Source organism: Ochotona princeps, chromosome 5 (genome assembly GCF_030435755.1).
Source record: "Ochotona princeps isolate mOchPri1 chromosome 5, mOchPri1.hap1, whole genome shotgun sequence".
In the NCBI taxonomy this organism is placed as follows: Eukaryota; Metazoa; Chordata; class Mammalia; order Lagomorpha; family Ochotonidae; genus Ochotona; species Ochotona princeps.
The window spans coordinates 39106357-39178445 of record NC_080836.1 but is presented as its reverse complement, the minus strand read 5'-3'; the positions used below and the strand labels follow the sequence as shown (position 1 = coordinate 39178445).

The 72089-nt window shown below is 39.6% G+C and overlaps 1 protein-coding gene across 1 annotated transcript; it reads left to right on the top strand.

Moving 5' to 3' along the window:
- The first annotated feature begins 25312 nt into the window (after positions 1-25312).
- CYTIP (cytohesin 1 interacting protein) lies at positions 25313-51875 on the top strand. The gene is made up of 8 exons (XM_004577150.4): positions 25313-25576; positions 34049-34098; positions 34647-34701; positions 38877-38979; positions 39194-39287; positions 41991-42060; positions 48490-48556; positions 50396-51875. Exons 1-8 carry the CDS (start codon positions 25403-25405, stop codon positions 50860-50862), a joined length of 1080 nt encoding a protein of 359 aa, XP_004577207.1. The 5' UTR covers positions 25313-25402; the 3' UTR covers positions 50863-51875.
- Positions 51876-72089: the final 20214 nt, after the last annotated feature.

Sequence of the window (72089 nt, the reverse complement as noted above, 5' to 3'; positions counted from 1 at the left end):
TGGGCGCTGAATGGTCTTCTTTTCCAGAAAATGCCACCGGAAGCTGTCCTATGAAGAGTCACAGGCAGGTTGGTCATTCTGTGTCCTTAAGACCAATAGCATATCAGTCCTAATGCCAACTTGATGAGCCTAAACCTTTTATTTATTTATTTAGTTTTATTGGAAAGGCAGATATACCGAGAGGAAGAACTTCCGTCCGATGATTCACTCCCCAAGCGGCCTCAACGGCTGGAGCTGAGCCAATCTGAAGCCCGGAGCCGGAGCTTCTTCTGGGTCTCCCACGCGGGTGCAGGGTCCCAAGGCTTTGGGCCGTCCTTGACTGCTTTCCCAGGCCACAAGCAGGGAGCTGGATGGGAATCAGGACTGCCGGGATTAGAACCGGCGCCCATATGGGATCCCAGGCGCATGCAAAGCGAGGACCTTAACCACCATGCTATTGCGCCGGGCCCAAGCCTAAACTTTTTAACTTAAGTCTTTCTAACTTGCATGGGTTTTATTATAGATTCCTTTGCCTTATCAAAGTCTAAAACTGGTGCTTTCTTGATCTTAAAATTATTCTTTCAATTTGTTTTTCTTATGTAAAATAAACTTAGTGGAGGAAGGGGGTAGTTTGATTTTCACCAGTTGTTTCAGATTTAACTCTTTCAGTTAACAAACTTGACCATCTGAAATGAATACTCTGGTGATTGAATTTTAGTAAAAGGAAAAATTATGCTTCCAGTGTGTGTGTGTTTTCATAAGCATGGGATCAAACATTTGAGGACATAGAGTAAATGCTTTCTAAATATTCAATTGTGAATTATAACTCCTATTGGACAAACTGAACTAGAGGTCCCTTCCCAACAACAATAATGTTTGGGAATGGATATATTTTACAATTTATTTTGGATAGCTTTCTATGTGTACTGGGGCAACTGAGTGTCTTGTTTCTACTTAAGTTTCCTTCTTTATAAAATGAAGCAAACAATGCTTTTAATTGTTCATATTTTGATTTGTGAGTCTAAGTGAATCTCTGGAAGTCTAGTGTGGCTAGAGAGACAATGAAAAGGAACAATTGCATAGAAAGACCAAAACTGAAGGCTTAACCAGCTGGGTGAGCCTTTCTCTCTGTGAGCCTTTGCATAATGGTGGATGAACATTCAGTGTTTTCCACTTCTTTCTGCATGCTTTATTTCTCATCTCTACTTTCCTCTCCTTCTATTTTTCTCTTCTTATTCTTCCAGAGAGAAGGCGTATTGTTCCTGATCAACGAACGGAGAAAGTTTTTTTATAATTACTCCTGCTACTGCGGCTTTGCCTCTTTTTAGACCGATGTCGAAAAAAGAAAGTCAGCATTCATGCGTTGTTTTTAAATTTTACTATTTTTGTGTAAAATATTTCCCTGGTTTTCCACCTTACACAGTAAAAGCTCAGGAGGACGAATGTTCACTTAGTGTGAGATTCCTTCCATCTCCATGTAATTCCTGCTTTTCAGAGATAGGCTCATTCACATGTGCCCCCTTACTGCAATGGCTTCTTATGGCTTTGGTATATTATATTTTTCAATGAAAGTTCAAGTACAAAGATGAAATCTATATTCTCTCTCCTTTTCTCTCTCACCCTGAAATAATTAAGCACAGAAGTGTTTTAGATTTATTTAATTTCAAAGAACAGGAAAAAGGAAACCAGTATTTCCTTTTGTACTGTTTTTTTTTCCTGGACTTTGGCCATGTACCTGAAGAATGCCCCACCCACTGCCTTTTTTTGTTCTTTTCCATGGTTTCATATGGAGATATTGAGTTTTTTTTAAAGTGGATTTGCAGCAATTTGGTAAATGTTGCAAAATCAATCAGAGTCTTTAAAAAATTAGCCCTGCCAAGACTGTGAAATGCATTCCTACATATTCATTTCTGAATTGATGGATGGATGACAGGCAGTAGGCAGCAGGATTGAGTACTAAGTGATTCTGTGTCAGCCTTTAGAAATCTTAGCAATCTGATCTGCAGCACATGAAAAGGAGTAGGAAAAGAGCAAAAACAGAAATATGTAAGAGAATTTGGTCTCAGTCAGAAAATAGCAGCAAGAAATTATTTTTTACTATGAGAAATAGAAAAATAGTAAAACTAGGAAGCTGGAACTTTTGGTAGCATTATGATTACATGAACTGCTTATATTACGTTTTATTGAAAATTTATCTGCTATTTTATGCTATGTTGAAACTTTAGAGATTAGTTGGAAAGGAATACAAATGTTTAAAAGTTTGGAAGGCTGGAAAGATTAGAAAAGGGCAAAGTTCTAATAATCTTACAGCAGAAGTGTGTATGTTTTCATAATACTATTGTCCCGGAAGCAGAGGGCCAGTAGCTTACCCTAAGACCACTCCCCACCATCTGCTGTGTTGACAAGCAAGCTGAGTCACTTTCTGATCAAGTTGTCCATATCAGCAAAATGAAAGCATTGTATGGGGTGATATTTCAGCAACCTCTACTCCAGCTCTCACAGCTCAAATTTTATAATGGTTTCACTCTCATATCCCACGGATAGTAAATAGAAAGTATGCAGAATCTGTGCAGTTAGCTTTGCTAAAAGTATATGCAGCATTTTAAATCTCAGGATGAAACATTCATAGAGTTTGGGTAATTTTATTCAATCTATAATGTTGGCATTTGAGTTCAGTGCTTTTCTTCTTTCCCTTCCCTTTCTGAAGCCCGTTGTGTCTTGCTTAGGTTTAGCCACAGTTAGGCATCAAGTATGAAAAGGAAGAAAGGAATGAAATGTGAAAAATTACTTCAAGTGCGATTCCTTCAGGGAAGTCCACTGGTTTCCTTATTTATTTATTTTTATTAGAAAGGCGGATATACAGAGAGGAGAGACAGAGAGGAAGATCTTCTGTCCAATGGCTCACTCCCCAAGTGACCCAACGGTTGGAGCTGAAGCCAGGAGCCAGGAGCCAGGAGCTCTTCCAGGTCTCCCACGCGGGTGCAGGGTCCCAAGGCTTTGGGCTGTCCTCCACTGCTTTCCCAGGCCACAAGCAGGGAGCTGGATGGGAAGAGGGTTCACCGGGATTAGAACCGGCGCCCATATGGGATACTGGCGCATGCAAGGCGAGGACTTTAATCACTACGCTATTGCACCAGGCCCCACTGGTTTCCTCTTAATTTGTCCTCCTTTTCCTCAAGCCCAACTTCATGTCAACTGGATGCATTTCTTTGAAAATTTGGTTGGGGTTTTATAAAATATTTTAAAAGGAGAAGGAAAGAATGACAATCACACAGTAAAGTTACAGACTACTTGGTTAGAAATAACATAACAGATCTATATTCTTTCTTTTCCTTCCTTCCTTCGTCCTTCCTCCCTCCCTCCCTCCCTCTCTCCCTTCCTTCCTTCCTTCCTTCCTTCTTTCCTTCCTCCTTTTCTTTCTTTCTCTCTTTCTTTCTTTCTCTCTCTCTGTCTCCCCCCCTCTCTCTCTTTCTCTGCTTCTTTACCCAAGACCTCCAGGGGCACAAGGTAACTCAGTAATTAATCACTGCTACCTTCAACAATGATGAGATGCACTGCAGGGTTTGCTGAACAAGCTCTAGAATACCTTCCACTTCCCTGGGAGTCCAGAGGGTCCACAATGTGACCTCTGCCTTCTGGAAAATCACATTTTCCAAGTGTGAGAAAAGCAAGTTTACACGAACCCTACCTACGTGTTTCACCTGAAAAAATGATGAAAACTATTTCCCCAACGTGGGAACCCTTATGCACGCCTAACATTCCAAACAAGTACATTTTTGCCTCCAGGGAGTTTTCTGGTTTAGGTGGCTTTTAGTTTCCTGGGATCATGATCTATATTCCCAAGCTAAATCCCTAAGTAAAGATTAGAAGGCAGCAGAGAAGGAATGCAATGGAGAGTGAGCAGGCGATCACGCTAAGCAGACATGTGAATGTTTGTTCCTCAGTGGAATTTGCGCCCTTTGAAAGATCCAAAGGCATAAGCATAATCAAGTCATCCGTTATTAAAGTTTGAAACCAAATCAGAGTTATCTGTAGCAAACGCAAGAGCTTGGTCATATTCTGTCCACATTTTATAAAAGATTTAGAATAATTTAAAATTATCTTTCAAAAAACATTAAAAATCTTTTCTAAAAATTCATTGGTAGGCAGCCATAAAAAGATGAGATTCATTAGGTTGTCAGATAACCCACTTTGATTGGGAGTAAAATCTTGGGCTTCCAGGGTGCAGAGAGAAGCAATCTCTCTGTGGTTATGCTTTTGTGTGTTATACATACAGTGTGTTTTGCCAGGTGTTATAAGTGAGACCAGAATAGGGGACACAAACACACTTTGCTATTGGTTGTGATTGGGAAGATAAACTGCAACAGGAGAAATATCAGGGAATATTAACAATCTGCTTACTAGTGAGGCAAAGTGTTGTCCTACACACTGATTATGGAGTCGAACAACATATCCTGGATAGGAGCGACAGATCGATACAATCTGGCTTTTCCTTCATTCAGTTTCTTAGCTTGTGGCTAGAAGCCAGGGATATATTTTGCCGTCTTTGTTCTTCACTCTACACACGCTTTGGCAAGCAGCTGTTACGTCTTCCTTTCCTTGCTCAGCCATGATCAGTGTATGTCTTTGAGGTCCTAGGAAGAATTTTAATCAGTCCTGGCCAGTAATTACTGTCTCTCTCCAGACGTTCTGACAAATCCTTCATTTTTATTCCTCTCCAGTGCTGCATAGAAGAGTGAGGCTGAAATTCTTCCAGTTACAGAGCTTATCAGCAGAAGGGACCACCAGGAACAAAGACATAAAATACTTCCTTTTCTTGTCTCTATAAAATGGGGAAAGCATTAGTTTCTGACACAACTAGCCTCAAGCTTAGAGATTGAGCTTATTACATATCATCCAGATTTTCTTATCTTTCTAATCCAGAACTATTTGAATTTTGTCATCTTCACTTTGAACTTGTTCTGTTTGGTCAAAAAAAAAAAAATCCAAATTGATCAAGGGCCATGGCTCTTTTACTTCCTAGTGGATGAATAACACACAGAGCATTCCTCCACCAAGCTTTAACCATCCTACCGGGTGAGCATGTGACATAGTTTGAAAGAAATGTCTTAGTTTCAGTACTCCATGTCACCTATAAAATGCCATGTGACATTTAATGAAATGAATTATCTGCCCTAAATGTGTTATGTATTCATTTGTTATTTATCCAATTTTCGCTAAACCAGGATATTGTTTAAGCATGTCAGTTCACAAATACTACGTAAAGTGAGTGGCCGTGCACATAATGACTATGATAGACTCTGATGTGTCAAAGGATGCATTTCATGATCAAATACTAATTCTGAGAGGAGCTGAGCAATGACGATGAGGCATTCTAGCTGCTGTCATCAGAGAATGAAGAGAGGAAGCAACATTTGAGGTCATTCTGATTGAGAAGAGATGAGGCAATTGGGAGAAGTTTTAGAAAATAATAGCGGTTAAACAAAAATGCAGAAGTGTAGTAACCCCAAGTGGCTTGTGAGAAACAAAGTTATTATGTCTTATAGGAAGTGAGCTAATTTGTTTAGGGAAAAGTTAAAGCTACAAAGATTAGATTGTAGATGACTTTGGTGACAAGGTTATTAAGTTTAAATTTAATCCTGTGATTGTGATATCATGGTACAGTTACAGGAGAATAATTTAAGTGGGAATTGTGGAGGAACTGGATCGGGGTTAACCAGTTGCCACCTATTGTGTTTTGTTATAGACTGAATCTCAGTCTGAACTGGGAGATGCTAGTAATCTTGCAAGAACGAGACAAAGATCAGACATTTCGCAAGTGGCAGTGATAGTAAAATCCAGCTAAATAGAAAGACGAGTTTGAGATAAGTAATGGGGGAGAGACCAGTATTATGATATAGTGCTGGCATCCCATATAAGCACTGGTCCAAGTTCTGATCCAGCTCCTCGCTAATGTGCCTGAAGATTGTCCAAAAGTTTGGGCATTTGCACCAATGTGGGATGCCTAGAGGGAGCTCCTGGCTCTGGCCTCTTCCAGCCCTGGCTACCGCAGCCGTTTGAGAGTGGATCATCAAATGGAAGATCTGTCTTTCTCTCTCTCTCCTCCTATTCTGTCTCTGTCTTCCCCCTTCTCTCTTGTTCTGTAATTCTAGCTTTCAGATAAGTAAAATCTTGGGGGAAAAGAGGCTATGTTGTGCCTAAAGGACAGGTCTGGTGAGTGTTGTTCTCTCTATAATTTAATGTATGTGAGTCTTTGAGACTGAAGGGGGCTGCGCTGGGAGACAAGAGCCTAAACTGCATTTCAGTCCTGTTTCATATGTTCTCTTCCTTTATATTCTGAACTTTAAATATACTCTAACCATCTCTGGGTATATTAAGTGAAAAATTCTCTTGAAAAGCAGTTAGTAATCAATAGCACAGATTTTTATTGAGGGTACGTTGTCATTAAAATTAGTGCTTTATATATATACACAAATACACACACACACACATATATATATTTAGATTTTTTTCAAAATAAATTATGTCATACTCCTTGCGATTATGTTAAACAACCCAGAGAACATAACTTGCATTTAAATATTAAAAACAGAGTATTATTTAGCAAACAACTACCTTGCCTAAAATAAAGAATCACTGGGAAGACATATTCACTGCCAGGGTTCTGGGAAGACTGTGAATGTATTCATCAAATTCCTACAAATTTTAGGAAACCACTCTTCTAAGTTCCAGAGGGAGCCAAATGAATCATAAAAAGAGCTCCATCATGGAGAGGGATGGCGTAGCAGAGCTCAACAGAATACATAACAGATATGTATAATTTTAATGGGATAAAATGTGATTAACCATAGGAGAGATCCTAAAGATACACTTTGGATTACCTGAGGAAGAGGTGGTCCTATCTGTTTGGGAATAATAGACAAGGTATCAAGAACGATGGGTTGTGCACACGATTTCTATAGATATAGGCAAAGTAGGGGAATCCAGGTAAGCCTATTGTTGTGAACAAAAGTAAGGTTCTTGAAATAACCATGTGCATTTAGGGGAAACTGCTGTCCAGAGCAGTTAGAGTGCAGGCTGTGAATAATTATTATTTCAGGAAGCATTTGTTAAGCAGTTCTTGTGTGCTGAGCACTGTTGTGCTTTGGAGTGTGAGTTTTGGGATCATTGGTCACCTTTTACAGCTGACTACATGGAAGCACAACTCAACACAGTGTTTGCACAAGAGCATGAGTGTTGAAAGTGAACCAGGTGACCTTAATACTGTCAGAAGAAGGGCACATGTAAAAGCATGCACACACCCACAAGCTGCTGCTAAAAGATGCTCGGCGTGGATTGGGAAAGCATTGTAAGTGATGTGAAGGACGTTTCATTACCATTCTGTAGATGATGCAGTGGAGTTTTCTGAATTTGGAACTTTACACCAACATTACTATGTGTACAATGAAACTAGACTATAATGATCTCTACTAATGTGGTACCAAGGGAGTGCAGATTGTATGTTAAACTCCAGGACTCTCCAAGGCACCTTCTTATAACCTTTAAATTTTAATAAGATTTTGGCTTCTCCATGTTCTTTTAAAAAAATCCTTATAATGATACAGCATTTCAGCTTTTTTGGACGCAGGGGACACATACTCCAAACTAGCATTACATTTGTAGAATTTAGGAAAATAAGATATTTTGAAGCCTAGAGCATTGCTGCTGTTTCTACTCATCTATTCAGTCCTTGCTTTTATCTCACTGTTTCTTTGATTTTTTTTCTCAGCAGTCCCTCTTTCCATAAGCAGAGGTATAGGTATGGATGGACAAGCATACTATAATTTATGGCTCTGTTTGAAAATGGAAATCAGAACTGTGATACAGAAGACAATCTATTGTACTTTTGTACAGAGAAATGAGTCATTTTCTGGTAGGTAGTGGAAGAACTTGTCAGGTGTTTGCCCAAGGAGGCAGGTTTCTGTACTTTTCCATTGGTAAGGAAGGAGCAGTCCTGGTTGGTTTTCTCTGAAAACTCAGTGTCAAACTTTATGACAATCTTCCCAGGCTTTTGTTTTGGGAACTAGGCCAGCTGTCTAACTGTGTTAGGTTAAATCTTCCATTTCACAATCTTTTTTGCTTCCCACCAGCTTATTAGTAAAATGAGATATTCATGTCACTTGACTAAAAAGAATCACTTTCTGAATTCAGAATGTACTTCTATCATGTATTTCTTTATGAGATTTTAATACTTATTGTTTAAAATGATTTATTTATTTATCTTTTGGAAAGTTGGATATACAGAGAGGAGGAGAGAAAGAGGATGATCTTCCATCCACTGGTTCAATCCCTAAGTAGCTGCAACGCTGGGAGCTGAGCTATTCTGAAGCCAGGAGCCAGAAGATTCTTCCGGGTCTTCCGTGTGGTTGCAGGGTCCCAAGACCTTGGGCTGTCCTTGAATGCTTTCTCAGGCCATAAGTAGGAGCTGGGTGGGAAGTAAGACCACCAGGACACAGATCGGCACACGTATGGGATCGTAGTGCATGCAAGATGAGGACTTGGCTGCTAGGCTACCTTGCTGGCCCCAATATGTATTTTTTTTTTAATAAGGATTTATTGTGGCAGGAAGATCCAGGGTAGTGTTCGGCCCTGGGGCTGGGGCGAAGGGAGCCTCCTGCAGCCAGGCCAGACCCAATGCTGGGGACTTAGGCCGTGGTCACTGCTGCCAAGTGGTGACCAAGTCCTAGTCTTTGGGTGCCAGGCTCTGCCTGCTGGCAGCTGGTGACAAGCTCTGGGGTTTTTAGGGTATGTAATTGCTGCCTAGGGACATCCATACACAAACCCAGTGTGAGCGCAGGTGAGGGATGTATCCTAGGTAATTCCCAGCGAAGGGGTCATGAAACTTTCTTGCAAGCATGAGGACTGAGACCTGGTGGTTTGGAGGGGAGAATCTATAAAATCTGTTTGGGCCAGCCTGTTTCACCAGCTCAAATGGAAATCCTGAGATGGGCTGTTAGCATAGAGCATCACTGACTGCCACACACCAGTCCACACCAAAGCTATGGGTGGGGCCTGTCTGGCAGGGCTAGGTACCAATACCTGACTGAGTGGTGGAACAGGGGATAGGTAAGACTTGGCAGGGTGAAGACACTAACCAGCACGTGAGAGAACCAGGTCCAGGGGTAGATTCTGTGGGGGAAGTGTGGGCCAAGCCCTGTGGAAATGCAGGTCCCACTGGTTAGCTCACGAGTTGGGATGGTGATGGGCTGAGCTAGGTGTGACCATGGAACCTGCTATCACTTACGGGTAAAGGAACCAACAACAGTCTGGGCAGGTCAAGGCAGCAGCACATGGATGTGCATCCAAAAACAGGATGTGGGGTGGGCCGAGCTGCAACTGGAAGAGGGTGGACCGGGCAGGGCCAAGCAAACCTTAACTCACAAGGAAGAACAGAAATCAGGATGGAGCACAGGTCATGCCTAGCTAGGCTGTTATACCGACTGGTCTGCATGAGCCAGGAATACTAGGACACAGCATCAAAGGGAAAGGCTGAGACAGGTGAGGGGCTAAGCCAACTGGGTCAGAGCAACCAATCACTGGCATGTATGTAATTTAGGGCTGGGAATAGACCTGGTTGGGGAGGTGTGAAAGTACACCCTTGCTAGGTTGGGGGTTCCCCCTGGTGAGTGCGGGGGCCGGACCGGTGGCTGCATTCTGGTCTGAATATGGCTACAATCTCCCTTGGCAGAAGTGTGAACTGGGGCTGGGCACACCTAACTGAGCTAGACTCCAGCACCATCTGGTGTTCTGGAGAACCTGGGTAGATGTTGGATGGACTAGGCAAGGTCTCTGCCCCTACTGAGCCATGTATGAGCAGTGTCTGGGTATGGATAAGGCTTGGCTGGAGTGAAACATCCAACAGTAAGAACCAGAATGGAATGAAGGCCAAAAAGGAAAGGCCACTGTTCCTGCCAGGACAGGAGATGGATTAAGTAGGACTGGCCCATGGACCCACTGGTATGTGCAAAGATCTGGCAAAGGGAGAGGTTCTGATGGAGAAGGCATGGCAACTCCTCTGGCAGGACAAAGTCCCTGCAGGTGAGCACAAGAAGCACGATAGGGAGCAACTCAGACCAGGCTGGAGAAAGAGACCCACCGGCATACATTTGGCGTAGGTTGGGGGCAGATCAGGCTGAACCAGTTCACCTCACCTGCTGGCAAATCCGAGCACCAGAACAGAGTGTGGATCGGGCCAGGTTCGGTTGCAATGCATACCAGTGCACATTACAGAAAGCCAAGGTGAGGTGAGCCATACCAGATGTGGCTGCAGTGGCCAACCAGCACACTTGAGAACCAGGGAGGGAAGGGGCAAAGCTGGTAGGGGGAATGTGGACTCCCCTGCTGGACAGCCTCTCCCACTGGAAAGTGGGAGTTGGGATGGAGGCAGACCGGACCAGGCAGGGCTACAACACCTACGGGCCTCATGTGAGCTAGATCAGGGAAAAGCCAGGCTGGGCTGACTTTTTCCACTGGTGTAAGCATAAATTAGAGTGGGTGAGGGTTGGTTAGGCTTTGCCACAGCATCAGCTGGCAGAGGCTGGCACTCGGGGCTAATTCTGTCAAGTTAAACTCCAAAACCACCTGGAGAGTGCATAATCTGGCAGTGGGAGTGGCCTAGGAGGGAAATAGTGGGCATCTCCCTCTTGGGTTACCACTCCCTTTGGAGAGCATGCAAACCAGGACAGGTGCAGGGGTGGCTAGATAGAACGGCACCCACCAGTATGTGTGTGGGCTGGATAGTAGGGCTGGTTGGGTTGAATTGGGTTTCAATGCCCATTGACATGTATGAGAGCTAAATTGGATGTGGGACAGACTAAACAAGCCTGCGGTACATACTGGCAAGCATGGGAACCAGGGTAGGGGGCAGGCCTGGTGGAGGTTATGGGAAGTCACCCCGACTAGGCTGCAGCTCCCACTGGTTTGTGTGAGGGCTGAGTATGGAGTGGGCAGGATTGGGCTGGACTGCAACACCCATTGGATCGTGTGGAAAACGGCTGGAAACAGAACTGACACAACAATTGCAATGACCAGCATGTGTATAAGCTGAGTGGGGCGATGGACTGTGCAGGACCCTATACTGAAAAGCACACACAAGAATCAGGTCTGGAATCACCTCAGACGAAGTTTCTTTGGAGATCCCTCCAACTGAACTGCTGATCTCAGAACCCCAACCATGCAGAGACTATGTCAGCCAGTGAATTCTGAAGAGATTTCATTGTGCTTGGAACAGCGAGTTTGGCAGCAATTCATAACTGTTGAACTATCAAGACCACTTGAGCAAAACCCTCGGAGCATGGCCCACATCGGGGACCTGGGATGGGTGGGAGGCTGGGTGGAGCTTCTCCTTTTATTTCTCCCCTTACCCCAGATTTTAAAAAAAATGATATTAATGTGGAAATAATGGTCTTACCCATTTTCTTGTAGCCCTTGGCCCTTTGTGCCCTAATCAACTAAGATTATCAAAATAAAAATATATATTAAAAAATAAGGATTCATTTATTTATTTGGGGTGTGTGTGAAGGAGGAGATATAGTCCATTTGCTACTTCGTTCTCCAGACGGCTGCAGTAGCCAGGTGTGAGTCAGACCAGAGCCAGACCAAAGCCAAAATTCATCCAGGTCTCCCATGTGGGTGTTAAGGTCTGAAACACTTGAGCTATCCTTTGCTGCCTTCCCAGGCACTTTATCAGGAAGATGGATCACAAACAGAGCAACCAGGAAACCTGCTGGAGTTCAATTTGGGATTTTGATGTTGCAAGCTGCAGCTTAATATGTTGCACCACACTGCCAGCTTGAAGACATCAATACTTGTTTTTCAAAACACTTTCACTACGTCAGAATTGAGTCCTGGAGCAGATCGCATTATTATACTTTTAGTAGTTGTTAAGTATTTTTTTTGTAAATATAAGGAAGAAGGGATAGTATGTGTAGTCCTTGGATTCGATAAATTTCCCAGAAACAAAGTGGTTGGAAGCCATCCTGGTTCTAGAGGCTTGGGATTTGACACTAGGTGTCAGCCAAGCAGTGTTCCTTCTGTGATCATGAAGAGAATACTTCCTTGGCTCTTTCTGTCTCTGGTGGGGTCTGTCAGTACTGGGTGTTCCATGGCTTACATGTGAAGTTCTCCCCATGTACCTGTTTTCCCAGAGTAGATTTCTCTCTGTATTATGGACATCTGTCATTTTGGTAAAGGCTCACCTTCATGACCTCATCTTATTTTTAAGTAAGGTCACTTTTATAGGTAGTAAGGGTTAAAACTTCAACATATCTTTTTTTGGGAATACAATTTAACTTCTAACAGAAGTAACCAATAATTGGCACCCTTTTACTGTTGTTACTTATGCAGTACCATTCTACGATGAGTACAAACTTCTTAGAACTATCAGATGAGCTGAAATGGAGGAAATACTTCGGCCCTGTTTGGTAAATCCATGGTGTATGTTGTAATTACTGTTTTAATTGCAGGCATATTCAAACTTCCTTTTTCAGTCTTTACTGAATTTTTATCTCCATGAGGACAGGGATCATATTTGGCTCATGTTTTACACTCTTGTAGGGTTGGCACAGTTTATAGAGACAAACACTGCAAAGTGTTAACCATTGTCATCACTGGAAATAGTTATAACTTCTATTTCTAGCTGTGCTGGGCATGAGCTGTGTAATGTTAAGCAAGTGTGTTAACTCATATATTCTCATCTGGAAACGACAGTTAGTTAAAGTAATGCTACCCTCATGATTTTTTTATGAGATTAAACATGTTTAACACATTGCCTACCTATTATTATGACATCATTATGATTTTCTAGTCAGTAAATGTTTATGGAATAGAACTGAAAGAGATCAAGTAATCAAGTCTTAATTTCGCCATTAAGCCCCTCTGTTTCTTTGGGTAAGATGGGTATATTTTCTGGGGCTTAGTTTTTGCACCTGTAAATTGAGGGAGTTAGTTGAGATGATTCTGCGGTTCCTTCCCACCTGACACTTTGTTTACATGGCTAGCATCTTACGATGATGAGAGAGAGGGAGAAAGGATGCTTTATATTTAGTTGATTCTGTTCTTTATTGAGGATTCTAACAAATAGGAGGAATTTTTCAAATACAGGCATATTATTATTAGTTGCTATCCTGAACTCACTGCCTTGTACTGTATCTGCGTTATTATTTTAATAAAGTAAAGTGTAAGAGCTATTAATGCTTATTGTAATTTGAGCTCCAAGCTAGGGTAGGGGTATACAAAATGACTAACATATTCTTCTCTGCAATAAGTGTGAATCTGAAAGCAATTGAGATTTCACATCATTAAAAAATTTTGAGTAGGCAAGGATAGATACACAATGAAAAATTTTTAATAAATTGCTTTACTGTTTCTTTGTATAAACTCCCTTCTACTACATACACACACAAACGCAACGCACCCCTTATTAGATGCTGAAAAAAAAGGCAGAAAATGACTATTACACACTTGTTTCTTCCTGGTGCTTCTCTTTTGATTCATTCGCTTTTTTTAAAATGTGCTGCACATTTCAAAAAATTTTTTTTTAATCAATAACATTGCAGTATGTGACAGTTTTATAGGTACTGGGATTCCCTCCACTCCTCCCTAAACCTTCCCCCCATATTGGATTCCTCCACCTTGTTGCATAACCACAGTTCAAGTTCAGTTGAGATTCTTTCATTGCAAGCATATACCAAGCACAGAGTCCAGCATCCTATTGTCCAGATAAGTTCAGCGGCTTTTTGGGGAGACCTTCTCTGGTCCGTAGGTAGAGCCAGCAGAGTATTGTCCCAATCAATTAAAAGCCCCAACATAACATCAGCAACAATTTATAATGTTATGGAATTAATTGACATAGTATTGAGTAACCAATATGTTTAAAAAAATGCAAGTTCTTAACCACCTCCTGTGACTACTTCATTGACATTCCAATTTTAGTTTATATACAACCGGATTCTATACATCTTAAAATGGCTGTACATTACTATTCAGCTGTCTTGTGTCTATTCTCATTATAATATTTAGCATTTTTTAGGATTGAAGCATAATTTTGATGAACCTGGTTTTCTTTTGGGTAGTTTAGACTGGCTTATAACTAACAAGACATATGTCAACAGTTTAGGTGCAGAACAGTTTTAGGAGGGGTGTGCAGAGAAATCCTCAACACCCCGGTGAGGAGTAACTAATCTCTGTGTCCCACCTAGTAAGGTATAAGTGAATCCATGCTGACCGTTTCCTGTCTGATTCTAAGCTTTCCTTGTTGTTCTCTGTCTATTCTAGATTTTTTGTTTGGTTGGTTGGTTATTTGTTTGTTTTGAGGGGTGTCTAGAGTGATCCTGATGGTCATTGCAAGAGAGGGTGGGGACCCCAAGTTGGAACCAAGCGAGGGCTAGAGAGAGCTCCTCTCCCTAGACCCGAAGGAAGTTTACTGTTCTTCTGTTTCTGCGGATTGTTCAGGGCTCCTGGATATTGTTCTGATGCCCCTGGATCCTGTGAGGAAGGATTTGGACTTCTTCCATCCCATGTGGTAGATCCAAGCGGGAGTGGATGACCTCAGAGTTCTTGGCCTCCGAAGGCACTCCAACTCCCCGTGTTCTCCTTGGCTGTTGTGATGTAGTTCTTGGAGCTCGTACTGATAGTCCTTGGTGAGGATCCGAAAGTCTTCAAGGTTGGGATACAAGCCTCCTCCTCTCCTCCTGCTCCACTCTGGGTTCCCCCCCTGTTCTGTGCATATGACCTCCTGTTAAGAGATTGTCAGGATCGCTTTTGATTCCCCTTATATGTCTTCATAGTTTATTGTCTAATGCTGATTCAAGTCTGTTGTCTATGAGTTACCAATTATGATTCTGGTAGGTTGTATTTTACATCATCCTCACACCTTCTAGGGTGATGGAAGATTTCTCCGCTCTCCCACTCAATTAAAGAATGACATAGGGTATTAAAATTATATTAGGTTTTATAATTCTTTGATGTAGACCATAAGCAGTGTGACTCACATTGATTGTTGGTTCATTGGTTACATCACAATATCTTTTTGCATGTGACACAGACTGATGTTGAAATAATATTACAATTTACAGGTACTGTTTTTCAGATTGACATCATTTCATCTTAAATTAACGCAAACATGTGGTATCTAACCTTTTGGGATTGGCTCATTTCCCTTAACATTATGGTTTCCAGTTGGGCCCATTTGGCCACAAAGAACTGCATTTTGTTTTTTTTAATAGCTGAGCAATATTTACTTTTGTCCAAGGCAGGTCCTTTTCTCTTGGTAGAACTAATCTGACAGCTTCAGGGATAAGTAGACTGGAGGACTGGGATATGCTGAAACGAAAGCTGTCTTTTAAACCACTACATTTGGATGTAGCTTGACACATTTGTCTATTTAATTGAGTTAAGCTTAGGCCTCTTTGGTGGGTCATGTTTGAATTGGTGTTTGAACGGAAAGAGAACAAAATTAGTAAAGTATGTATGTGGTGGGGGTGGAGTGGGCCAGTGAGTGTAAATGCTCTAAGGAAGAACTGTTCTCTGTTCTTGGGACAGAGATTAAAGGCCAGTATCAATAGAATGTGGCATGATATGAGGTCACAGGTTCCCTGAGAACATGAGGGATCTCATAAGACAATCCAAGTTTAGATTTTACTCAAATTCCGGCGGGGGGGGGGGATCCCTGTACGAAAGTTGTTCCAAGTTATCATACAGAATTCCAGTCCCAATACATACTTTGTGCTTTTCAAGAAGCTACTTTCTAGATCCCTTAAGTCTTTGTCAATTGTATGGTGTTGACTGTCTGCGCACTTTGGACAAGGATTCAGTTAAGTAGAAGTTGATAAAGATATAGGAAATAATTATCTAAAAGCATATAAAAATGTTATTAAGCAAAATAAAATCTCAGCCTGTAAAAGAAACAGCAAGCATCTATTGAGTAAACCAGTAAATTTCATAAAACAAAAACTTCAATAAACAAAAACTATGAGCACCTACTAAGCAAGAAAATATTAGCATGAACAAAATGTAGTTGGTTTTGAAAAAGATCCTTGTGAAGAATTGCTATTCTTAAAGTTGACCAAATATATATAGCGAGAGGTAGAGGTTGGTTGGAAGGGAAGGGAATATGGGGATGTATAAGAGTGAGAATAATTCACAGGTGTGTAATGATTTCTGGGAGCTTCCACAGGCTGGGCCACTGCACTTGCAGGTAAATGAGGGAATTGAGACAACACCGTTTAGTGAAGGGTTACTAGAGACCAATATACCCACCTACATGTGAGACCTGTGCTGGACTAGGTGGCATACCCACTGCCCATGGACACACATGAAAGCTAGGGCCGAGGGGCCTGCTTATGCCACAGTACTTGCCAGTAAATGTTAAGGCAGGGGAAGGGCCATGCAAGGCTAGGCCATGACACCAACCAGCATGTGAGAGAACTGGATCTGGGTGCAGGTCCTGTCGGGGATATGTGGGCTCACTCCTGTAGGTCTGTAGTATTCATTGGTTTGCACTAGCTGGGAGTGGAGATGGGCTGAACTAGATTTAGCCAGGGGACTCCTCAATATTCATGGGTGTGGTAGATCACCTGTGGTTCTCTGCCTGCTGTCTAGTGGGCAGGACTGATAGCTTGGCTGCCCATGACCTGAGGCATATCTTCCAGCCATGCTTACAGAACGTGATCTGTGACATGACAGGAGGGTCTAAAGGGATAAGATGTGCCTTACAGCCAATTACAGTGTCATTACTGGGTAAAGGGACCGTTGGAAAATGCCTTTCTGCTCTTTCCATTCCTAGTCCATAAAAGTTTGTATTTCCTCCACAATATACAGAGACGCCCCACCAGATTGTCCCCAAAGATTCTTGCAGCTGAAGAAGACCATAGCCTCACCTTTTGGTGGCCTTGGGGCCTGCTGGCAGGTTTTCCCTGAGACATGGGAACAGACCAGGCCAGGTTAAGCTGCAGCATCCACTGGTAAGTGCCAAGACTGGGGGTAGGTCATACCAGTCTGGGTCAGAGCACCACTGGCACAACCAAGAACTGGGCTAAGACTGGGCCTGATAGGGTAACTACTCCCCTGCTAGGCTGCAGTTCCCACTGCTGAGCATGAGAGCCAGAATTGGGGGCAGACTGGACTAGGCAGAGCTGAAACACTGGTCAGCTCACATGTGAGCTGAATTTGGGGCAGGGCCAAGCTAGGCCAGGCCACTGCATCTGCTAACACATGCAAGAGCCAGGTGCAGGTTGGCCAGGTTTTTCCTGGCTGGGAAGTGCTTGGATTGGGTATAAGTGCTGGAATTAGGTACAAGCCATGTCAGGCTGGACTGCAGTACCCCTTGGCAAGCACAAGACCTGGGATTAGGAGGGGACCTACTAGGTAGCGGGTTGTAGCTCCTGCTGGTGAACATGAGAGTCAGGGCTGGGAGTGGTTGCAATGAACAGGGGAAATCTCCCATTGACATATACATGTGGGCAAGGGTTGGGCTGAGCTAAGCCATAGCACCCATGGGTGCGCACAACAGCTGGATGGGATGTGGATGGGAGCTGGGCTAGATTGTTACACATGTTGGCACATACAAGAACCAGGGCTGGGAGCAGGCCTGGTGATGGTCATTGGAGATTGCCTCTAATAGGTTGCAATTTCCTCTGGTGTGAGTAAGGGCTGGGTTTGTGGTGAGTTTGGTTAGGCTAGACCACAGCATCCATTGCTTTGTGTGGGAGATGGGGCTGGGGATGGAACTGACCAGGCAACTGCATTCACCAGTATGTGCATAGGCTGATGCAAGTGATGAACTGAACAGGAATCCACACTAGCTGCCACACCTGAGTCAGGTCTGGCATTACCTGAGGCAAAGTTTCTTGGGGGACTCCCCAGTGAGACTGCTGGACTCAAATGCTGACCACAGGGGAAATCACAGATTATGTGGTCTGACTTTGAAGTGTATGTGTCGGCACTTGGCCTCCTCAGTTGCTGATACCTGTGTGGTGAACAGCATGTGCAGACGCACAGAAGGAACATGACAGCCAGCTTTTCTATGCCAACAAGGAATGTAACTTCCTAGTCAGAGGATGGAAAGCAGAAGAGGTTGGACAATTCTCCTGACCAGGTTTTGTAGCATGTTTCTGGGTCTGTGGATTCACTATGGTAGACTTTGTCAACCAATAGATCTTGGGAAGATTTTCTCAACCCTGAAACCAACAACTTCTCAGAACTATCAAAACCACTCAAGTAACACCCTTGAACCATTCTTCCCCACATTGGGTTCTCTAAGATAATATTAAGTGACCCTCCCTTGTCCCCAGGTGCTAATATAGTTTGGGAGCATGGAACAGCCCCCTCCAGTTCTCTTCCAACCCCTGCAGATGCAACAGAAAAAAGAAAAAAAAAAAGCTGGAAACATTTGTCCTTTCCTCCTTCCTCCATATCTTGACCCTCCCCACCCTAATCAGTGGTCTACATGGGCATACATCTTTCTCACTTACGTAAACAGCATTAAACAGAAAATAAAATATTTTTTAAAATGTCTACAACATTCAGGGTTGGGCCAGGCTGAAACCAGGAGCCAGGAACTCATTCCAAGATTTTTATGTTAGTGGCAAAACTTGGACTTGCTCAATTTGTCTATTGAATGCATTTGGTGAGTGAAGCAACGGATGAGTGTTTTCTGTCTGTCTATTATTCTTTCAGACTCTCAAATTAATAAATATAAAAAAATTTTTCTATGAAATGTCATTTAAGCCATCTGTGTATTAGAACCAATTATGTATCACAATTTTTTGCTGCCTTATAGTTTTCTCCAAAACACCTTTTTTTAAATTGCAGCTTTATTGTGAAAATAATTTTCATATCTTAAAATGCATTCAAAGCATACAGTTCACTAATTTTCAGCATGGCCATAAGGTTGTTTAGCCATCACCACTGTTGAATACCATAATATTTTTATCACTCACAAAGAAGCCATGAACCCATTGGCAATTTCTCTTCCTTTCTCAGTATCACCAGTTTTAGGCAACCACTAATTGACTCTGTGGATTTACTAATTGTCTCTGTGGATTTACCCATTGTGGACATTTCGTATGTATGAAGTCATGCAATATGCAATCTTTGTGGCTGGCTTCTCATATTTAGCCTAGTTTTTTTTATTTCATCTGTTTTGTACCACGTAGCATTATTTTTAATGCACAGATGGATTTGAGTTACTATTGTAGTTAGTTAGGAGATTTGCATCGGCACTCACAGGTCAGAAGGATGTAACTTGTTCCTCTTTTTCTGCCCTCTCGTTCTCTTTTCATCTCATCTTTCCTTTTCATTTTTTTTTTTTATGTGCAGGTTAGGGTCAGATTACATAGCATTGTAGCAAAAATAGCTAAGGCACAGAAATGATTTATGTAAGACCTTTTTGTATTTTTAAAATTTGGTGTAAAATGTAAAATCATTTTGTTCTCCTGGTTTTTTGAAAGGATAGACCTTTGAATACCTTTGAAATACCTTCTGTATTTCTTGATGTATATGAAAGTACTAGTTTATGTTGCACACACATACGCATGCACATGAATACATGGCGATACATTTTATACATATTTAATTTTCTTGACTAAATAGTTAAGATCCATCCTTTTTAAATTCTATTTGAATAAAGTCATTTCAATAAATGCTTCCTATATTACAGTGGAAACAGCCCATTTTATTAAAGCCATTTGGTTCAGTGGAATTGGTTTATTTATTGCATGAGTACTATTTAGTTAATATCGATTTATATTTGTATTATCACATATCATTAAATGTTTTATTTATCCAGTGACCTAAAAGAGTAATAACTACTTACCTTTGGTATGTAAGTATTCCTGAAACAGTGAAAACACTCATTTCTTTGAAAGCCTTCATTTTCTTGGAAAGACATCTCCATGTTGTGGGACAATTCTCTTAGGGTAAAAATGTAGCTCAACTCAACCCAATCGATCTCTGATCATTTTTGTGTTAATAGATTCATGAAAAGTATGTTTTGTAAGAGTTTTGGAGAAACTGTGCTTCTGTGCTTAACTTAGGCTTTTTTTTCCCCACTCTTAACATTTTATTCATCCAAAGGGAGTCATACATTGGGACATTAGTAGAACTCGTAATCAATTTGTACTCTGTTCTAACATGTACTCTTAGCTAATAGTTAAAAAAAGTTAGGTTAATATTTTACATTTATTTTAATTTTACCAGAACTATTTTAAAAGAAATTAAAATTTGAATCCTTATCTTAAAATCGAACAAGATATAATTTTTAAAATGTTAAATCATGATCATTTAAGTATTGTATCAGTAACTATATTTTACACAAAAAATATTTAGGCATAGGATGGGTAGTAGTGAGAGAAGGGAATTTACAAAAACCTAAGCATCAAGAAATGTGGGGGTAGAGGGATGGGTACAAATGCCCTCTGCTTTGGCTGTAGTGATTTTATGGATCAAAGCATCAAATTTTAAGATTTGTATGTGCATATCAAACTGTACCTCAATGATAATTTGTTTCAAAGGCATCTTGCTGAAAAAATGAAGTTGAAGCAACCAAAATTGCTTTTATTTAGTCCTCTGTGACCTATTTCTGAGCAGGAATTCCATATTAGATATGCAGTATAACTAGTTAACATCTAAAAATTAATTCTTATTTTTGTTTTATTTGAAAATGTGAGAGACAAAGAGATATTTATTCAGTGGTTTGTTCTCCTGATGTTTGTAACTCAGGACATAGCCAGACAAAAGCCAGGCTATGGATCTCAGTCCAGGTCTTCTAAGTGGATGGTGAGAGTTTGAGCCATCATCTGCTGTCTTCCAGAAAGCTAGATGGAGGAGAACTGGGGTTTGAACTCAGATGCTCTGATTTGAAATGTGTGTATCCCAAGAGGTGCTTCAACTGCAGCATCAAACACCTGCTCCTCTGACGACACTTTTTAGCAGAGACTCAATATATTGGCTACTGTTCTTCACACACTATGTATAAATTTTCTCTTTTCTAACGTATTGCTTAATTCTCTACTAAATAAAAAAATTCAACAGTAACTAGAAAAACACAATGTGTACATACCTTTGTTGTCTCCAAATGGCCCAGACACTCTTTCTACCTTCAACATGGACCATCTCTGCTGTGTGTACAACATGCTCAGAGCACTCTTCCTCTACCTGAAGGGGATTTCAAAAAAAGCAATTGGAGTGTTCTCTTTCTCTCTCTCTCTTTTTAATACTTACTTATTTTTATTAAACAGGTAGATATATATAGAGAAGAAGACATATATAGAGAGAAACATGTTCTGTCCACTTGTTCATTCTCCAGGTGACCGCAATGGCCGGAGCCAGAAGCCTCTTCCGGGTATCCCATGAGGGCGCAGGGTCTCAAAGCTTTGGGCTGTTTTCTACTGCCTTCCGAGGTCACAAGTAGGGAGCTGGATGGAAGTGGAGCAGATGGGACATGAACCTGTGCCCATATGGGACCCTGGTGGTTGCAAGGCCAGGATTTTAGGTCATCGCACCAGGCCCTGAAGTTTTAAAAAATGCGGTTAATACTGTCTTTGTGGGAAAGGTAATGATGTCTTCTTTATAACTGAAATAAACCTTGAAGTCATTCCTCTGGGTTGATTTTGAAAAGCTGACCTAGATAATCTATTTGTATCACCTGGATAACTTACTCATATTTTAAGGCCAAATGAATTTAGTGACAATCCACTCACAGCTTCATTGCTTGATCAAATCAAATTTAAATAGGTCAGAGAATTATTTCTTTGTGCTTGTATTAAAGCATGATGAACATGATCTATTGTTAATTATTATTTATATTCCGTTTAAGGTTACCTTTGTGCTGTTTCAATTATGTATGCTCAATTATAAGCTAATATTTGGCTTGTATATACATTATGATTCCTGATGTAGGAATTTTATGACCTCTGCTTCTTTTATTTTCCTTGACTGAGATGGCTGTTCTTCAGCAGAGCCAGTCCTGCTTGTGGCTTTAGTTTGGTCTTTCCTGAAGAATGCTAATGTTTTTGGCAAATGCTATTCATTATCCCAGGTTTCAAACTGAATAGGGAAGAGAAAGACATCCATCCATCCAACCTAATCATCGAGGTGATAAACAGGACAAGTAACTTCTGTAAATTGATCTGCTAAGTAAATTTAAATAATTTAATTGTATAAAATCAGAATGCACTGTTTAAACATTGTGTGTGTGACTTCAAGTCATCTACTTTAGTCTAGGGAAGTAATTTAAGGCTTTTTGTCCAAATAAAGGCAAAAGACCATAAGCAAACCAAAACAATTTAAAAAATCAAGCAGCCAATATAAAACAAACTCAAAGCTAAAGCTTAAATGTATAAGACAGTAGAGGAAATCTTAGTTTTTAAAGCATTCATTTTATTTATTTTAAAAGCAGAATTATATATGATAGAGAGGGAAAGACCCTGAGAGAGAGATTTCTTTCTACTGAAGGACCACATGACCACAACAGGTGAGACTAATCCTGACCAAAACCAGGGTCTAGGAACTCTGTTTGGTCTCGCACAGTGCTGGCAGGTGTCCAAGCACTTGGGCCATCTTTACTGCTTTCCCAGGTACCTTAGCAGGGAGCTGAACTGGAACTGGAGCAGCTACAGGACTTGTACCATAACCCAGATGTCATGTTGGAATCTTTGGCGTCTTGGGTGCCAGCTTAACATGCTCTGCCACAGTGCTGGCCTTAGAAATTTTTTGAGCCATTACAGAATCCTTCCCAAGTTTGCTTTAATGAACATATTTATTGGACTAAGAATAATCCAGAAATGTCAGACATTAACACTGATGTTACCTGGCAGACCTCTTGATAAACTACATGAAGGAACTTCATCTGCATTTTAGTCTTTAGACATCTCATGGGTACCTGAGGATATCTTTGCCTCTACCTATGGTCATAGTAGTCAATACCAAGTAAAAGTCATTTTGTTAGAAGCATTTTCTTGTCAATTTTCAAGTGTCTTCAAAAATGTCATGGAAACTGGATGTAATGGGAAACCTACGCATAGTTTCCAATTTCTTTTTCACAAAAACTAAACTCATTAATTTGATATTCTCATAAACTTTCTGAAATACCCTGAGTTACTTATAATAAAATACAATAAGGTTGGCTATTATGTCTGTTCCTCTCCACAAATATTAGTGTCAAACAGGGTATCTGGGGTTTGAGGAGTATATGAGTCAGTTCAGGCTGCAATAGCAAATACCATAGCAAACACACAATGTAGACTAGGCAGCTTAAAGCAACAGAAAAGTTTTTTCTTGGGCCCGTAGCGTGGCCTAGCGGCTAAAGTCCTCGCCTTGAAAGCCCCGGGATCCCATATGAGGGCCGGTTCTAAACCCAGCAGCTCCACTTCCCATCCAGCTCCCTGCTTGTGGCCTGGGAAAGCAGTTGAGGACGGCCCAAAGCTTTGGGACCCTGCACCCGCGTGGGAGACCTGGAAGAGGTTCCAGGTTCCCGGCTTCGGATCAGCGCGCACCGGCCCGTTGCGGCTCACTTGGGGAGTGAATCATTGGACGGAAGATCTTCCTCTCTGTCTCTCCTCCTCTCTATATATCCGGCTTTCCAATAATAATAAAATCTAAAAAAAAAAGTTTTTTCTTATAGTTCTGGAGGTTGAGAAGCCCAAGGCCAGATGCTGGCCATTCAGTTCCTGGTGAGGGCCCTCTCTTTCCAATGCAAGATGCCTGCCCTCTTGTTGGGTTTTCACATAGCAGAGAAAGATAGATACAAAGACAGAGAGGAGAGAGAGAGAGAGCAGAGAGACAGAGAGAGAGAGAAGACATGTTTTTATTAAAAAATAAAACATTTGTTAGGTTTAATTTTGTTTTTAATTTAATGCAAAATTTTTTAACCAACCTAAAGAATTTTCCATATTAATAGAGTACTAGTGATGTTTTGATAATTGTGAATGTACAAGCAGAGAAAATTTGTTTCTTCAGATATTTAGCATTTGCAAGGTGAAAACATCCCAACTCTTATCTTGTAGTTTTTTTAACATAGAGAAATCTATAGTTCAGGAGCATTATCACTTGTCACCCCACTGTGCAATAGAGCCCCAGGATTTTTTCACCTATCTGCCTCTAATTTAGTACCTATTAAGCAATCTTCCCCATTTCTCTACCCCTTTCCCTCTCTAGCTTCTGTAATCACCATGGCACTTTTTAACATTTTTTTTTCAGTTACACACTTACGTATTTGAAATGCAGAGCAACAGACAGCAAAGGTGGAGGGGAAGCAAGAGAAAGGGGAAAAAGAGTAGAGTATAGAGAAAGGGAGAGGAGAAGATAGGAGAGAAAAGATTATTTACTTGTTTTGAATTCTAGTATTAACCTACAAAATTATTTTGAAAGGACGTTTGACTTCTTGTGTTTTATGAAACTTCTCTTGAGTTTTTGTTTCGATTCTCTCTTCTGCCTTGCTGAACTGCTCCTGCCCTGAAGCCACTTTTCCCAAAGCTACCTGCTCCAAACTCGGCCTTCCTACCTCCCCCTAAATAAAAACTAAAAACAAACAAAAATCCACCTGTGCTCTTCACTGCCTTTCGTGGTTCCCTTGACCCATAAGCATTTTCTGGGACCAAATGAAACCATCGTGTCCCCTTGGGTTCCTTCTCTGCCCACCCACCCGTTCGACCCCTGGGATCACTTGCTGATTCTGAGAAAATTCAGTGAAAGATAGGCAGTGCTGTGTCCGAGGGGAGCTGGCTTTGCCTTCCTGTGTACCTTGTAAAGATGATGGATCATCATTAGTAAGGGCAGAGCAGCAGCAGAACAGCCACTAGAATGCTGAATTCTTATAATCCAAGTGGCAGACGGAACATCTTTTTGATGAACATTCATGAGCTCAGGTATACCTTAGGGAAAGTACATTACAATGGCTTTGTAAGGGAGCAATGGAACCAGCACTTGTATTTTTTTTTTGCATTCACTAGAGCCAAATGTCCATACATTCAGATTTTTACACTGCACTGCTAATGTTAACTAGGGGAATGGATGTGAAATAAGTGGCAGAAAGTGAGGAAGTTTTCCTTTCTTGTTCAAAAACATGGCAGATGGTGTTTTGAACACAACTTGCCATAGAATATGGAAGCCTAAGATTTCTGGGTATCTGGGGAAGAAAAAAAAGTTGATTTTTTAAAAATTTGAAAATCAGCTTGAGGTTCTCTCAGGAACTTACAGAAGAAAGCAGTGAGAAATGGGAGTGACCTGCAAGATGGGGTTTGTGTAACAAGTACCTCAAACCACAGAAGTCACATGGGCTCTTTCTGCTTTGTTACTTTGGACGACTTGTGTGAGAGTGGTACTTTCAGCTTCCCCCATCCTGAGAGGCCACTCAACCATGTGCTCGCTGGAGTAATCTTTGTTCACAATGTCTTTGCAAAGGCTCAAGCAACAGAGCAGCAATGGCAATTTGGTGGACTATAGCACTGGTCCAGCGTATAGATCTTACTCCACACTCCCAGGCAGCCTTACAGAGGATGACAACAGGAGGATTCAAATGCTGGCAGACACGGTGGCTACTCTGCCTCGGGGACGAAAGCAGGTATGGCTCTGATTTTGTACCTTCAATACTGTCATGTTCTCCTAAGAGCTGAGTGATCATGTTTGTCCTACTTTGTATTAAACATGCTGGCTTAGAGGCTTCAGGATTAGGGACAGTGGGAGCGAGGAAGGAGGCTAAAGGCCCACAAGAGCTATTGGACTGGGTTGGAGAGTGGAGACCATAACCAAACACTCAAATCCTCTTTTTGTTCCCCGAGAAAAACTTAAAAGCTGTCTTTCTCACTTGGAGAGGCACTCAGATAAAAGGAAAACTTGAGCCTAGCAAACTTGAGGATGGTTTACATGGGCACAACCACAAGTGCAGCAAAATTTCTTTCTCTTCAATTTCTCATTGATTTTTTTCCCCTTTTATTCTAACTTATAGTCCTTGTTAGTCATTTCAGCTCATAAGCAAAGGAGTATATTTCGTTTTTCCTGAGGACAAAGTTTGTTGACTAAGTTATCTTTGACTCTGGGCATTGGGATGTACTTCACGTCTCTGAGAAGGGAGACTTTTGGATGGGTGAGGGCCAGATTGAACTGCAGCTCAGCCACTTGGTGGCTGTGGGATCTTGAGCAAGTCATTCAGTTTTATTTTCTTCTGAAGGGAATATAAGTAAAGACGTGCCCTTACTGACCTCTTGTGATGCTTAAGTAAGGACATGTGCAGTGCCCAACACAGGGCTTGACATGCAGTATTTGCACATTAATGGCCAGATTACACTATTTGAATATTTTTACTGCAAAGTGTTTTCCAGGGGATGGAAACTCAGAAAATTCAGATCCAACTGGATTAAATACATTTTTTATTCTTCATTTTCTAACATGCAAAGAAAGCTTAAAAAAAAAAAAAAGAACAGAGTGCTTCCTCGGCTTGTGCTGGTATGACTTGCTGTCATGCCTCAAGTAAATATTTGAATGCAGTAAACACCTGCACAGAAACCATTTAGAATTCCTCCAGAAAGTAGAATCCCCGCCCCCACCAAATTTTTCCACTCTAATCTTGCTCACATGTACCTCTCATGCTCCTTTTAGTAGCAGGATTGAAGGGTTCAGCGTTGCATACCGCTGATTCCTTTATATTTTTCTTATAGAAGGTAAATGGCATGGTTTTCTGATTTGGATTGTTTGTCTTTTAACTCAGTGTGTTTTTATTTGAAACAGGTTGTAAATTTTCCATTCCTATGCTCTTAATTAAGTATCATTCATTTTATTTACTATTAAACCCAGAAAGTTCGGTGCAACAAAGTGGTCTGAGAGGATGTAAGGGGAGAGATAGACATCATGCTGCGTGCAGGAGGCACAAAGAGCAGAACAGGCTTCCGGTTAGAGTACAGTTTGCCACTCAGTAGGCAGAATGAATACGTGTTATTGAAGATAAAACAGCTTAAATGCTCTCCTCCCAGTTACATGTCTTTGAATACAACCTTGAAGGATATTTGGTATTACACAACAAGACAGCCATTTGTGTGCAGCACAGGACCTGGGGCCTTGCGCACATGTTCAGATAACTGCATGATACTGAGTGTGTTAAGAAAAGCAGTGCATGTGTAGGAGATAAAAGATCTCAGAGCTCAGTTGTTTTGCAAAAAACACATCTGTACGTGTTCAGTAAAAACATATTTTCAGTCTAATGTTGGTGGAAACCACAAATGTTGACCTTGCAGATAAAGAAAGCCGGATGTCATCCAAACTTGGATAATCAGTGGAAGATTCGGGTAACAATTTTAGGAAAGTGATGTGTAGCTGGAGAGAGGAACTTTGGCAGTAGTAGTTTGAAGGAAAAGAAAATGAGACAGTGGTGAGCAGACTATGAAAGGCATTGAGAGTGAAGATTGAGTGAACTTAAAAAGGCAATCAGTACGAGGGGGCTGATTAAAGGAAGAAAAGAGTGTAGGTGTAGGAATTCACACCTGTGTGTGCATGTACGTGTGTACATGCCTGCCCTGCTCATCGACCTGCACAAAATAGTACATGCGACATTCGTGCCTTCTCCAGATCTCCTCATGATCACATATTTTCACATGGTGAACTTTTTTGTTCAAATAGCTTCTTGTTATTGTGGGGATTACTTTTTCTTTGGCATTTATTTTGTTTATTTATTCTTAAAGTTTTTATGGATGGAAGGGGGTAAGAGAAAGATTTTATGTCTGCTTGTTCACTCCCCAAGTGGCTGCAATAGCTGGAGCTGAGCCAATCTGAAGCCAGGAGCCAGAAGCTTCCTCTGGGTCTCCAATATGGGTTCAGGGTTCCAAGGCTCTGGACTGTCCTCCACTGCTTCCACTGCTTTCTCAGATGATAAGCAGGGAGCAGAAAGGGACGTGGAGCATCCGGAATATGAACAGTTCCCACATAGGATCTCTGTGCATGCAAGGCGTGGACTTTAGGCACTAGGCTACTGAGCTGGGCTGTCAATTATTAATTTTTTTGCAGTTAGTTTGAAAAGAAACTAAGACAAACCCTCTTGAACACGATACTTTGAGTGTATGCATTTATTATCAATGAGATTCAATGCAAATATACCCAGAACTTCACAGTTTTTCAAACCAATATTCCTTTCCCTGGGTTTTTGGAAAATGATCACCCATTTGGCACTGACTGAACTGCAGGCAACAAGATCCCTGTGTTGCAGCCACATGAACAGGTGTTTCTTGCCTACCATTATTTTTAGCACTTTTATGCTTCTTTTGTTGGTGCCACAGGTTTTTGTAAAGCTGTATCTGGTTACCCTGTAGTCTTGGATTCATCTTCACCATCAGTTGGATGTGTTCGTTGAAAATGGCGTACAAATAGATTTCTCTGTGCATTTGTATTGCTTCATTACCTGCATCTGCTGAAAGTGTCAGACATCCCAGAAATTCTCCTACCTTTGAGCATACTTTAAAAAAAAAAAGAAGAGGCCAATGCAATGGAGAACTTTGTTGAAAAGAGAAGGAAATAAGAAAAAATTTAGAAACACTCAAGGAATAGTGACTGTGTCTGACTGTCACTCCTCACAAGTTAGCTTCAGCGTAACTGAAGCTGAAAGTTCACTTTGGGGAAGTTAACCGAATGTTGTAATGAGAACTAGGGATCTGGCAGTCTGGCAAGAAATATGACAACAATACTAGTGCCACAAGTGGCCTTTGTTGCCTGAATTTTCTTTCAGTTATCAGATTATTACTAGCTAAGCAATTCCTGGAAAAATAATTTCATGTATAAGTTCAGAAAAAGAATATGTATAAAACTCTGTAACGTGTAACTCTGTTAGGCTTCTTTGAAGCTTTCATATTTCTGGCAGCACATCTACCAGGTATCAGCTCCAAAGTGCTACTCACTCCACTAAGGGGATCTCATTATTCCACAAGGCTTTTAGGTAGAATTCGATGTTAGTTTCACTAAATATGTATTTGAGTCAACATCTAGTAATTTGGAAAAACAGTTTGGTGAACCTATAATCTGACTCTCCCCAGAAGCTTCAACTTTCTGTTTAAGATGCTTACTTAAAGTACTTACAAGTTAGCAAATTGTTCCTTTATTTAGTTGTGCCTTTGATTAGTCTGCCAAGCCTTGATATCAGCATCCCCGGACTCATAAAGTAGGACAGGAACTGTATTCATGGAAAAATTAGGGTGAGGTAAGGGACGCATAATTTTGGGACCTTCATAGCAAACGACACCAACAAAACACCTAACTTATGAATTAGATTCCTCCCCCTAGCCTATCAGGAAGTGAGCACACAGAAAGGAGGCCAGGAAGTAGCTGCCGTTTTGCAGCAGAAGTGGCCACAGGGTTGAACTTTGAGTTCTTCAAAGGCAGTGCTCTGTTTGGCTGAGCTGCACATTGCCTCTATCTTTTGCAAAGGGACAGCTGAAGTAGTTAGTCTTGGTTTCCCATGAAATCAGGACATGTGAGTCAATGTGTAGCAGGATAAATTACATTCTGAATTTTAAAGCCTGATCTTCTAAGTCATGTGATAAAAAACAGAAGAAGAGCAGTCGTAGCCCAGCCCCCCAGGCATCATTAGATTAGTGGCTAGCAAGGACTTAAGGAGCTTTGTCTATTCAGCAGTCATAATTGAATGTGTAGTTTGCAAGCCTGCCAAATTGCTAAACCTAGATCTCTCATATTAGATAATGTGTAATAAAAGACAGCTGCTGCCAGCATATGCTGTGAATTGCACACCAGCTCCTCATTCATGATTTTTGATGCCATCACTAGAACCCTGAGTAAAGCAGCCTGAACTACTTCCCCCAGGAAAAAGAGTACAGGGCCAGTTGTTTCCCAAGTATAAGACCTTTGATAAGACTGAAACACATTTCTTGTCACTTATGCAGATTTTGTGCTGAACAAGCAACATGGAAGGAACCCTAAGAACATTCCTTTCTACATCACTTGAATCTGACAGCCCTGATCAAATACAAGGAGGCTTTGTGTCAGCACGTGGCCAATGTCAGAGATTTTGATGGTGCCTAATTTTTTTTTAAAATTTATTTATTTTATTGGAAAGGCGGATATACAGAGAGGAGGAGAGACAGAGAGGAAGATCTTCTATCCGATGGTTCACTCCTCAAGTGACCGCAATGGCTGGAGCTGAGCCAATTTGAAGCCAGGAGCCAGGAGCTCTTCCGGGTCTCCCACCCGGGTACAGGGTCCCAAGGCCCTGGGAGATCCTCAACTGCTTTCCCAGACCACAGGCAGGGAGCTGGATGGGAAGTGGAGCTGCTGGGATTAGAACTAGTCTCCATATGGGATCCCGGTGCGTTCAAGACGAGGACCTTAACCATTACACTATTGTGCTGGGCCCAGTGCCTAATTTTTTTTAAACTGCTTTGATTTGGATTCTATGGTGCCTGAAACAACTTCTTTACTAATCCGGGTGGGAACTAATTTATAATTTGACCTATTCTTGGTTGTGTGTCACTACTAGTCCAAGTCAGTCACTCCACAGTAATTGAACATTGCTATGGTGCTCATGTTGTGCTAGGCAAATGCTTTTATCTTCAGTCACTTAGATAAATAAAAAGATTGGAAAAAGGTGTATGGGGGACTTTTCCTTCTCTGTAGAGGTCTTGGGTCTGTCTTGTGAACCTAAGGATTTTGATTTGAGTCTATGAAGAATTATATTTTATTTAAAAGGCAGGTTGAGTGCAATCTTGAGGATGCTATTACTGCTGTGATTGTTAGCCTAGTAAAAGCATATTAAAATGGCCAAAGCTTGAACTTTACTGAGTTATTCTTTTTATTCACTCAGTCAACATTTTTATGTTAAGATATGACTATCTTACGTTATTTTTTACTCATCATTTTCTCTAGTACTTCTTGTTGGATTGAGAATTTTGCTGTTTTTTTCTCTGGTGTTTCTTAAAAATATGAAACATTTTTAAACAATTTTATTTTCTTTGATAATTATGTTGTTCTTCCAGTGATTATTTAATGTAATGAAGATCAAAGTTAAAGAATATCTTAATACATATATTCTGAACTTGGATACTTTAATATGAATATCCACTCTCATGCATTTGCTTGTAATATTGTCTTATACTTTATTTCCATTTATTTCTTCATTTTTTAAAATTTAAACTGTTTCAGGCCTTATGTTAGGATTTGGGGTTAGGAGGTATAAAAATACATTCTTTAAGAGGCTAAAATCACTGTGAAGATTATATATACAATTTAACCAGTATGCTCTTCATTTAAAGACATACAAATATAGTTCCACATATATGAATATGGGAAGTTTTGATATCAAAAGTACTTATTTTAGAAATATATGACCAGCAGACAGCATGGTAGTGTAGCACACTAACCTGCCTGCAGTGCTGACATCCCATATGGGAACTGGCTCACGTCTCAGATGCTCTGCTGTTCACACATCTTCCTGCTAATGGCCTTGGAACTCAGCAGAAGATGGCATCCCAAGTTCTTGAGCCCTTGCATCGATGTGGGAGACCCAGAAGAAACTCCTGGCTCCCAGCTTCAGACTGTCCCAGCACTAGTCTTTGTAGCCATTAGGGGAGTAAGCCAGTGGCTGAAAGAGCTCTCTCTCTCTGATTCTCCCACTGTCCCTGCAATTCTGACTTTCAAGTAAAATAAATAAACCTTGAAAAATATGTATGATTTTATGATGATTGATACATGATTAAATATTACCTACCTTAGTACCTTACAATCTGATTTGAGTGGAAGACAAACAGATGAAGGTAATGAAACAGATGAAAAACTGTGATTATAGTTTAAGAGGAAATTTGAAAATGTATGAAAATGCAACTTTATTGCCCTCTTTTGCCATTCACCGCATAGATAATCTTGCTGTGTTCTTCCTTGTCCTTGTAAATGATTACAACAAACTGTACAGCATTTTGTAGGCCTTCTACAGTCAGTCTTTAAGCAAAATAAATGAGCTTTAGCACACTTAGAAAATAATTTCATTTCTGAGCTATACTATTTGTCTTTAGGGTGATATAAATGAATTGAGGTCTAAAACTTACAAAAGTGGGAAACTAAATTAATTCCCATCAAACTGGTGAAAAGAGATAAACTCTCTGCTCCCTTTATTGACCAATGGCCAAATTTTGAACAGAGGAACATTCCAGGTTATTTGCCCTTTCCTATTGCAATGTCGCCTCTCCTTCTAAAAGATGCCTTACTGTGCATTTCATTCTGAAACTTATTGCACATGCTTCCAGTTTTCCATGTTGTTTCCTCCCTCTGTTTTAATATATTTATGGCACTATGCACTACTCTGATACCTTACGTATTCATTCATATATGAGGGCACATTGAAAGTTCATGGAGAATGACATTAAAAATACATGTGAGAACAGTTTTTTTGAAATGGTTAAATAGGTGATTGACAGCCATATTAGGCCGACAGTTAAGTGGTTTGGGCTAACATAATACACTGTGTTGGGTTGTTGGACAAAGAGGAACAAGCTTAAACACTTATTAAGTTTCCCAAGCAAAAATTACATAAAAACTCTCAGCAATGCTTCTAAAAATAAGAAAACAACTTCGTTGACTTTTATTCACAATGATGGTGCATATCTTGAAAACTTATACTCACTTTTTAAAAAGATTTATTTATTTTTATTGCAAAGTCAGATATACAGAGAGGAGGAGAGACAGAGAGGAAGATCTTCTGTCTGATGGTTTATTTCCTAAGTGGCTGCAACAGCCAGTGCTGCGCCGATCCGAAGCCGGGAGCCAGGAACCTCTTCCAGGTCTCCCATGTGGGTACAGGGTTCCTAGGTTCTGGGCCATCCTCGACTGCTTTTCCAGGCCACAGGCAGAGAGCTAGTTGGGAAGTGGAGCTGCTGGGATTAAAACCTGCGCCCATCTGCACCCATATGGGATCCTGGCACATTTAAGACTTCAGCCGCTAGGCCATTGCGCTGGGCCCCTTATATTCACTTTTTTTTAACGTGTAAAGGAGCAAAGATATTATTTATATCATCTATACCGTCCTGAGGTTCCTTTCCTTTGTTGACTGCAATCTCACTGCGATTACTCCAAAATGATTGAAAAAATAAGTCACAGACAGAATTGAGGTAGGTTCAAGTAATCAATTCATCTGGATTGTGTCTGTATATGAGCTGTTTTTTTCTGTAATTCTGTTTTTTTCCCCCTGGAACCAAATTCAGCTTTATTGATATTCCAATTACACACATGTGTTTAGGCTACTAAGCTTTGTTCATACATACCACTTCCCTTCAGAATTTATGTCTTTGAAAGCAGAGTGAGAGAGCTTTCGTTCACTGATTTTTTTCCTTCAATTCCCACAATAGCTGGGGCTGAACCAGACCCAAACTGGAAAGCTGGGACTCCAACTGTGTGTCTCACTCAGGTGTCAGGGACTCACACGCTTTAACCACCAGCTCCTGCTTCCTATATAGCAGGGAGCGGGACTGGAAGCAGGACTCAATTTGAGGGGCTCTATCATGACATGAGTGCATCAAGGGCTAAGCTCATCCACCGAGCCATAACATTTTCTCCTACGGGCTGGTGATTCAACTGAAAGTCTAACAAACCGAATCACTGCAACGAACAATGTCATTTTATCTGCACTGTTAAAATCTCTTACGCATGAGTACTGGGGCTCTGTGTGCCTTTCTTCTGGGTCTTAGAATTCTTTGGTGAAATCCTGAAATGGGTGAGTATAGATTGCTGTGGTTTATCTTTCAGAGGCTGTTTTAAATGCAGTACAGAGAAGGAGTGCTCATGGGACACACTGGGGCTTTGCCAAGATGCATGAACTTTTTTTCCTGCCTTACTGCATTATTATCTGAGCCCTTTTTAATTCTTCACATGTAATTGCTGAAAGCACTCCTGCTCACTTCTCTTCTGCCATTGCTGGACAAAGGAAATCCTGCCTTTAGCAAGCATTTTCCAGGAGCTGGGCCAAGGAAATTGATAAATTCCATTGCATACTAGCAGAGTTTACTTAGATATCTTAAGGACCTTCAAATAATTATATACGTTTTATATTTTTCAGCTTGCTTTGACGAGATCTGGTTCCTGGGGTGACTTTTCCTGGTCTCAAAGGTAAAAGTGATTTGTTTATTATTGGATCTGTTACCAAGATATTTGGAAACACAATTAAACAAACTATTGCACGCAGACACCCATGCACACAAACACAGTCATACATACTGAAGTTTATACAATTTTTTGTGATAATTATTTTTTAAAAGATTTATTTATTTTTACTGCAAAGTCAGATATACAGAGAGGAGGAGAGACAGAGAGGAAGTTCTTCCTTCCAATGATTCACTCCCCAAGTGACCGCAATGGCCAGTGCCGTGCCGATCCGAAGCCGGGAACCAGGAGCTTCTTTCCGGGTCTCCCACATGGGTGCAGGGTCCCAAGGCCTTGGGCCGTCCTCGACTGCATTTCCAGGCCACAAGCAGGGAGCTGGATGGGAAGTGGAGCTGCGGGGATTAGAACCGGCGCCCATATGGGATCCCAGCGCGTTCAAGGCGAGGACTTTAGCTGCTAGGCCACGCTGCTGGGCCCTATTATAATTTTAAAAAACCAAATGTATTGAGTGTGTTCCTTTGATGTTAATGAAACTTTTAACATTTTTAATACAGAAAGCTTGTTACTGTGGAAAAGCAAGATAATGAAACATTTGGATTTGAAATTCAGGTAAGCACTTTTTAGATTTTCCAACAAATAACATTACATTGGTAGTACTATCATGTTTGAAAAAAGTCATTGACGTTAGGGGTAGAGAATTATGGGGACTGGGTTTTATTCAGTGCCTACAGGTTCCTGGTTGTTTTTCAGTGTGCTAAGCACTGTCGAAGAAAACACCGAAGCTGCTAGAATAACGTCCTTATTTTAGAAATGAGATCTGCTCAGGTCCTAGACTTGATTTCTTCAAAAGTGCTTGACGACATTCTGTTCTTAAACAAGAAAGTGAAATACTTTTTTACAGATGCATTTTTATGTGTTTGCATTTTGATGTAGTCTTTGTAATTGTTTTATTATGCTGTGTATCATGTTATAAATCTATACTTAAAAATTCAAGAAATGCTGGAAAGACTACATCTTGTATGTGGAATACATATATTCCTGGATATTTCCCATTGTGTTTGCTTCTTAAGATTCATATTGGATATAGTGAGAAAGTTTTCACCCTTGTAATCATGACAGCACTTTATAAATATTAGTTGAACCGCTGTGGGACATTCACATCTACCTTTATATTGCTGTGTGCTGTAAGACATTTAGAACAGTCTTTATAGATTGGAACACGATTTCCGAAGTGTTTTATTTCTTGTTTGCTATCTCCTTCCTTCTTCATGACCATGTTTGTAGTGGGAGTGAAATAAGACAAAGGAAGTCTAGTCCAACCAGACACATTACAAGTGGCTTAGGTATAACTGCTCTCTTCCCTAGGACTTTTGCATTTTCTTCAGATGTGCTTTGCATAATTACATTCCTACTATAAATCAGATTTTAGATCTTAGTTCTGGAACTGCTCTCAGAAAACTTTGGTATGAGATCAGCCCCACAATTGGAAAGTCACTGTGTATTTTAAGATCAAGAACAGGAAGCTGCTAAGCAAAACATGTTTTATGAATAAAGGAGCAAAATGGAATGAACAGGGAGAAGGCTGTAAGAGAAACCATCTTTTTAATTTTTGAACTGTTTGGCTTTTAAATTTGTCAAACTTTATATTTCTCCACAACAATTGGTGAAGTCTATTTTTAATAGTGTCCTCTCGTATACCCTATTTACACAAAATACTCTCTATATTGTCCTAAAGATACTATGCTTTTTGCAATTGCTTCTTGTCAAATGAGAATTGCGCTCAAGTACGAGCAGCAGCTGCTGCTGAAAACAGGACAAATAACAACTTACTTATTCTTACTTTTCTCACTCTGTTATGACATGTGTCACAGCTTTCACATCCTCTTCCTAGGGCAAGGGTTAAAATTATTATCAGTGGACAATAGACCATCCCATGGTTGAAGCTCAGCCTAAGTTTATGGTGTCAATCCTGAGCATGAATGTGTTAAGATGATGCAGGAAACCACACCTCTATGTATTCCTTCTGGCACATGCCTCGCAATATCAGCTTCATGTCCTGAGTTGTTTTCTAGTGTTCATGAGATTTGTTGCATGAACAAATAGATGAAATATTTCTGGGAAGTTTTTGAATACAAGAGAGATGCTCATAGATCTGTATTGTATACCCAGTGTGAATACATATTTGATTTCTGGCATACCAGGTAGTTGACTTTGGAAGATACTAGCTCCATCCTCTCTGCTTTTTCTATGGGTGTCAATTATCTGCTATGTATGGCAATCACACAGTATGATAAAGACACCGACTTTAGATTTGTATTCACCTGAGTTTATATTCTCTTAAATTTTGCCTAAGAGGAATTTTCACAGTTTCAATTGAAATACTATACTGAAGGTGGGTAGAGCATGTCTGGTTAAGGAGATGAGAAAAAAATGACAGATGTTTGACTAAAGGTCATTAAACAATAGAAAGGCCAATATGATATGGTATCTAAAAAACACTCAAGGTGATCATTCAGTCTCTGATGCTTGTAACACAAGCTAAAAGGCTATGGTGTGAGACAGTGAAGTATTCAATTAATTAATTTTTCTGTAATATTGGGATTTCTGCCATTTCCTCTTTATCATTATCTCCAAATTGTATACTTTCTGTGACCATATATGCAGCTGCCAGCTAAATAAATCATCATATACCTCCTGCAACATACTCATTTGGTTACTGGTGATGCAGGGTAGATTCTCATTGCTAATGATAATTGTTAAAACCGTGGTTTCTCAATGAGTGCCAGTTATATTTTGGATCCATGTACTGCATATGCTAGACCATCCTTCCATCTCTGGAGAGGTTCAAGATGAAACACAAATGCTCTGGCAGAAAAACTGTTATTAGGGTCTTTGACATAGATGGTAAGTGCATCATATGATTTCAAAAATTCACTTAAGGATAGAAAAAAAGAGTGGCCAACTGTTGGTTCTCCCCTCACATGTCCACAATGGCCCCGGTTGGGCTAGGTGACAGACAGAATGAGGCACAGAATGCTAATCTGCTGTGTGGGTGACTAGTCCAATTCCTGCTAATCACTACCTCCTCTTGGTATCCGCTTTGGTAGGAAGCTGGAGTCGGGGGAAGAGCTGGCACTGAAATTAGGAGCTCTGATGTGGGACATGGACATTTTTACTGATGGGTTAAATGCTCCCCCGTTATCCTTTAATCTTCCTTCTGCCTTTAAGTTAAAGAGATTGGAAATGCTTTAGAAATTGAATAGAAAAAGGTACTTATTTTTATTGGAAATGCAGACTGATTTCTCAAGAAGATTTATCCGTTTATTTTATTTAAGTTTTTGAAATTATTATTATTATTATCATTTTATGATACAGTTCCATAGGCTCCTGGTATTTCCTTTATCCCAGCCCCAATCGCCCCCCTCCACCTAGTTCCTCTATATCATTACTAAAGTATAGTTCTTCATACACAGTCATATGTCCATCATTGTGGGCATGGACAATGGCAGAGTCCAGCATCCTATTGTCAAGATATAGTAAACAGTTTCATTGTAAGTCCATCTTTGTTTAATTTATTTTAAAGGGAAAAAGAAAGAGAGAGAGAGAAAGAGTGAGAGTGAATCAGAGAGAGAAGAGAGAGACACAGAGAGAGAAATAAAGTTGAGAAAGAACTGTTCCATCTCTTCCATCATTGTTTGGTCTGCTCTGCAAATGGTTGGAGTTAGGCCCGGCTGAGGTCAGGAGCCAGGAACTCTATCTTTGTGGCCCACAAGAGTGGCAGGAGCAAAATCACTTGGATTATCTTCTGTTGCTATCTCAGGTGCATTAGTAGTGAGTTGGACTGGAAGTTGAGCAGCCTGAATTGGAACCTGCACTCTAATATACAATGCTAGCATTGTAAACAGAGGTTTAACTTGTGGTGCCACAATGCTAGCCTCAGGAATCAGAAATTTAAAACTCCTGCTAAACTCAGGCACCAATTTTGATGTCAAATGAACCCAGAGCTCATAACTTGAATGTGTGTGGGGGGAAAATGTTACTTATAGATAATGGGGGCATGATATCTAGCAAGCATTTGTTCATTGTTTTGGTACAGTTTTGGATTAAAAAAAAAAGATAAAAAGATAAAACAATCACCATTGAACTAGCTGGCTAAATTGAGGCAAGAGAAGCATAACATATTCTCATTTACTGGGGCAACAACTAACGAACCAGTGAGAATTCAGAGCAGATGTGCCCAACAGTGCTTTGAAAGAAAGGTAATTGAATCAATTACAGTACGTTAGAAGAAATACAGGGCAAATTGTCATTATTTGCAAAACTTAGATTTAAAATAAGCATTGTTGGCATATTTTCCTTTGCTTGAAGTACTGTTTTGTATGTTCCTGAAGTGAGTACTTAAGCTTGGGAGAATCACATAGAAGTTTTTCTCTGCTCTTAGCTCCAGTTGTTAATTCCATTAGTAAATTAGATACTTAAATTTTTTCTCAATAAATATGTAACGATGTAGTGTCAGGTGGTCTATAGAACTGAAGATATAAAAAATTCAGTACTCTCGTCCCATTTTCCTTTTCATGTCAGATTTTTTTTTTTTTTTTGATGACTGGAATTAAGCTGAAAAATTGGTTCCTTTCATTCAGTCTATTGTTATGGTAGCCTTTCCAAATCGTCCTTTCTACTTGTGTGTGACACTGCTTGCTGGTAATTGACAAACTTTTAGTTTTTGACAAGTAGGTTTTGGATTTTTTCCTAATAGTAACTGTGTATTACCTTCATTTTCACAGCCTTACAGGCTCCAGAACCAGAATGCCTGCTCCTCAGACATGTGTACTCTGATCTGTAGAGTGCTGGAGAACAGCCCGGCTCACTGTGCTGGCCTGCAAGCTGGTAATTCATAACTTTGTTTGTCAGGAGTCATTGCAATAGCAAGAAATGAAAACTATTTGCAAGTGAAGGTCAAGGTGGGATTTATGCTTCAGATTATCTCAGTGTTTTGTATTGGTCAGATATAAAGCTTGCTTGTTTTGTTTTTTATTTGCATGTCAGCAGGCAGTATTTCCCTAACCAACGTAACATTCATGTTTTTCTTGGCATCTCCCAGGTGATGTCCTTGCAAATATCAATGGTGTGAGCACAGAAGGCTTAACCTACAAACAAGTGGTTGACCTGATCCGATCTTCAGGGAATCTACTCACGTAATTATTCACCTTGTTCCCATAGGGCTTCAGAGCTGTGGCTGTCTCTCAGAATGCCTGCTGAGTGAATGAACAGATTTTTGTTCAAGGATCACAAGAAGGGGGGCAGTGTAGCATAGCTGTAGGATTGGGAACACACATTTTTACTTTGGTTTGTTTCTAGTCAGTTCCTTTTGTTCTTCAAAATTTCCTCAGACTTGAACATAGTGTCAACATCTGAAGTCTGGAGAATATCAACAGCCCAACCGCCTGTGTGGGAAGGCGAGCATTTCAAAACGTGTTTTTAAAGTCTATTCAATTCAACTGGTACACATGCTCTTTGGATTAAGAGGAACTGGTTCCGTCTCCACAGTTGATATAATCTTGTGGCTTGAACATATGAAAGATCAGAGGGCTGTGCTTTTTCCCTCTCATGCCACAAGCTGTTGTTTCCCTCTGCTAGTGCTCCATTTGGCAAGAAGCTTTGTCTGCCTAATCCTCTCCAGCCTGAAACCACTCCCATGCCCAATGCTACTTGTTAATGGGATATTAGTTTCCCCAGCTTGAAATTCAACTGACTTCTCCATTTATTATTTGCCTGGTGCCTAACAACTTAGTAAGTAATTGAAAGGTGAAATTCACTCATTCATTACGGCAATGCTTGTTGGGGAGTGTGGTGGTGGTGGTGGTGGTAAATGCCATGGTTTTGCGATGGGCTCAGGAGAGATCAAGACAAAGGTTCTCTTAGTGCTTTATGTTGTGGTTACTGGTAGATACTCTGATGGAAATAAATAGAGCAATGACATGGAGCATGGAGTAAAAGAGCTGCTAGTTTGGTTCAGATACGTACACAGGTCCTCTGTCAGGAGATGAAACTGGAGTTGAGTCCTAAATGAAGAGAAGGGGTGGTCATATGAGCTCCTGGTAATGAAGTTTTAGGAAAAGAGAAAAAATGGATTTTTCAGAGTGGGCTTGGCAAGGGATGGAGGGAAAACATAGATAACTGGGTGTTGATGGATTTGGGAGAGGACAGCTAAGCATGAAGACCGAGAGTTGGTAAGGAACAGACCTGAGATCTCAGCAGCCATGGCAAAAAGTTTTATTCTGAATGAGTTGGGTCCTGTATCACACCATTTGCTCTTCAGAGTAGCTTTATGGAATTTTTTTATGTAGATTAAAGGGCTTGAGGCTTCAAGAAAGTTTAGTTACATCATCCAATCAATAGGTTTGGGGCAGGGATTTGGTCGCTTTCTCTCTATGCCAAGATCTATTCTTTTCAGATGCAGCCAATCATTATAAGTTGCCAATAAAATTTTGGATGTTCTTCTGTTGAATTTCAAAGGATATTTTGGGTTTTTTGGTACATGGGTAAGATATCTGGTGATGGTAGAGGACAGAGTCCAGTTCTTTGGGTCATCTGAATTTAGGGTAAATGTTATGCGCTCTCTTGCTCCTGATAAGCCTGGATCCAGAAGACAGTACTGTGTAGAGTTGAAGATAAAACTCTAGTGATTAGAATAAGGAAATATTCCGTGTGAGTGAAGTGGGCAGGCCACATGTGACCACATGTGGAAAATTCAGAGGTGAAGGAAACAGAAGACCATGGGTACAGATGCTGAGAACAGTGGCTTACTGATGTTTTGGTCTTATGCATCAATTGCTTGGTCAGATCGGATCAATATCGAAAGTCCCAATGAAATAGTCTTACAAATTGTCCCCCAGGTGTCAAGAATGCCTTATTGGAGAAACGGAGCATGTTTTGACTGTCATCTCATTATCTTGCCTATGATGCTACTGGAAACACAACCTCAAGACTTTTCTTGTACTTTTATAAATTAACTTTCAGCTCAATTAGGACAACGAATTTGAACTACTACTTTAAAATTGCTTATGTGTGTGATTCACTGACTTTTCATCATACTCAGATTAATGGTTTTGTCATCCAATACTTTTGCCTTGAGCACAGGTCAAAAACCAAATGACTCAGGCAACATTAAGTCTCTTATTTTTAGAAAATTATTTGCTTTAGGAAGAATGGAGCACTATCTTGCTGACAATCCTAGGATTCAAATCTGATAAGCTAAAGATCTTGAGATGAAAGAGTTAATACAAAGGATATTATCATATAGAGTTCTAGTCCTGATATTTCTTGTTCCAAAATTTTCAGTCAATTTACAGATGTGATGGTTTCCAGAATCCTAGGAAGGAAAAGATTTCTCCCCATTTCAAGAAGTAACATTTTGATTGCTAAATGCTTATTGTTTTTGTTGTTGTATTTTTTGTGCTTAGCCTGGGGCTTAGCGTCTGGTAGTAGATTCAAAATAAATGAGTATTAGTCAATTGAATGAGGTGATTCAGTCTGTTCCTGCAAGAGTTAGCACTGGTAGTAAGCAATCATCACTGTCATAGAGCAGCTTCTATCAATATGATCTGCAGTGCATAAATTCATCAGGATCTTTTCCTTCAGCCATTCTCTTAAGAAAGGTTGTTTTTGTTGTTTGTTTGTTTTTTGTTGTTTGTTTTTCCTTTCTCATTTGCTTTCACTGAATGTTGTCTGAAGATTTGGCCCAGGCCCAGACTCTTGCAGTGCCATGAGTACCATAATGTTTATGTTGCAATTTAATATAGTTTGTGCTCAAAGTGTAGTATTCCATTAGGATGGCACTTGTTTAAATGAATCACTCAGGTAATTTACCCTTCTCCTTCTTCTGTTTCTTAAAACAGGATAGAGACTCTTAATGGAACAATGATTCTCAGAAGAGCAGAGCTGGAAACGAAGCTGCAAGTTTTAAAGGTAATTTGATAAAGAGAGGAACATTTTTCATCCTTGAATTTGTAAGTGGTAGAATAAAGATCTACATGAGGAATGGAGATAACCCTTGAAGATGAAACGTAATGATTAATTTAATTTCTGAATTATCAAGAGCCACACAATTACTTTTGCAGGAATATCAAATTCAACAAACAGGGTAAATTGCTTTCTTCCTTCCTACAGGAAGGTACTGCACAAGAAGAACTTATCATCAATGCACCTGTTATCTCTTTTGATTTACATGATGTTTGTGGCAGCTTGTGTTTGCATCTGATTCCCAAGTGATACATGATTGTGCTATGGCTGTTTTTTCATTGTTATCCTTTTGTGCTCTTCCCTTTGGCCTTATTCTTGAAACAACGGCCATCTCCCTGCAAACCTAAGTCTGTCCTTGAATGTGCTCTTATTGACACACAGACTATCCGTTTTGAAAAGAAAGAAGTTAACATTTGTAGGAGATAGTACATGATGCAGTGTATTCTGCAAAAATTTTTGGAATAGCTCATTGAGTGTGGAATAACGAATCTCGATTTTCCAGGCTATTGAGAATCTATTAAGACCTAAAGGCCAGACCCTCCTAGCTCAGGGTGACCTCTGTATCCCAGTGCAGCCCCTGCATAGTGATGATGTGGCCATCTTGAGTAGAGATCTCCAGGCTTATATTGGTTGGTTGCTTCTTTGGGCTTTGTGTAGAAACATTAGTGATCTTCAAGCAGTGCATGGAAATGCATGTGGTGACACATTGCATGGATTTCAAGAAATTTTGCAGTGTAGTAAACTTACCCTGTAATTCCATAAACTGTTTGAAATTCCCTGATAGCTGCTATTAGTTTCTTCACAAATCATTGGCTTACCAACTTTTGAGTCCAAGAGGGTGGATTTCTTGTATTTACATTGAATCATGTATCTTTCTGCTCCTTTACATTCAATATATTAGTGATATTTGTTTTCTTTTTTGTCAACATGGGCTGAAACCCTTGCCATTTTGCTTTTCCTTTTAACTGATTTCTAAAATTCATCGAGAAATTTTATCAGATTTTGATGGGAATTGAATTGCGTTTGTAAGTTAATTGAGACCATTTTAGCTTCAATTTTCTAAATATTTAGCAAAAGAACCTCAAACTTTGTATTTTATTCTTTTATGTGCTTTAAAAATACTTACATAATTCACACACTTTTCACATCTTATATTTCTCATGTACATTCTAATTTTATTTGCTATGGCAAATGTAATGTTATAATTTTCAAATGCTCATGCCTTTGGTTTGTGCAAAATTTAAAATTCACTAGTGTTTGTGAGCACCCTTTGTTCTTGAAATTGTAGACTTCCTTATATTTCTATATAAAGTTCATGTTTTCTGCAGATAATGAAATTTTCCCCATCCACCCAATTATTTGACTGTTTTATTTTTCTTCTCATATAGCATTGGCTATGAACTTTACTATATTTTATTTGTGGTAGACATATACTTGACTTCATTTTTAGAACATTTTATTTTCAGAGGCTGAGTGACAAAGGAAGAAAGAGATAAAGGGAGGATGGAGAGATCAAGAGAGAAAGGAAGAGACACAGAGAAAGATCTTCTCTCTTCTGGTTCTCTAAATGGTTGCAGCAGTGGGGCTGGGCTGAGCCAAATCGAGGAACCTGTAGTCTCCTCCAGGGTACCCTTTCCTGTGACAGGGATTCAGCTTCTTTGCCATCATCTGGTACTTACTAGGCCTACTACATGGAATTGGATTAGAGCAGAGAATCCAGACATAAAGCAATGCTATCATCTGCTACTTAGTAGGCCAACTGCATGGAGTGGATTGGAGCAGAGAAGCCAGGACATGAAGCAATGTGTAGGTATGGGATGGCAGTGTTGGAAGCAGTAGCTTTATTGTCCTCTTGTTCTCTACGTTAAAAGGCAGACTTCTAAAAGTTTGTCATCCAATTTGTATAAACAGTAACTAGTACTTTATATTCTACTTAGCTTTTTAAAACTGTCAATGTTCACTTGTTTTTCTAAAATGGAACACAATTTTGGAGCCAGTGCAATGGAATAGTATAGCTAAGCCTCCGACTATACTGGCAGAAAACCAGTTGAGTGTGTTTGACCTGCTGCTCTGTTTATAATCCAACTCATTTCTTATGGCCCAGGAAAGCATCAGAGTATGACTCAAGTCTTTGGGACCCACGTAGCAGACCTGGAAGAAGCTCCCTGCTGCCTGGCTTGGGAACAGCTCAGTTCAGGCCGTTGTGATCATTTGGGGAGTGAATCAGTGGATGGAATATTTCTCTCTGTTTTTCTTTCTCTCTGTAAAATGTGCCTTTAAAATAAAAATAAAATAATCTTAAAAAAATGAAACCTGGCAAAATGGCTCAATTGGCTAATCCTCCACTTCTGTGTAAGTACCAGGCGCTAACCGATTGCGCCACTGGAGCCCCTAATCCTCCACTTCTAAGAGCAGGGATTCCATACAGTGCCAGTTTGTGCCCCAGCTGCTCCACTTCCCATCCCACTCCCAGATTGTGGCCTAGAAAAACAGTGGAGGATGGCCCATAGTTTTGGGACACTGCATCTATATCAGACTCTACTCCTGTATCAGAGGTCCAGATGAAGCTCTTGGCTCCTAGCTTCTGGCATTGTATCTGCTCAACTCTGCCTACTGCAGCCAATTGGGGAGGGTGAACCAGTGGATGGAAGATACTTTTCTATGTTTCCTTCTCCCATAATCTGCCTTTGCAATAAAAATAAATAAACCTTTAAAGAAGGAGTATATTCTAGAAGAACATCTTTCTAAAAACAATATTCTACTTTGAAAATCTGACTTTCTAGTCCTTCTCTCTTTCTGTATTGATAATCCTTTCTCAAGGGTTTTTCTACCTTTCAATCTTACTTTCATTTTTCTGGTTGACTTCATTATTCTTTTATTTTTATTAATGTGCCATAATGCAATTGGACCTGGATTTACATTCACATTTACATTACTTAGAACTTGCAGTCTGTTTTTTGATCTAAAGATTTGTGACATTCTCTTTGGAAAACTATCAGGTCAATCTCTGATGGATCTTCATCACTCCCTATTTTATCTTGTGGAATTCACATTACATAGATTTTAGAGTTTTGATCTATCATCCATGCTTTATAATCACTCCTTCCTGTTTTGTAAGACCTAGCTCTTGTGTTATAGTCTTTTAAATTACTTAGCAACATCTTTAGTCATATTCATATTTTCTGCATTTTGTTTACAATGCGTTCTTTCTACTGAGTTCTTAAAATCCATCTGATTTTTATTGTCAGGTAATTCTTTTTCCTTTGTATCTGTTCTGGGGTTTTTTTTGTTTCAAGTTGTTTTTGGAAACATTGGTCTCATCATCTCTCAAGAAATGATAGACATTCTTAAAGTCTGTTCTTGGCATGTTTCTATTTTCATTTTACTTGGAGAGAATTCATAATTTTACTAGAGTAATTGTCTATGGGTATTCAGGGTTTCCCTTGAGTGGTATGTGCTCCTTTCAGTTGGCTATGATAGACAGAGAGCTGCTTTCATTCAGTCCTACCAGGCTCCAATTCAGGGCCTGGGCTGGCAGCTTTGCCCTGAGTGGTTAGTGTGCTTCCTGGCTCAGGCCTTCCTTTCTAGATACAAGCTCAACTGCAGCTTTTCCTCAGCCTCTTTTGTTATTGGATCTTTGTTAATGTATCTTTGCTTTCTTTCTTTCTTTTTTTTAAAGATTCATTTATTTTAATAGGGAAGTCAGATACACAGAGGGGAGGAGAGACAGACAGGAGGATCTTCCTTCTGCTGATTCATTCCTCAAGCGCCCACAATGGCTGGAGCTGAGCTGATCCGACTTTCAGGAGCCAGGAGCCTCTTCTGGGTCTCCTACGCGGGTACAGGGTCACAAGGCTTTGGGCTGTCCTTGACTGTTTTCCCAGGCCATAAGCAGGGAGCCAGATGATAAGCATGGATTAGAACTGGCGCCCACATGGGATTCCAATGCATGTAGGGTGAGGACTTTAGCCGCTAGGCTGCCGCACCAGATTGCCAACGTATCTTTTCTTGAGCAGGGAGTATCTTGGTCCCCCATCTGTTTTAAGTGCTTTTAAACTGTGTATTGCTGTAGGACCTGAATTCCTAGCTAACTTTCTGTTTCTACATCTTTAGAAGACATGAGAGGTCAGTTCTGCCTACCTTCTCCTATTTTCTCCTACTTCCAATCATGGAATTACAGGATTTCCAGCTCATTGGTGTTCAGACATGCAATAACTCAGGCTGGGAACCCCTCCACACACTGACATTTACTTTGTTCTGTGTAATTGAGCATTGTATTTCTCAGAAGACTTAGTGTTCAGTCAAAAACTCTTCCTTAAAAACTTTGATCCCTTTAAGCTCCATTTAAGGGATTTTTCTTTTCTCCTGACCTATAATTCAAATGTTAAACATGAAAATGTCACTTCTAATGATTTAGCTGGGAAAGCCAGTCTTAAACTCTACTACATACAGAGTTTATAGCACATGGGAAATATTTTGCTCAAAATCTTCAAGATAGTCACTGAACCATTCCTTTCAAATCTGTAACATTTTAGAGAATTTATAAGTTAAACAGGAAGTCATCTGCATAATTATAAGTACAAAAGTGTCATGGGAATGTTTAACTGTATGTCTTAAGTAGATTGACAACATGGGGAGAGTATTTGGAACCAAGCCAGTGTGTGATGTGACAAGTTCATTTCAGGAAGCCAGTATTTACTGAGCAACTGCTATGTTGCCAACCACTGGGCTAGGTACTATGAGGTGAAGTGCCATTAGGGCTTGATCTCACATATGCTTTCTGTTTTAAAGGTAAGAGTTTGTATCTGTCCAAATCCTCTGTTATGATGTGAATAACATAGGCAGAAACCTGCTTTGAAAATAGGGAAGCTCAATTACAGACTAAAACCTCTTAGTCACGCTGCTATGTCTGCTCTTTGTGTGGGTATTTTCTTGGTTTAAGGGATGACTGACTTAAATGACTGGGTAAAGTCAACACAATACCTATTTTAAAGTGTATATTTTCACAAAAATGTGGTTTGATAAACTCTAGCTTTGTGAATTTTTAGGTAGTAAATGCAGAAATGTAACCTTCTCTTCTTTTTGTGTTTAGTTTTGATTGCCAGTCTGTCCTTAATCTCTAATGAATGCTTATTTTCTTGTAGACAACATGTCTCTCTAACAGAGAACAAAGGGTTCGGTACATTTACTGTGTTCGTTGTATTTTATATTCTGCAGGTCCCTGATTCTGCCCTGTGGTATTCACATAGGATTACCTGGGTTACAGGAAGTAGGATTAAGGCAGTACAGGAGTCTTAGATTCATTATACATGATATTAAAATATAGAATGAAGAAGAAATGAATTGAGCCATGTGTTTTACTGTTTTGATTTGCTTCTTACAAATGATTTTGGCAAGTGTAAGGATTGTTGTTTAACGGTACTATTGCCAAGGCTTGAGTAATTCTGTCCTGGTTAGGGCTCAGTCCCTTGAAGACCAAGGAACAATTATGTTTCCTGTAGGCATTCAAAGAATTTATGTTCTATGTATCCTGATGACATTCATAGAATTTATGTTCCTTCTCTCAGGCCTCTCTCACACTTGCTTCAGGTAATTTTCTCTTTTCCCTTTTGGTTTTAATCTACTCTTGATTTAGGATGAGTACACACAGGCAGATCTGAGCTGTTCACTGTTGCTTTTTTTGCTGGCGGGAATCAGATGGCAAGGGGAAGGCTGGAGTATAGGAATACGAGTGTCAGGGAGAGTGAGCCTGTGATGGCAGCTCGTCGGATGTTAGCTGTCTGGTATGCTTTTGATTTCTTCTCTTTCGACCGACTCCCTGAGCTAGGCTGGGCCTGCTGTACTGTTCTGGCTACCACAGCTGTCAGTTTCATTCTGCTCTCAGGTGCTGAGGAGGCCCGAGAAGGAGGCAGTTAGGAGGTCAGGGCAATTAGCTTAGCCACATCGTAAGTTGAGTCTTCCAAGCAAACATCTCAGACCAGGTCATTTCTCTTTTTGATGTAGCAAATAACTAGCTTTCCATCAGAAAAAGATGTTTCAGTACCCTGGCTTCCATATAAATGATGACATTAACTGAGGGTTTATTCGATTCTAGCCACTGTTCTAAACCCTTTACATCTGTTAACTTGTCCAATTTCCATGAGAGTCTGAGGGTTTAGGTTCTCTTACTGTCTATTCTGCAGATGCTTTAAGTCAAAGAGTATAAGTCCTTGCCTTAAAAGCTAGTAAGTTCTTTTAAACAAACATTCTTGTTGTATAAATAACATGCAATATGAAAACACTATATAAATTCCATTGCTTATGTTTTTAAGAGAAAATTTGGTACTACTACATTATACCTTTCATTCTTTTTTTTTTTTTTTTTTTTTTTTACAGCAAACACTGAAGAAAAAATGGGTGGAGTTCAGGTCTCTGCAGTTACAGGAACAGCGCCTACTTCATGGTAAATGTGATTTCCTGTTCAGAAACCGCAGTAACATTTCATCCCTTCAGTATTTCTGCCTCTAAGCTGTTTTCAGAATATAATTATTACCAGAAGAATTTGCACAGTACTGATCACAGATACCAGTCTGTATTCCTTTGGTATAAATGATTGTGACCTACTGATGGAGAAGGGATGAAACCAGCCATAGCCAATCCCCAGACTTGTAACACATGTGTGTATGAAAGCATGCACACCTGTGTGCAGGCATCTGTTTGCAGGAGGCATCTGGATATGTTAGAACAGTAAGAAAGCTTTCCTGACTTTCCTACTGCTCCAGCCACAAAGGATTTGCAAAAACCACTAACTATGCGATTGTGAAGTAAACACTACACCTTCTTTAGGAGTCTGTGTTTACAAACTGGAATGTCTGGTAAACATTGTAATCCATTGTTAGACTGAGATAGATAAGCTCTCTTGGTATCTGAGAAACCTTTGCTTCCGCTACAGGAGTCATCCAGGATAGCCCATGAATGTGGGCACTACGGGCACAATGGGATTTTTTACAGCAATACCTTGATGCACATAGATCTTGGGTCAGAATACTCCTAAAGTCATTGTTGCAAAGTTTTTTTTTTTTTTTTTTGACTTGAGAGAGTCCCTTACTGTTTTTTTAAAGACCTAGGTAAATAAAATATCCAATGCATGAGCTCCTTCCTCTCCAATAAAAAGAAAATCATTATCCCTTGCAAGATAGAGAAAAGTAAATTTTATCAATGAATAGGAAACATTTTGACTAATCACTGCAGGGCTAGCTGTGGGAAACTTGGCAGTTCAAATGGAAAAAATAGTCTCTTTATATTATCAACCAAGGACAAAGAAGGACAGCAGTAAATGCAATGAGTACAAAATAATAATGATGATGATGTTGAAAAATTCTGGGTGTGTAGTGTGCATTACTTTTCTTGAAACAACATCACATTCTTACCATGCTTTTCTCAGCTTGGTATTCCAAATACTGTCCTATTTTTTAGGAGCATGTCAAGGGACTCCAATACTGTGGTACAGGTGGCATATGGACAGGACATTCTTCCGTGTGAGCTGACATTTGAGTTTGGGAAGCTTAGGTGCAGGTTATGAAAGCTCGATGAAAAACCTCAGCCAAGTGCATATAATCAAATCCTTCCAATGAATCTTTATTTATTTGAGGACAGAGTTGCTTTTTGTATGTAGTACTATTCCATAATATTTAAATCTTGCAAATGAAAGTTGGAATACTGAGGCTGGAAGATAGTTTTATGTTATAATAAACACTTTCACATTTTCACTTTTGTAAGTATGTTTCTCATATAACTGAAATGACTTTATAATAGCTTCACAATTATTTTAAAAAGGACAATAGCAAAGGATCAGAGGAACTAACTGTAGAAAACCCATAGAACATAGAATTTCTCCATTTTTTTTGTAACCCCATTTCCATGTGAATCAATAAAAGATTTCAAGGATCGTTTACGTTTGAAAAATGCTTATTTAAAGAGTCACAAGTCACACTGGCATACTGTCAGTTGCTTAAACCATTCTCATAAGAATAGTCTTGGTTTAATTTTTTTTTTCTTTTTGGTTTTGTAGCTTTCATAAGCCATGGAACCCTTTCCTTGGAAGCTAGTCCATGAAGGAAAGTCCGTGAAATCCCACTCTAAATGTTATCAGGGCCTCATAAAAAGTCACTTGATCACAAGAGTCAAGGCTTAGTGAAAAATCTATTCTCCTTTGGTCTTAGTTACTTAAAAGAGAAACATTGGTTTATTTGTAGCAGTCACTGTCAGTGCCCTTCAACAGCACTCCTGGTCTGTTTTCCAGGTGATGCTGCGAACTGCACAAGTTTAGAAGACATCGACGTGGATGAAGTCTCTTTGTTTGGGAACCTGCCTGGGCCAGCTGCGTCCCTCATGGAACGGAACCGACTATCCAGCGAGAGCAGCTGCAAGAGTTGGCTGAGCTCCATGACCATAGACAGCGAGGACGGTTACCAGACCTGTGTGTCCGAGGACTCAGCCAGGGGCGCCTTCAGCAGGCAGACAAGCACAGATGACGAGTGCTTCGTGCCCAAGGATGGGGATGATTTTCCGAGGAGGTCTTCCTCGAGGAGGAACCGCAGCATTAGTACAGCCAGCAGCGGATCCATGTCTCCCCTGTGGGAGGGCAGCTTCTCCAGCGTGTTTGGGACCCTCCCCCGAAAGAGCAGGAGGGGAAGTGTCCGCAAGCAACTCTTGAAATTCATCCCTGGCCTTCATCGTGCTGTGGAAGAGGAAGAGAGTCGTTTCTGATGCGTCATGATGCCCTTTCGAATTGGATTATTTCCCAAGAGTCTCTCGGCTTCTCCACACGAACTCCACCCTTCTGATGGGAAAGCACAATGGACTGAGAAACCCACATGTTATTTCAGAGCAGCAGGGATCTTTATCTGATTCTTTGTTTTTGCTTCTTAAATCATGTTTCAACTCAAACTGTTCAAGTATTAAGCAGACAATAGGAAAATTAAGTAATGAGTTAGGTATTAAAACAAATTGGTCCAAGTGTCCATGCTTCACGTGCTATTTTCAAAAGTAAGGATCCTATTTATTTTTTAGATCATTGTATGGAATATTGAGAACTGTGTGACTAGAGATAATGTAATTAGCCAGACTATTGTTCATAGTTCAATTCCATACGTTACAAAACTGTATGCTTGTTTAAGCTCTGTAGCTACTAGAATTCTCAATAGTAGAGTTTTGAATGTTTCTACTAAATATATGAGAGTTCGTAAACAAAGGTGACCATTAGCTTTTTCTCATACCCTACGTGTCAGTAAGGAAGGAAATAACAAGATTCACGGTGAGGGATTCACTTGATGAGAAACACAGAACAATGTGGCTGAGATACAGGCTGCGGCAGGTGAGAATGAATCCTTTTCTTACAGGGAGTCCAGGCAAAATGGATGGGAATCTCATTCTGTTTGCCTAATTTACTTTTTGTTCTTATTCAACATTGCTGACAGCTCCAGAGGACTCAGAGTTTTAAATATATATGTATTTCTTTTCTTTTGTTCTCTGTCTTTGCTGCAAATGCCCAGAATTCACAGAGAAAAGCCAGTCTCAGGATTTTTCTAGACTGTCTCATACACTCCTTACATTATATTGTGTATTTCAGTGATGACCTAATTGCTCCTCTGTTGCTTCTCTTAGTATCACATTTCTGTCTTTTCAAAAATTCTGTATTTTATTCAGTGTCCATTAATGTTCATAATTTCTCTGTTCTGGTGATAGAGTTTTACAGTAAACAATCTGGGCTACATGATAAATAGTCCTGACAGATTTAAGCTTGCTGTGTGTGAAAGTGGTGTACAGCAGGCCACTGGTGAAAGTGAAGTACAGCAGGCGCCCAGTCTCTTTCTTGCCCCAAACAACAGCGTTCGGGTAATGATAGCTGATGTCAGAGTTTCAGAGCCTTCTGCTCCCAGGACTGAGACTTTGATTCTGTTTTATCAGAGTGCATGTATGTCCTTTTTCAGGGACAGTAAAACAATCATTTACCAAAAAAATAAAAGTTACAGTTAGGGTGTGTGTGTGTTTGGGAGAAACTGACAGTTGGCTTTGTCTGCAACCTTTACACCTAAGAAGGCTTTTGGCTACAAATGTAGAAGTTTGGAGAGCTTTCTATGACCACCAGGCTGGTCAGTTGAAAGGCTAAAGTTGAAGCTGGTTCTAGAGCAATCTGAAATCTATCTATATTGTCCCAGTTGTTCCTAGTTATGCGCAGTTATCATCCCAATAACTCTCATTTTCCTGAAAGGAATAGCTGAAATTCATAATTTTAGGTACTGCATAAAGAAACATACTGTCTTTGGTAAACATGGAGACAATTGTTTAGGGTAACTCTGGCCTCCACAAACTAGTTTTCAACTGGAGGTACATTAATATCTGCAAGGTTAGCAGTATCTTTATTTTTAACAACAGCCTACAAACCAGTCACGCAATGTAGCATTTCCTGTTAAATCTGTTAAAGCAAGTTCGGGGGGAATAACACATCATTATTTTGAGGGAGAGATGATTTTAAATTTCACAATCTTCTACATTGTGAAAGAGTGCTTGGGGAACTACCACAGATTATCTGGAAAAGCAGACCATAGGTCATCTGCCTTTGTATGGCTTTACCACAGAAGTGCAATGCTTCTGCATGACAGTAAATGTCAAATGCAGATGGAGGGCAGGGAAGGGCCTGAGCCCGCAGCACAGCAGTCTGATAAGAATTAGATTCAGAATAAGATGCATGTTCTGGGGAAAATAAGAAAGAAAAGCCTTGGTTAACCAAGGTCCAGGAAAGAAGAGTAGGTCATGTGTTGTGTGCTTACAAGCTCTACAAAGCAGCCTTTGTTCAGTGGAAACGCAGGCAAATTTGTCAGAGCACAGCTTTTCATTCTGAGTCCAGCCTTCATGGCATTACTGTCACCTAGAGTGTGGTGTGGTGACTCACATTGAGTCAGTTTGCTGGGAGAATAATTAAAAAGTAATTTTTTCCCCAAATCCCCCAATTGCCACATATGTAATGTTGGTGAATTTCATGCACTGATTTTTTAAATAAAATTGTGGAGAATGGCATTTCACAACTGAAACTGAGTAAATTTGGAATCAATCTATTTTATCTCTGAAGAAGCAATACCATAACAACACATTACAAATAAGGTTTTTGAAGAGAAATTTTGTTAATCGCTTTCTACTTTACAATATTATACACCTTAATGGCAAGATCATAAATTTTAAGTTCATATGAATCCAATCAATCTATGTATGGTAAATAATAACTGTATTGAATTTTTCAGATTATAAAGTTATTATTTCTTTCCATCTGTGAGCATATACAACTCTAGGTCATGAAGTTTTTTAAAATGCAATTCTTCTTGAAAAAAAAATTATCACCACCAACATTATCATAATCATCATCATTTTATGATACAGTTCCATAGGCTGATTTAAGACTAAATCAAACAATGAACAACCTATTGCTAAAATGACAGGACCAAATTACCACCCATTCATATTAACCCCGAATGTAATTGGCTTAAACTCATCAATCAAACATCATAGATTAGTAGACTGGATCAAAAAACGAAATCCGTTATTCTGTTGCCTTTAGGAGACACATCTCCCTCACAAACATCAGTGGAAACTATATTTTGTGAATTTCGATGTTTTTGTTTTTTCGTTTCTTTGGAACAGTTTTTCCCTCATTGAATTCTTCATTGACTCCTAGCTCATAAAGTCACATCGCTTTCTTCAAGAAGGTTCTTCATGACCTTTCATTCCTTCAGTGACACATTAGTCACTCATTAGCATGTTAGCTAATTTCATGGCATTGTAATTTCTATTTTTCTTCCTGTTGTTGATTTTGTTTTGTGGCTTTTCCTTTAAGGGGATGTATAGTAACTGTAACAGAGACAATCGTATCCAATGTGAGCATACAATGCAGTATAAATCTCTACTTAAAGATCCCAATGGAACTGTTAAATTTCTCTTGACAATAGGATGCTGAACTCTCTGCCACTGTCCATGCCCACAATATGGACTTATGACTGTTTATGAAGAATTATGCTATGGTAATAAAAATGCACTTCTAAAATAAAGAATAGTAAGAATTCTTCGTTGTCAGAATTCTTATGTTACCTGTTTACCTTATACAAAATGCTCATTTTGAAGTCAGATTAAAAAAAAAAAAAACCTGTGTTTCCCCTTACTTTTTTGCAGCCCTTAAAGACATCATTTCTTTAATTGAGAGGGTGCACTTCACAAGAGTTTCTGCTGTTTTTTTTTTTTAAATATAAGGTTAGGCTGAATGCATTTTTCTTATGTGGATGTTTCCATGGGTCTGGAGTCTGGGCACAGGTTAGCTGTACTTGCTCAAGTTCTCCTAAGACTGCAATGAAGATGTTAACCAAAATTCCAAAGTCCCTCAGGTTGTCAGAATCATTTTCTTATAGCCATTTATTTCATGGCAGTTGGCTTCTTTACAGCTGGTCAGGGGGAAAAAAGAGAGAAAGAGAAGGCCCCATAAACAAGATGGAATTTTTAATAATGTAATTTAATCACAGGATGGGATTCAGCACCTTTGCATCTAATGCAGCGCAATCTTGACAGTGGCATCCTGTCACTTTTCTGTTACTTTGGAACATTTAAAAGAACTTGTATGTTTTTTAAAAAAATGAACTCAACTGAATCATAGATATGGATGTAAACTACGAACTATAAATCTTCTATATTTGTAGCTAAGAAAAGACTATGGAGACACTATGTTTAAATGTAATGTGGTTTCCTGGCAGGCACCCTAGAACAGAAATGGACTTCAGGTAGAAAGGAATTCCATTAAAGGGTGGACTTCAGTTAATAATAATTTAATTTAGCTGTAACAAATAAGCAACAATAATATGGAATGTTAATAGCAGATGAAACTGGAGCAAAGTGTATGGGGTGTTGTGCTATCTTCATAATTTTCCGTCAATATAAAACTGCACAAAAAAGTTACATTTACTGGGCCCAGTGCAGTACACACCAGGATCCCATAATGGGTGCTAGTTCTAATCTCAGTGGCCCTGCTTCCCATCCAGCTGCCTGCTTGTGGCCTGGAAAAGCAGTCAAGGACAGCACAATGCCTTGGGACCCTGTACCTGCGTGGGAGACCTGGAAAGAGCTCCTGGCTTCAGATTGGTGCAGGCGCTTGGGGTGTGAATCACCAGACAGAAGATCTTCCTCTCTGTCTCTCCTCCTCTCTGTACATCTGACTTTCCAATAAAAAATAATAAAATGAATCTTTTAAAAAGTTACATTTCCTAAATATAAGTGACTTTAATCTTGTTAGACCATGATAACATAATGTGACACCAAAATATTAAAATTGAGAACATTTTAATAAAAATAATTTTATTAATGAACATTAACAAAAATTTGAAAGATTTGCGATTTCTGGCATATGAGGACCTTAGGTTTCACCACTGTGTCCTAAGAAACAATAGGTAAACAAGTGAAAAAAATCAACAACATTTCTTGGATGTTTCAGAGAAGTGAGGTCATAGGGCAAACTTGTGACGGCAGGTGTTTGAAAAAGAGGCAGGTACAGAGAGTTACAACCTGGTGGGGCAGAATCTCAGTACAGAAAGTTCCATTGAGAACCAATGCCAGGATCAGAATCCCCCAAATGTCATGGATAAATTGTAAGACAAAAAGAAATTGAAAGTTAAAATGCCAATGGTTACAGCTGTAGGGAATTCCTACTCTCTGAGGTTAGCCACAAAGTTTTCACAGTGAATACAGGAGAAAAATCTCATATATTTTCAGCGGGAAAAGGAAAATTAACCAGGGGAAAGAAACCATTGGGAGACATCTTAACAAGGTGTCCCCAAGAGAAATATTTCATCAGAGGCTAAATCCTTGATTTATTTTCAGAGCCTAACTGGTCTAGTGAGAGGAAGGGAAATATCCCAATCCAGTGTGCTTTAGTCATTATGTTCCACTAAGGGGTGGAAAGACTGAGACACAAAGGAGGAGCTCACCTCTATGGGCATAAGCACACTAAAAACACTGGAACCCAATCACAGGTGCTCTCCTCCCACACATTATCATGATCCTGCCAAAGAGTTATTTACAGCGGTCTTGTTTGCCCAATATACTTTAACAACTTTAAGAGAACAGAAATTATACAAGAATTCCTTTCAAATTACAGTGAAAATAGTCTAGAAATAAATAACAGAAAGTGGGAAAGTAAATCTCCAGATATTTACAGGTTAATATTTTCTTTTAATATTTATTGAAAAGAGTTCCAGGTAAAGAGAGAATGAGAAAGAAAGAAAAGATCTTTCATTTCTTCCCCGAACTACTGAAGAATACAGAGTTGAGCCAGGATGACACGTGTGTCCCGGGACGCTCACATGGGTGACGGGGATTCAACTACCTGAGTGATCTTCTGCTGATTACCTGAGCACATTAGGAGGATGCTGAATCAGGACAGCAGCCAAAACTTTGATACCAAATGCCGATGTTGCAGTTGGTGATTACAGCTGTACCACAATGATGGTCCCATAAGCCACACACTTGTAAACAACTGTGTCAAAGAAGAAATGCTAAGAGAAATTTTAACATGTATTTTAAAAGATTTATTTGAAAGAAATTTATTTATTTAATGAGTGACACGGGGAGAGAGAGAGAGAGAGAGAGAGAGAGAGAGAGAGAGAGAGAGCAGAGAATCCACTAGTTCACTCCCCAAACAGCTACAATGGCCAGAGCTGGGCTGGTCTAAAGGCAGGATCCTGACGCTTCTTCTGGATCTCCTGTGTGTGTTCTGGGACCCAAGTACTCGAGCCATCCTCTGCTGTATTCCCAGGTGCATTAGCAGGGAGCCGGATTGGAAGTGAAGCAGCCAAGACTCAAATTAGCACCCATATGTGGTGCTAACACAGCGGATGGAAGCTTGACATGATACATCAAGGCACTGGCTCAAAAGAATTATAATCTAACAAGGTTTGGAGGATACAGACTAAGTAATGTTTATTGAGAAATTTATAAGATTCAAAGCGCATTTTGGAAAGAAGAAGCATCTCATATCCATAACCTAAGTTTCCACTTCAGAAAATTAGGAAAAGAGTAAATCAAAACAAAAGGACTTTGTTTCATTTTCATTTGATTATTCAATTGTTCAATAAGTCAATGAGAAATTCTTAAGCCAATCGTAATTAACATTAATTGCATTGGGAATTCAAAATAAGTTAATATCCTTCATGTTAATATTTGACTTGTCAAAAGATAAATAATAAATTGGTAGCATGGTTATTTTCTAAGGTAAAGATATGTTATACAGATATATGCAAAGACTTCCTCACTCAGACTGAGGGTAAAAATGTGATAATTATTTTATAAAAACTTCAGAGGATAAAGGAAAAAGCTTCACAACGTCACTACTTAAAATCAATTAAATCAGACAAATGAAAAAGCAAATTGTACAATAACCATTATTAATCTAAGCAAATTGCTTGGATTTTGGACAAAGTTTTTCTGCTCCTTGTGGCAATGACAATTTTGTGATTATGATATGAGAGCATTCTAGTCACAGTACAAATTCATTGCTAATGAAAGTGTACATGCTAAGCTAAGAGATTGGATGATATCCATTTTCCTTTCTGGTGTCTATTTGAAGAGACTGTGCCTGTCATGCCCCTCTTGTTTCTTATTTTTGTTTTTCCAAACACTAATGGACAGAGGAGAAATGAGAAAGGGAATAGTTTTGTGCCATTTAGGAAGTGAGATTCAGTAATTAGTTTTTCTTCATATGTCCAAAAGTAGGTTACTGAATACAAATATCTCCAAGCCTTATGACTGCTTCAAGAAGAAATAACAGGTGCCTGGCGAGATAGTGTAGCAAAGTCCTCTCCTTGAACGCACCAGGATCCCACATGGGCACTGGTTCTAATTCCAGCGGCCCTGCTTCCCATCTAACTCCCTGCTTGTGGCTTGGGAAAGCAGTCCAGCACGGCCCAAAGCTTTGGGATCTTGCACCTGCGTGGGAGACCTGGAAGAGCTCCTGGCTTCTGGCTTCGGATTGGCTCAGCTTCCAACCATTGCGGTGACTTGGGGAGTGAACCATCGGCCAGAAGATCTTGTTCTCTGTCTCTCCTCCTCTCTGTATATCTGCCTTTCCAATAAAAATAAATAAATCTTAAAAAAAGAAGAAGTAGCAGAAAGGAAACTCACTGACTAGACAAATCTGTCCACTATTATATTAAATTTCTTGTTAACTTAGTGCTGTCATCTTTGTCAATTAACTGTAGGTGAATTTTAAAATTACTTTTGAAAGCAAAAAATAGGATAAACATAAATGATAATGAGCAAGAGTTCAACCCAGATGAATTGTATTTTAACAGACATTTGTCATTTCCTCACCACAGTTTGTAATGCTTTTATTTTGAGTTTTAAAAATATAGACAGAGCCACTGATTCAAAACAGGATGTGGGTCAATAGACATGCATGAGACTTGCTGGAATAGACATGAGCTAAGCAGACAAGAACAATCTTCCAGCAAGTGTGGCTTGCTGCCTGGGGATCACCTAGAAGATCTGGAGTGAGGCAAACACAAACTCTAAACATCAGAATTGAGACCTGCTAGTGGCTTGGGTAGGGCCTAGGAATCTTCACTATATACAAGGTCCCCTGACCCATGAATATATCCAAAGAATCATGCCCTGACAAACACTGACCTGGATGTTTGTAACTGTCTACTAACCATGATATTGGTAAAGGGTTGAAACTGTCTGTAGTAAGGAAAAGAATAAACAACAACAATTGAAATATCCCAAAGAGTTTAAGTGTCATTAGAAACTCGGAACTTAGGGCCCTGTGCGATGGCCTAGCGGCTAAAGTCCTCGCTTTGAACTCGCCAACATCCCGTATGGATGCCGGTTCTAATCCCAGCAGCTCCATTTCCCATCCAGCTCCCTGCTTGTGGCCTGAAAAAGCAATCGAGGACGGCCCAAAGCCTTGGGACCCTGCACCCTTGTGGAAGTCCTGGAATGGGCTCCTGGCTCCTGGCCTCAGATTGGCTCAGCTCCTGCCATTGAGGCCGCTTTGTAGAATCAACAGATGGAAGATCTTTCTCTCTGTCTCTCCTCCTCTCTGTATATCTCCCTTTGCAATAAAAATAAATCTTAAAAAAAATTAGTACTTAGACCTTTGATCTCCCCTCATGACTGCAGTATCTCTACTCTTTCTAATCTCCTATCAATCATCATTTTTTGTGATTCTGACTCACATACTGTAGTGGAAGCCAACCAAAGACAGTTCTAACCTCTTTGTCTTTTCCTTAGGTCATATTTATAGAAAAAGCAACCCTTGCAGTGAATATTAGCACATGTTTTTCCTGTCTATTGCACCGTTACAGACTTCTCCTCTCAGGTCAATGCATGGCTTCCATTTCTCCCTATTCGGATGTGACCAAAATGATCTTATACACCTATATAAGCAGATCACAGTTCTTCATTATTTAAATTAACTTCATGAACTACTATTGCTCAGTTTAGCAGTTGGGAACCAGTGTTCACTGATACTGTTTGCTTTTACCTTCACAAATTTCCCAAGAACATTGGGCCCTACATGTGCCCCCCAAACATCCTAACAAAAATTTTTGTGAAATATAGAATGCAAGTGGGCTTGATAATTGCCATGATGATCGGTTTCCACTCAAATCTTGCCTTCTAGAGTTCAAGGCACTGATACTGGTGCTCAAACATTAGCAAAATGGTCCTCTAACTCCTTGTATTTCTTAGAAAGAAGTCATTGGGCCTGGCACAGTAGCCTATTGGCTAAAACCTTCGCCTTGCACATGGCAGGATCCCATATGGGCACCAGTTCTAATCCCAGCCACTCCGCTTCCCATCCAGCTTTCTGCTTGTGGCCTGGGAAAGCAGTCGAGGATAGCCCAAAGCCTGGGGACCCTGCACCCACGTGAAATACCTGGAATAGCTCCTGGCTTTGAATTGGCTTAGCTCCAGCCGTTGCGGCTGCTTGGGGAATGAAACATTGGACGGAAGATTGTCCTCTCTGTCTCTCCTCTCTGTATATATGACTTTCCAATAAAAATAAATAAATGCTAATAAAAAAGTCGTTGTGGTTGGCTCTTTAATGTGAAAAGGTGAGCTCCAAGATGCCAATATATTTAGTTTCATTCATGTGCCCAGTTATCTTCAAGATCACTTTCATGATGAAATGACTGGATTGGAAGAAGTTGCGCACTAACGTTGACAAGCAACAGAGAAGCATTAGTTCAGACCACTGTTTGCATGTGGTAAGAGCCCCTGTGTGACCCCTTTAAATTTTCCTGTCAAGAGACCTCATTAAGAATAATCTAAGTTGGTTACAGGCTCTTAAGAGTGAATACTGTAAGTCTAGAAGGAAGGACATAGTTTCTTTCCTGGCCTCTCATGATTTTCAGGGGTTGCCCTTGCTAGCTCCTGTCATATCTTTCCACCAATTACAGAAGATTGAAACTTGAGCTATGTGTAGCTTCTCCAAATATTCTTTCCTTCACAGCAAGATCTCCATGATAACATGCTATTTCTTTTCTAGAGAAATTTGACATGATGAAATAAACCTTAGAAATGTGGGTGCATATTTACAGATACATGTGGATGTTTAAAAATTTAGTGGAAAGTGAAATTAAAAGAATCCACTTTCTGCATAAACATTTTGAAACCCTCTCCTTTACATAAACATGTGCTAACACACACACAAAGGTGTCTCTGTATCCTCAGGTTGGCTAGCTACAGATTCAACCAAGCACAGAGGATGGATAAAAAATATTATGAACATACATGGATTGTATATATTGCTTCACAGCAAAATGAATTTATCATTTAATTCCAGTTTGAGAATTTTGGAGGTATCCCCATGTATTGCTCCTGACATGAACCATGTAGTTAGGCTTGAACCCTGTAGTTACATCTGTACTAAACAGCCTCAGATTCATTCTCTCAACAGTACAGTATGGCAACCAATTGCACAGCATTCACAATGTGTTGTGTATATAAATGATTCAAGATTTTTTAAAGCATATGAAAAATGATACAGGTGGGGAGGGAGTTAACAAGGATGAATTGAACTCTTCAACATCTTCCTGAGCCTCATCTGCACTAGCCATCACTCCGCATCTTCCAAGCAGCATAAAACCATAGCTTCCACAATTTTGCTGCTGAAAACCAGCACTGGATGAAGTGTCCACTGTCATGATGTCCTTTGCTGATTATCACGTTATTATAATAAAATTACCTTTTCTGCCACTCCCACATTCATTATGTACATGTGGTCATGACACCCAGAGATTTCTTTAGAAAGATAAGGAAATGACTAGTGCTCAAACATTATCCCTGCATTTTTCCATTTTTGAGTATTCAGTGTAGTCCCACTCCAGACATCACCCTTACAACTCTATAGCATATAGAGGGTGGACCAAAAGTTCACTGAGTGCCACCGATTCTTGAGCACACTTGTACTTTGCCTATAAATAAATCTTAATTACAGCTAACCTTACCACCCTCTGATATTTGAATCTTTTTTGTTATATTCAGACCAGAATCTGGACCTTGGCACTTTACAACCGTGGAAGGTGTGTACACAAACACAACATCATGTATCAAGGACTGAACATCGCCAGTCTTTGGTATCCTCCAGGGATTTGGAATTATTTTCCAATGAATACCAACGGAGTCTGTACATACAAACACAAATGTGTTTGTATATCCATGCAAGCACATATCTATGTATATATGTGTATGTATACATGATCATCTATTGCCTGATTTCCTTTTGAATCTGTTGCTAACATTTTTCCCAGCTTTTAATGATCCATAGTCTTGAAAAATTAGTCTATCCAATATCCTCAGTTTCTTTAAACCAATTACTCAATGATGAATTATCTGTGATTTGACTTTTACTCCATCACTCAATAACAAGACAGTTTCATTAGCAACCTTCTAAAGAACAACACCTTCACTTTTCATTACATTTTGACCTGCTTGGAGTTTCTGTACAATTTGATTCTGTGGTTATAATTCTAAAATATTCTACTGCTACACTCTTGATTATTACTTTTAGAGTTTCTCGTTTGGCCGCCCAAGTAGGATCATTCTTCAAATTCTATCTAGCTCTACTTTTCTGTTTTCTGAAAGTCTTTGGTTGTGGTTTTCATCTTCAGTTATAATTTTGAACATCACTTTAAATACCTCTACCATTTTCCCAGAGCTGAATGTCTTGCTTCTGATCTAACTATCTAACCATCTAACCTGCTTTACGAAGCCACTGTATTTTCTGCCTTTTAGTTGTATTGACCAAACTTTTCTCTCCTTACTACAACTATGAAGATTAAAGTGAATATGTAAATAGGTGATGTGAGCCATGCAGAGACAAATCATGTCATTACTGACCCATTGGCATCAGGCAAACAGGGAGTGGTGTGTACCACAGTGTGACAAGGCGCACATGCCCAAGTGATAAAGCAGCTTGGAGGATTTTTTCATGTTTTCGTTACAAAATGATGGGTATGATTGCTGTCTTAGAATTGTACCATGGAAACACATGAAATCTATATGGTTAATATGAATAATTTAAAATAATGATTAAAATTATTTTAAATCAATATTGTTCTTCTGGCTTCTGAATATTTGCAATCAAAGTTTAAATTTTAGAAAACACTGTACACGCTGAAGAAAAAATATACAAAAGTCATATTTAGCCCAAGACCACTAGCTTGCAACTTTGGATCAAAATTTAGACTTCTTGGAGAAACTTCCTACAGAATCAATAGTTGTAATCTATATTCTGACTCTTCTCCATGACCACTAGACTAATCTTTCTGTGGCTGAAGTTATTTTTCAAGTCAAATATTGTGGCATGAATCAAGTTAAACACAAAACATTAGCAGAGCTCTGAGTGCTCTCCTCAAAGGTCGTTACGGCTTTTCTTCCCGCCATAGACTTCACGCTTGCAGTGTCTGTACACACTAACTCTTTTCTGGACTGCAGTAGAGATTTTCTTAACGACCCCTCGCTAACAGCCTCCCAGGACTAACTCCTACTCTCCAACCCTCATTAATTCACATTTGGTGTGTTCTCTCTAGCTGTGTTGTGTGCTATTCAAGGTTTGGTTGATTTTATTCCCAGTTGTACTTGTTATTTAAAAATTGCTACAGAGATTTGACAGGACAGTATAAAAAAACAGAAAAACAGAGCAAAGATTCTAAAATTCTACACTTAGATTGTTTCATAAGGGCCTTTCAATTCTTCTTTCACTTTACAGAAATTGCTTATACAAGAACCATGATAACAGAATCCCACTTAGTACACTCATACTTAGAGAAGAGTGGTTAGCCCTAGCACAAAACACTGGCAAATGAATCAACAACAGATACACGCCAGGTTAAAATAACGCTTCTTCAGCAAAATATGCTCCTATTGAATGCCCGCTTTAACAGACTTCAGAGATCCATCAGCCACATGGCCAACGATCTCAGATCATCGTTAGCTATTTTGCACTCATACACTTCTCAGCTTTCTTGACATTATGGGTTTTTTGAATTCCATTGTTTTATTCTGTGCATACATTTTCACTATTTATTTCTATTATTTTAAAACTAAACCCTACTTTTCAAATTAACCTAAATTCTACCCTTTTCATCACTGCCACTCAGAGATACACCTCTATGAATATACTTAGTATATTTGCTTATTTTGATGAAATTCAGAAACAAGTTTTTTATCTCAATTTTCTGCTCTAGAATAGTTATCTGTCCTTCCCCTATACTTGGGTTTATGCTTCTCTCACTAAATAATTCCCACTACATTCCTCTTTGTTATATTCTAGTCACTACTGTTCTTACTTACTGCTTCTCAAAGCTTCACATTCTTTGAAATCAGCTTTGGGTGCTGAATTTGATCATGTTTTATATACTGACTAGCATCATCCACAACATAGAAAGATTTGAGCCCAGTTCAGTTTCCTGTCACCCCAAATTCTTCTTTCTGCTTTCATTTGAGATCAAACAGTACTGAGTGTCATGCTCACCTGCGGTTCTGACTTGGTGCTATTTTGCACTCATAAACTCCTCAGCTTTCTTGACATTATGACTTGGTGCTCAAACCTATTGGTAATCAGAACATTTTGAATGAATTATAGGGAAACACTTTGGAGTCTTGGAATTGGTCTCAGAACCGAAATGTCAAGTATAAGGCATGATTTTTTTCCCTTTATTTTTCCATTAGAGATGGCACACAAATGTGTCCTTGGTAAAAAGCTCATGGAAATTAGAAGCAGTATATTGCAAGGCCAGTGCTGTGTTGCTGTCCAGGTATTTTAATAAAACTGTCAGATATCATATGTTATCAGGGTTACAGCATCTTTCCTTATTTTTTACTTGCACAGATTATTTAAAAAAATCCATATGCCTTATATTTGAATAATTAGAGGTCTTTAAATGTTGCTTTTTTTGGAGAATGCTATCACAGTAAAAATGAGTCACTTATTGACAATTTTGCCCTGAAAATAAAAAATTAAAAATGTTGGGCATGCATTATTAAGACAATTGAACAAAATATTGGCAGGCATTTTAGAAAGCAATAGGATTACGAGGGCTCTTTGGTTTTATTTGGAAGCAAAAAAGAATTTGAAAATGTCAGGTTTATAAGCAAAATCCCCTTGCCTGTTGCCAGAAGAGGGAACATGCTTAGCAGGAGTCAAGCATGGATTTACAGATGCACTCAAATGAGAGTGCATGAGCCTGGCAGGGACACAAGTTTTCTGTACTTATCAAATTAAATTAATGTTCTCAGCTAACTCCTATTCACTTGTTCAGAGGTATTATCAATAAAAGGTCAGTGATTTTTCATGCAGGTGTTTGCCTCGGCATTTGCATACGCATATAAACTAAACATAAGCAATACTGTGCAAACTGAATTATATCGCACATCATTCTCTATAACTTTGTAGCTCTTGAGTCTTTGATATATGAAAATGTCTCTACTTTCTCATGCAAGTGGTATACTGGCAAAATAGTGCATTTTATCTTCATTCTCTTTTTTCAAAGTGGTCAAGCATGTGTTACTGGCTCTTTTGGCGTTGTGTTTTATATGTAAACAACATATAACTAAACTGTTTCTCTTGTAAAGTGTTAAAAAATATTTATCCTTGGAACTGAAAAATTTCTGTTACATCTTAACTTAGGAAGTATGAGTTTATTAAACTTATCTATATTTATCTTTAATCTGAAAATTTAATTTCCATTTTATGTCAATGATGGTTTGTTTCTATTTTTTTAGTAACAGTAGCTTCTCCTTTTTTTCTCATTTTCTTTTAAATTCCAAAGATTTTCTGATTTTAAAAACAGATGTTTTATTCTACAATTTTTAAAAATATATTTTTATTTTGAATTTTGAATTATGTGGTACAATTTCATATAGGCTGGGATTCCTACCCAAACTCCCACCACCAGTCAGATTTTTCCCATTTTGTTACAATATGTAGTCCTTTATAAGGAATCATAATTCTATCAGTCTCTTATTTAAGTGTGACCTGACATTGCTGGTACAGATAATGTCAGACAGTCCAGCATCCGGAATTCATCCTTCATTTGAAAGCAGGGATGCATATTCCTTTATACCCCGTGTGTGTGTATGATAGACCCCAGTACTCTATCACTATACATTTCCATAACTGGGAAGCCATGAAACAAGGTCAACAACTGGCATGAGTTAGAACAGCCACAACAACAACAACAACATCAACAACAAATTACAGTACCATGAAAAAATATGCTGCTAAGTTGGAGTGTCCTAGTAGGGAGATAGTGGGTACCTCCCTCCTGGGTAACCACTCCCACTGGAGAGGACGAAAACCAGGACGGGGCAGGGTGGCTAGACAGTAAGGTACCTGCCAGTATGTGTGTGGGCTGAATAGTAGATTGGTTGGGTTGAACTAGGCTTCAATGCCCATTGACAAGTACCAGAGCTTAATGGGAATGTGGGACGGGCTGAACAAGCTTGCAGTATATACTGGCATGCATAGGAACCAAGGTGGGGAGCAGAACTGGTGGGGGCTATGGGGAGTCGCCCCAACTAGGCTGTAGCTCCCACTGGTTTGTGTGAGGACTGAGTATGAAGTTGGTAGGATCGAGCTGGACTACAACACCCATTGGTTCAAGTGGAAGACAGAGCTGGAAACAGAACTGACACAACAATTGCAATGACCATCATGTGTATAAGCTGATTGTTGCAATGGACTGTGTCAGACCCTGTACTGGCAAACTCACACAAGAATCAGGTTTGGGATCATCTCAGATGAAATTTCTTTGGAGATCCCTCCAACTGAACTGCTGATATCAGAATCCCAACCATGAAGAGACTATGTCAGTCAATGGATTCTGAATAGGTTTCATCGTGATTGGAACGGTGAGACTGGCAGCAATTCAGAACTGATGAACTACCAAAACTGCTTGAGCAGGACCCTCAGAGTGCACCTCACATTGGGGATCTGGGGTGGGTGGGAGGCTTGGTGGGGCTTTTCCCTTTGTCTCTCCCCTGACCCCAGATACAGGGAAAAATATTAGTGTGGAAACAATGGTATTGCCCACTTTCCTGTAGCCCTTGACACTTTGTACCCTAATCAATTAAGATTATTAAAAAAATAAATTAATTAAAAAAGAAAAAATACGCCGCTGAGTAACCATCACATAGGTGACAAAATGAAAACTCAAAAGTCTCTTGGGAAAAAATGATGCCATCGTATAATCCATGAGTCTATGATGAATTCGATAAGAGAAAAGAAATTATTTGGAATAAACCAAACTGAAATAAAAAAAACATCAAAACACATGGGATACAGCTAAAAAAACACAAGCAAACATCCCTGCTTGTGGCCTGGGAAAACAGTCGAGGACAGCCCAAAGCTTTGGGACCCTGCACCCGCGTGGGAGACCCGGAAGAGGTTCCTGGTTCCTGGCATCGGATTGGCACAGCACCGGCCCGTTGCGGCTCACTTGGGGGGTGAATCATGGAACGGAAGATCTTCCTCTCTGTCTCTCCTCTCTGTATATCCGGCTTTCCAATAATAATAAAATCTTTAAAAAAAAAAAGGAAGATTAAAGGGCATAATCTATTTTATTATTCTTATTATTATTGTTATTATTACTGCTATTATTATTATTATTTTGTTGAAATACACTGTCAAAATGAAGGGGAATTTTCCAAAGATAACAAAAGCAAAATATACTTGTTACAGAATTAGATGAAGCCCCTTGTGTTAATAAACTGTATGATAAAAGTGAAAGAGAACATTTTGAGAAAGTGAGGAGCTGACATAACTTACTTGAGAATGAATAGACATGCACACCTCTAATACTAAAATTATTCCCCGAAGAAAAACTCAATAGTGTTGCATTCCATTAAATGTTTACAAAGGAATCAAAAGAAATTGTTCAGAAACTCTACAAAAGCGAAGAAAGCAAAATAATTCATAGCCTATTTATGAGGCTAGTGTTATATTAAAATTGAAAATAAAGGCAATAAAGCAGCAAAAAAAAAAACACAAGCAAACAAACAAAAACATTATGGATTGGATTATGGAAGTTACACTTTCCATGTTGATTTCCTTATATAAGAGAGAACATGTGGTATTTGTTCTTTTGTGATTGACTCATTTCACTGAGCATAATGATCTCTAGTTGGGACCACCTGGTTGTAAATAGAATTATTTCATTCTTCTTAATAGCTGAATAACATCCCATGGAGTAGATGTACCACAGTTTCTTAAATCACTCTTCTTTGGACGCACATCTGGATTATTTCCATGTCTTTGCTATTGCAGATTGTGCTGCTGAAAATATAGGATTACAGATCCCTTTCTCATATGCAGATTTCACTTCTTTTGGGTATAATCCCAGGAGCAGGATAGCTTTGTCTCTCTCTTTATTTCCATTCCCCTTTTTTTGTGCTTTGTTTATGAAATTTGCAAAGTTTATTTATCTAGCTAGTACATTTGCTTATTTTTATGAAATTCAGAAACAAGTCTTAGATATCAAAACCTTTGAAATTTAATTGCATGTTATTCACATTTGTTATTTAATCACCTATTGCATTTTAAAACCTATAGTGTTTAACCTGTATATTAATAGGTGTCACCTGCTCAGTGTGATCTCATTTATTTATTCTAATGATTCCTTGAATACCATAATTACAGATGTGCAGTCTTTATCATTCCCTTCCTCACTAAGCCACTTGAAGTTTCAAATTATTCAAAACTATCTAGTACCACTTGTGGTTCTTTAAAAAAAAACGTAAATCATTCCCAAGTTTATTATAGTATTACGTACTATGAGGATGACACCTGCCTTCTGATTTAAAGTGAGATGGGTTTTCTTCTCTTCTCTTGCAGAGCTGAGGAAAGATTGACCCTTTTCTCTTTCCTTCTTACTCCTCTCCCTCCCTCCATCTCTTTCATTATGTATATGGATTATTTATTTATTTTTATTTGTAAGGCAGACTGTAGAGAGAGAAGAGATAGAGATCTTCTCTATGCTGGTATAATCAGCAGATGGGTGCAACTGTCAATGCTGAGCTGATCCGAAGCCAGGAGCCAGGAGATTCTTCCTGGCCTCTCCCTATGGTTGCAGGATGCCAAGGACTGGGGCTTTGCCTCATTGTTTTTCCAGACCATAAGCAGAAAGCTGTATTAGAAGTGGAGCTGTCAGCACATGACTCAGGATCCAGATGTGAAGCCAGCATCACAAGGCAGGAGATTAGCTTACTGTACCCCCTTCCTATGGTTTTAAAAATATTTAATGTTATCTTGTAAAAATATTATTTTATCTTTTTATATTATCTTATCGTTCCTTAATTTTCTTCTCCCTACTATTTTCTTCAAATTTATTATATTGCTTTATTTATAATTCCTTAAGATGAACTCTAACATTCTTAAATAATTGCTTAAGGTCATAACTTGTTTTCAAATAGTTGCATACCAGTCAATGTTTATGACAAAATGTTTAATATGTGAAGTTTTTGTTATTGTTCACTTCTAAATATCTTTTTTAAAAAGAGGATTTATTTATTTTTATTGTAAAGGCAGATTTTTACGGAGAGGAGGAGAGACAGAGAGGAAGATATTCCGTCCGATGATTCGCTTCCCAAGTGAGCTGCAATGGCCGCTGCTGCGCCTATCTGAAGCTGGGAACCAGGAGCCTATTCCAGGTCTCCCACGTGGGAGCATGGTCCCAAGGCTTTGGGCCATCCTCGACTGCTTTCCCAGGCCACAAGCAGGGAGCTAGATGGGAAGTAGAGCTGCGGGGACTAGAACTAGCGCCCATATGGGATGCTGGCATATGTAAGGTGAGGACTTTAGCCGCTAGGCTACCTTGCTGGGCCTCAATTCTAAATATCTCAAGTTTGCATCATGATCATTGATTTAAAAACTAGGGTATTTTAGAATTTTGTCTTCTATTTGCAAATACATAGGAAACATTATTTTAATTGTTGCTTTTTGTAAATGAACTATGATTCATATAAGTGGATTGCAGGATACCTATTGCTTAAAACTTGCCAATAGTTGCTTTGACAGGAGTGGGAGAGACAAAGGGAAACGCAACTTCAAATGCTGATTTCCTCCCCAGATGACTTCAATGAATGGAGCTGGGCCAGGCTACAGCCAGGAGCCAGAAGTTTCATCCAGTTTTCTCACATTGATGTCAGGTGCCCAAATACTTGGACCCTCCTTTCTTTCCGAGGTACATTTGTTGGGAGGTGTTCAGAAGTGGAACAAGAAGGACTTGAACTGGTCCCCATATGGAATCCCAGGGCTGCAGACAGCAGCTTAACCTTCTGTGCCATACTGCCAGCTGGCCGGTACCTGGTTATGTTTTATTCTTGCTACACGCATATTTGGTCAAATGTAGATTCTTTAACATTTAGCTTCAGTATTATATATAAGGTCACACATTTCAATATTCTTCTTGTACTGTTTAGTTTTTATTTTTTTCTTGCTGACTTTTAAAATTGTTATAGCTTCTTGTGGAGGGTCTCTTGGTGAAAGGTTTATGATTATTACTCTTTTTGAATGTGAGGAATTAACGTGCACCTGCGCTTTAAAAGCCGTGTGGAGAAGCACGATCGACCTGAGCTAGGACCGTATGCAACTTCAGAACAGGAATGCTTCTCACAGCTCCTGTGCATCAACTCATTGTTGTGTTCTGACCTCGTGGTGGGTGGAACAGTGAGAATTATCTTGGGTTTCAGTTGTGCCTCTTGGTTTACTGGGGTTTTAGAAGTACTTAGGCTGGATTTACTTCTGCTCAGTTGCATTTGTTTTTAAATGCCAACCCGGCCTTTGTTTCCCTTTTATAATTCTTGCCCTCCTCCGATTACCTCCAGATGATTTTGGAGGTTAAGTATAGCAGTGCCAGTGGCAGTTTTTCCTATGGCATTTAGTGTTGACCTGGGTGTTCTTGAGCCTATTTTCTGATGTTCTGTGGACCATACGTGTCCCTGTTCCTCCTTATTTTATAACAAATGCAGTATATCAGTCCTTAGAGGCCCTCTGCCACAGTTTAAAATGCATTGGTTTGCTGCTTCTTTTGCTTCTGCTTGTTTTTGATCCACAGTTCACTTAAATTAGTAGATGGGCATGTGTGCATGTGTGTGTGTATGCACAGGCCATGACTCTTTTTTTGTATGTCTGTTTTGCAGTTCTTTTCTGAACTGGTAGATCTAATAATTGTCTCTATCTTTATTTAATTATTTTGAATGACACAAAATCAGATGCAGGAAAAGAGAGCTCCTGTCAGTTGACTCATCCTGCAAATGTCGTAACGGCCAGCACAGGTTCAGTTCAAACTGGAATGTACCAACACAGGGCAGGAAAGTATTAAGAGCACACAGGAGGAATAATTCCTACTCTGATAGGGAAAGTGAGCACCCCAACTGCTAGGCCAAATATCCACATTTTCCAGTATTCTAAAATGCTTTCCATTGCTTATGGTATATGTTAAGGGAGAGCATATTATAAATGTACATTCTATCGGACACATTTTCTTTAAAATTTAAATCACGTAATTTTGTAAGATAGTACTAAATAAAAGGGCCAGCCTCTTCCTTTCTCGATATAAACCTTCAGCATAGTCCTTTAATATGATGTGAAATGAGCAACTAGATACGGGGTAGTTATGGGGTGGTTACTCTGAAAGAGTTAATATAATAGGAGTGGCTTCCTTCATACACACACACACACACACACACACACAAGCAACAACAACAAAAACCAGGACCAGCACAGAGGCAACACATGGTAACTCTGCCTGCAGCACTGGCATCCTATATGAGCATTTGTTTGTGTCCTGCTTACTTCACTTCTGATTCAGCTCCTGCTCGTGGCCTTGGAAAGCAGCAGAGGATGGCTCAAATTTTGGGGCCCCTGCATCTTAGAAATCAAGAAGGGGTTTCTGGCTCCGGGTTTCGAATCAGTTCAGCTTCAGGCATTGTGGCTATTATGGGTGTGAACCTGGCATCTCTCCTTCTTGCCTTTCTCTGTAATTCTGCCTTTTAAATAAAAACGAACAAATCTTTAAAATCTTCTGAGAATTCCTTTCTTCCATATTATTTCAATCACAAGTGATAACTTGTATTCTTGTTTTTATCTGAGTCCCATCAATATTTCAATAGATAAGTAAATAAAACCACTATGTGAGTGTTCACTTCTAGCCCCTTTCTCCATAGAACTAAGATAGCAGTTCTCAATGAGGGTGGGTTTGAGGCAATAGATAAACCTGAAAAAGAGTAACCCCCAACAATGGTAGTGATTCATTAAGGTCACGTGTTTTGACCAAGGTATATATAAGTAGTAAATCATGATGGTACCTAGAGTCAGATAGCCATGGAAAGTATGGGATACTTTCCCTTTTCTTTGCTAGCCAAGACACTGTTCTGAGCGTTTTCTTTGGTTATAACATGAA

Coding starts and splice junctions, on each gene's coding strand:
- CYTIP (XM_004577150.4), top strand. CDS start 25,403: ATGTCTTTGCAAAGGCTCAAGCAACAGAGCAGCAATGGCAATTTGGTG. Junction 38,980..39,193: donor CTGTGCTGGCCTGCAAGCTG/GTAATTCATAAC, acceptor GGCATCTCCCAG/GTGATGTCCTTGCAAATATC. Junction 42,061..48,489: donor CGAAGCTGCAAGTTTTAAAG/GTAATTTGATAA, acceptor TTTTTTTTACAG/CAAACACTGAAGAAAAAATG.